The sequence below is a fragment of the Bidens hawaiensis genome, unplaced genomic scaffold (assembly GCF_021521415.1).
Source record: "Bidens hawaiensis isolate Kalapana, Puna unplaced genomic scaffold, B.hawaiensis_p1.1 tig00001299_1, whole genome shotgun sequence".
Lineage (NCBI taxonomy): Eukaryota > Viridiplantae > Streptophyta > Magnoliopsida > Asterales > Asteraceae > Bidens > Bidens hawaiensis.
The window spans coordinates 3538078-3610166 of NW_027491074.1; the positions used below are offsets into that span (position 1 = coordinate 3538078).

Sequence of the window (72089 nt, forward strand, 5' to 3'; positions counted from 1 at the left end):
GTGGTGACAGAGGTGAATGGCGGTGACGGTGGAGTGGCGGCGGAGGAGGCCGTGGTGACTGCATAGGTAAATGGTGGTGACGGTGGAGTGGGGTGTACAGTGCCAGTGGAGGCTGTGGTGGTGACGGCGGAGGTGAATGGTGGTGACGATGGAGTGGGGGTGTACGGCGGCGGAGGCGGTGGTGGTGAAGGCGGAGGTGAATGGTGGTGACAGATTATGTTTTTATTGGTGTGTTTCTGTTAAGTGGGTTTTTGTTCTTGGTGTTGTTTTCTAAATATGGATTAAAATTTGGTTTTGTGTTTTAAAAAAGCACTGTAATATAGATTACGATGTGTTTTTGGTGTTATATTTTAATTTTGGATTAAAATATGATAATCACATATTGATTATGTTTCCATATATAATACAACACACTAGACGATTATACCCAGAGTGTTATAAAGCAAGTATTAAAATAAAAAACACAACCTATAAAATCCACTTTTTAGACACATTCCACTTTTTATTTTAACTCCACCCTATATATATATATATATATATATATATATATATATATATAGGGGATGGATCTTGCGAGAAGTGATATTATAGCGAGAAGTGCGAGAAGAGATCTGAACCATTAATTTGTTTAATCAATGGTCAACAAAAGAAATGACAAATTTGTAAATATAAACACATGTTTATGGCATATTTATAATTAAAAAGGGTGCATATGTCTTTTATGATGTAGCCCTTTAAGCTAGACATTAACGCATTTGGCGGTTTCATTTTGTATGCTTCATTAATGATCATGGTGTCATATATAATTTTTACTATTTTATTTGTTTCATTAAGCTAGACATTAATGTATGTGAAAAATTTATAATTGTAGATTATTAGCATTATTCACTATTTATTATATGTAGTTTGATATATAAAAAAAGAGTTTATTTTGTACTGTGTAAGTGGTATTTAACGGTTTCATTTTTTTATGCTTAATCAATGGTCATAGTATCATATATAATTTTTGCTATTTTATTTCTTTCATTAAGCTAGACATTACTGTATGTGAAAATTTTATAATTATAAGTTATTAGCATGATCCGCTATTTATTATATGTAGTTTAATATAAAAATGATTTTAATTTTTACTGTGTAAGTGGTATTTTGAATTGTGTATGTGTAAACTTTATTGTGTGTAGCTTCATATATGTACTATGGAGGTGGTATTTCGAATTGTGTATGTGTAAATTTTGTCATGTGTAAGTTCATATTTGTACTGTGTAGGTGGTATTTCGAACTTTGTACGTGTAAATTTTATAACATGTATGATCATTTACGTGTTATGTAGGTTCATATACGGGTTGTGTAGATAACATTTCGAATTATTTATTCGTAATTTTTATCATATGTAGGTTAATAGATATACTGTGTAAGTGGTATTTTAAATTGTGTATGTGTAAATTTTAGCGTGTGTAAATTGATATATACTGGGTATGTGGTATCTCGAATTACGTACGTGCAAATTTTATCGTGTGTAGGATCATTGTATGTAATATGTAGGTGATTTACGAATTTGATATAAAGTTGAAAATATTTCTAGATATGGTTAAATTTGAAATATTATGACGAACGAATTAATCATAGATTAAAAAAAACAATTTAAAACAGAACGTAGTTTGTTACTTGGTTATATTAGTTGATAAACTGGTATTCGAAATGCATCAATTATTTCATGGCAAATGGAACTAGTAAAAAAAACAAAAATAAATCCATACTAACTAAAGAAGATCTAGTAATATAAATAAATTGTAACTTACAAATCATAAAGTCTGAATATTAATGCTTTAGACTTTTATTTAGGGATAAATTTAAAAAAATTAAATGATGAATTATTTTAATCTACCTATACTACCCTTTTATTTATTTATTTTATTTTTTCTCAAATTTCATTAATTACAATAAATGTAATACATTTTCAACCATTGATTAATAATCTAATGGTTGAGATCACTTCTCGCACTTCTCGCTATAAGAATCCCTTCTGAAATGAACCTAATCATATATATATATATATATATATATATATATATATATATATATAGGGGAGAGATATTTTGAGAACCATTGTGAGTTTTAAGAACTTAAGAACTTTAATTCTAGGCCACATATTTAATTAAATGGATTAGAATATGTGGTTGAGATTAAATCTGGCAAAAAAGTCAAAGTATGAGAGAGAATAAATATGTAAGTGGTTACACTAACTTTTAGTGTCCGTTACACATGTGTAAAAATTCGACTCGGTGCGTAAAAAATTGTGTAATTTTTTTACGTATATATAACTTACATATATTACACATGTGAAAAAATTCGAAAAAAAAATCATTACACTAAGTTCTTTCGAGTTCTTAAAACTCAAATGGGTTCTTAATTGAAATCTCCCCTATATATATATATATATAGGGAGAGGATCAAGAAAAAACTCATCTTTAGAGAGAAAACTTAAAAACTCCTAAAGAATTATTTTTAATTAAAAATAAAAAAATATTTTCAAAATTCTATTTTAGCCATTATTCTTATATTTTCTTATATTTCACTCGAAAAATATGAAAAAAAAATAAAAATAAAAAAAAAAAAACCGCTGTAATGCACATACGTATTACTGTGTGATACCGTTGTATTACACATGTGTATTACTATGTATTTTTTAGTTTAATAGTGTTTTATTGCATATATTCAATATTTGTGTATTGTATATGTGTAGTAGTATTGTATTATATGGAAAAAAATAATAAAATAAAAGTCTTGTGGTGCACATGTGCGTTAATGTTGTATTACACATACGTACTAATGTGTATTCGGTGTGTGTATTAGTCTTATATTGCATATATACAATAGTGTGTATCAAATATGTGCAATAATGTTGTATTCTATGCAATACAAACGCTTTTGCATATATGCAATGCACACTATTACACATGCACACTATACCGACGAGGTTACCGACAAGTTTTTTTTTTTTTTTTTGAACCAATAACAACATATAAGAATAATGGAAAAAAAAAAGAAACTTCAAAAAAAAATTTAAAAAAAGTTAAAAATAGTTTTTTAGAAGTTTTTAGTAGTTTTTAAGTTTTCTCTTTAAAAGGAGTTTTCACTAGAACCCACCCATATATATATATATATATATATATATATATATATATATATATATATATATATATATATATATATATATATATATAAACGAAACCCGTAAAATCCTACGTGTCGCAATGTGGTCGCTCCCCCTTTTTATGGAAGCCACCAGATTGCTTTATTTTTAAATGAAGGTCTCTCATTGATTTAACCCAAATTCATGGGTATGGGTCTTACCAAAACCAAATAGCTCTTAAACGGGTTATAACATCTCATTAAATTAAAAATTAATCTTATCAATTATTTGATATGAAAATCCTAGAAAATAGGGATACACTAAAATTTAATATTCAATTTTTTTTAAAAGAATATATTATTTATAATTAATAAACAATTTTATAGTAAAAAACATAAGCGGGTCATGGGTCACCAAATGCAGATAGCTTTTAAACGGGTTATAACATATCATTTATTTATAAAACCCTTTCATCATCAAATGAGAACCCCTTTGAGTTTTAAGAACTCGAAAGAACTCGGTGTAATAATTTTTTTACACATGCGTAATATATGTAGGTTACATACAAGTAAAAAAATTACATAATTTTTTACACACCGAATCGACTTTTAACAAATGTGTAACGAACGTAAAAGTGAGTATAACCACTTACATCTTTAATATCTCTCTTAATTTGACTTTTTTGCCATATTTAATATCAACCATATATTCCAATCCATTTAATTAAATGTGTGACCTAAAATAGAGTTCTTAAATTCTTAAAACTCATCATGGTTCTCAAAATATCTCTCCCCAATATTATATATATATATATATATATATATATATATATATATATATATATATGATCAGGATCATGTGAGAACTTTTTGGGAATTGATAAATATGAGAACCATTTTGGATCACACAAAACCCAAAAATAAAAAACACAAAAATAAAAAAACAAAAGTTCTTATTTATCATCCGGTTTTTAAAAAAAACACGAAAAAAAAATTTCTCGGTTTAGCTAAATTATACATATATGTATAATATGTACATATATGTTTTTTTCTATACACATATGTATAATTTAAGGTAAATGATAATGTACATATTTGTACATTACGTAACTAGAGATTAAATGAAAGTATACATATGTGTATAGGTATAATATGAATTAAAAAAACGAAAAAGAAAATTTGGTTTAGCTAAATTATACATATATGTATAATATGTAAATATATGTACGCATATGTTTTTTTTCTATACACATACGTATAATTTTAAGGTAAATGATAATGTACATATGTGTACATTACGTAACTAGAGATTAAATGAAAGTATACATATGTGTAAAGGTATAATACGAATTAAAAAAAAATCGGTTTTTTTAATGAAACTGGAAAGATATATAAGAATTTTGGTTTTTTTTACTTTTTTAAAATTTTTGTTTTTTTTTTTGTTTTATAATTTTTTAAATATTTTTTAGAGGTTTTTTTTAGTGGTCCAAAATGGTTCTCAAAGTTCTCAATTTGCTAAGGGTTCTCTTACGATCCTTGCCCTATATATATATATATATTGTAGTTAATAACATAAAAGTACTAACCCGTCTATCTACTTACTACCTAACTAATGAAATACAAACAACAGGTTATCAGATAAGATGAAAAATTAGTAAACACAATAATAAGAATGAACTTATTAGTAAATAATTAGATGTCTTTTATACTTTATTATTTTTTTTGTTTATTATGATAATTATTTTTTCAATTTAAATTATTAATCCTTATTAACGATGTGTTTACCTTGATGTCTTTTAGTTTAGTTGACCTTCTTGATTAAGATATAAGCTACTCGTACAGATAACGTGCTATAATATTACCCTTAATTATAACAAGATTATTAAAGTAATCTTTGAACTTTAAGAAAACAAAGAAACAAAAGAAAAGGAAATAGATAAATCACTAACTTTTGTTGATGTGCATTTTTCTTTTGTTACATAAGGTAGATAGATATACACTATTAGAACTATTATTTAAGAGACAACATAAATAATTGGTGTTGAAAATTTTCATCCATTCACATGTATATGTTTATCCACACGTTTATAATAAGTTTTATAAAATACTTCTTTTGATGACTTTATACTTTTTTTATACTAGCAAGGTACCCCCACAATGCGGTGGGGTACACATGTAAACACGGCATCGAACTTATAAGCGGTGTCACAGTGTCAGGCTGTCATCACACACGTGACCTCACAAGTTTACACATGTAACTGGATGTTATTATGCTCGTAATGTGACATTGGACATAACTGGTGTCGGTGCACGCGTAACGCTGCATTAAACATGTGTTGGCTCACAACCCGTTCCGACCTGACAATGTTCTAACCCAAAATCCGTCTTGAGTTGATCCCTTTCGACTCAAACCCCTCCCGCCTGACACGAACCAAATTAACTTTTTCTATATCTACCTGCTTCAACCTTAACTCTTTTAGACCTATGATGCAAACTCGCCCGGCCTAACCTCATTGGCCAGTCTTTACCGGTTATCACGTAAGAAATTAAATTTCTAAAATTAAAAAAGGTATAGCAATCTCGTACTGAAATTAAAGTGAATAAACAGTGGTTTTATCAATTTCATAAAGTGTAGTTACCGTCAATATCAGTGCTGAATGAATCCTACTACGTGGTACAATGTAATACCGTTACTCTCAACCGCCTTGGTCGACTTTATTATAAAGCAAAACTACTGTCGAGTGAGTCTTATCTTCTTCAATCTTCATATCTTCTTACAACAATACAATGAGTAACTTACTGCAAGCACCGTACAATGCCACAGCGAAGCTCATGCTGACGTCACTGGAACGCAATCTCCTTCCAGATGCCGTCATCCGCCGCCTCACTCGCCTCCTCCTCGCCGCCCGCCTCCGCTCCTGCTTCAAACCCACCACTCACCAACAGCTTCAACATCTTCTGGACTTCGTGCATTGTATGATATTATTCTCCACTTGTCTACTTCCTTTATACTCTACTTCTTGATTCTTTTGAATTTTCTTGGCTTGTTTTGGTTGGTTTCAGCTTTTTTCATTAGTTTGTGAAAATAATTGTATGAATCTAGTTTGGTTCTAGCTAAATGGGTTGGTTTCTGGTTGACCGGTTAATCTTTCAATTGTTTTATAAAAAAATATGTTTTTCAGTTCTCAGTTAATATGAATCGAGGCGTGGGATCGGGATAAATAAAATTAACATACTAAACATACAAATTACTAGAGTAATTACATTTTAAACTAGAGTCATTATATTATAAAAAATAAAAATAGTGTAATAATAAGTTCAAAAGTTATAGAGTTATTAATAATTACTCTAATTATTTGTCTAGTTCTCACGATAAAAGTCATATGCATTTGATCCAAACCCAATGAGTCAAATTATATGACAAAATTTAATAGTTAAAAGAGAAATTTACATCAGTTTTTTTAATTTAAACTTAATTGTTTTATATATATTTGTATATAATGTTTTTTTTGTTGTAATAATAACAATAATAAGAATAATATAATAAAGCATTTGAATATGTCACACTGACACGAAGCTTATATGAAATTTGTGGATTTGGGTTTAGACAGGTTTGGGTCAATTTTAGGTAAAATCTGTGAACACATTTAGCTAAACAGGTTGGGTAGAGCCGTTGAGCTTCACGTGGTGTGTTTGCAAGCGATCCGTTAATTTTTTAAAAGAAGGTTTTTATGTCATAACTTAAATGATTGGCATTTTATGGCAAAATTTAGAGGTTAAAAGAGAGATCGACGGCGTCAACGTTTTATTAATTTAAATGTAATTGTTTTATATGCAAATGATTGGCATTTGTATTTTTTGTTGGGATCGAGTATTGATATGCAAATAATAATGATAGGAACAGTAATGATAATTCTGGTTAAATAGGGCGTGTTCGTGTCAGCTCATGAAAATCCATGTTGTGTTCATGTCTAAAATGATTTTCAAGTTCGGTCTCAATCTGCGAACTCAGATAACATGACCTGTTTAGCACTCCTAGTTTGCATCACCCTATTCGAAATGTGAAGAATTGGAAAGTAGATAAGATGGACTTAATCTTTAATGTTAGTTGAACATTTGGTGGTTAAAGATTTATAAATTTAGGGAGTGTTTGACTGTTTGGTGTCGCATTTGAATGTGTATGTGATGTGAAATTACTCTGTTTTTATAATTGTCTTCTTGTCTCAAGTCATAATCTTAAGTCATAATTAAATAAGCAATTATTTCATCTTTTTGAATATGTGCATTATTTAAAGATTTACAGGTGACTTATCTAAAAATGACTTATCTGAAAATGATAAATCGACCCCTAATAACAATATCAATTTCACTACACTCAAACACTAGATATAATGATCCATATTTATCTTTTATGAAATAACATTGTTATGAATTGCAACTATGGACGCTCATGCGATTCTTATATATTTATTTATGAAATAATATGTTGTTGTGCAGCGTTGAAAGAAATGCCGATTGCTGTCAAGACAGAAGACGCGAAAGCTCAACATTATGAGCTGCCTACTTCTTTTTTCAACCTTGTGCTTGGCAAGAATTTCAAATATAGGTTGCTTAGGTTACTAACATTCTTATCATTTTGCATATCAATCCCAAGTTAAAAATAATAATAATAATAATAATAATAATAATAATAATAATAATAATGGATAAATAGGTCAATTACGGTTACCTTTTTTGTTAATTAGGTAAAGTTAAAAGTTTTTCCCTCCAAATATTAGCTAGAATAAAAAAGTCTTGAGCGGGTCAAAGGAGTCAAAAAGTCAACCAAAGTGTTTTTTTTTTGTTGATGTATAAAGTCCCCCCCCCCCTCCCCCCACCCCCCCCACCCCCCGCGTCCCGCGCAAAATACGGTTAGTTTGAAATGTTAGTTATTTTTCAAGCTTCAAGAATAGAAAGAAGAAATTAGTTGTGTAGGTTAGGGGTGGATATTTGACACGACACGAACCTAACACAAAATTCGCGGGTTTAGGTTTAGTATAAGCAGTTCGGGTCGGATCCGTGAACACGTTTAGTTAAACGGGTCATGTTCATGTCAACCTAGTGGGTTCGCGTGTGGCTCTTTGTTTTTTGTTAAATGTGTTTTGTGTAATAAATTTAACTGGTTGGCATTCTATGCCAAAATTCAAAAAACTTTTTTGAGAATTTGATATAATACTATTATTAAATGCAATTGTTTTATGTGCATTTGTATTTCTTGTTCCAAAACGGTAATTAATACGCGAAAAAAATTAGAAAAAAAAATATGGGTTAAACAGGTCATGTTCGTGTCAACCCGCGAATATTCGTGTTGTATTTGGTTCATATGTTTGATGAATGTGATTATTGGCAGGTTCATCAAATACAAAAAACTATTGATATATTACATTAATTATATATTGCAGCTGTTGTTACTTCAAGGACAAATCAAGCACATTAGAGGATGCTGAGGTTGCAATGCTACAAAGTTACTGTGAGAAATCTCAACTGCAAGACGGGCACACGGTTCTTGATGTTGGATGCGGTTGGGGATCTTTAACTTTATACATTGCACTAAAGTATAATAATTGCAAACTTACCGGAATTTGCAATTCGGTTACACAAAAAGCGCATATCGAAGAGCAATGCGAGTAAGCCCTCAAAAGGAGTTTTATTTAATTTGTATAATCGACTTGAAAAGCAAATAATAGTTATTTAGAGGTGACCAAGTGACTGATGTTTTTTATAAATAATCAATATGTCAGACACGACTACAAATAACTTAATTATTTCAAAGTTTCAATATTAATCTGTTTCTTTTGAATTAAATGATTTTAGGAGGTTTTATGCGTTAAAAATACACTTAGGAATATGACTGCGTTTTTTAGCTATAGGCCACCAAAGTATCAAAAGTTTCACGAAACTGGCAACATTACAGGCAACCCAAGTATCAATCTGGTTCTGGTTAGGTGGATTCTGGCTGAATATTGAAAAATGACAAAAATGCCCTTGAACCTACTCAAAATTGTTTCGTCTATCTATCTAGAGTTAATTATTTTGATTAATTTCAAGACCATTTTTGTCATTTTACAACTCTAGATGTGGTAAAAGCTTTAAATGTTCTGTTAGTTATGATTTATTCAACAGAGGAAACCAAATTGATACTTGGTGGCCTCGAAAACTGTTTTTATAGTTATGTGACATTGATCAAAACCTAAAAATACTTAAAAATGGTCTACTTGTACATTAATCCTATTTTATTTTACATGTAATACAGATGTAACAAAATTGTGTTTTTATATACAGGAAACTTGGTCTAGGGAATGTGGAGATAATAGTTGCAGATATTAGCACATTTGAAATGGAAGGATCATATGACCGAATATTTTCCATCGAAATGTTTGAGGTATAAGCAATGAGTTAAACATTTCATGAAAATTGTAAATTATCATGCTTATTTTTAACATTCTTCGATTTCTTGATTATTGTAGCATATGAAAAACTACAAAGATCTTCTCAAGAAGATATCCAAGTGGATGAAAACGGACGGTTTTTTATTTGTTCATTACTTTTGCCATAAAACGTATGCTTACCATTTTGAGGTATGTATATTTACTTATTTTTCGTAACAGGAATAGTGTCACATTTATCTAACCAAAAATCATAATATTAAGAGTTAATGACAAATGGTCCGTGTGGTTTGGCTAAGGTCACACCTATTTGGTCTAAGCTTCAAAAGTTAAGAGTCTGGGGCCTTACACTAACTTCTGTTATATGTTCTGTTAGTTTTATGCAAATAACTAAAATACCCTTTCCATTGGTTTATTGTGGCTGGAACCAAACCAAAAGGACCATATTGGTAATTAACTCTAATTTCAGATATATCCATTTTCATGTTAACGACATTTATACCCTCTGCTTACCTAAGGATCTAGATTACGTGAGTTTAAAGTGTAAAGAGAAGAGAAGGTCATAATCGTCCTATTTTGAATTTTTTTTATAGATTCTGGTGAATATAAAATTTTAAATGTTTTGAATAGGTATATTTGATATTGAATCCTTTGCTTGAGTAAATATGATATTATGCAAGTTTTTAACCGTATATATGAAATTGGCATATTTTAATTAATGGGGACATGAATATTGTTTTTCTTTTTTCTTCTTTTATTTATTGTAACATCAAATATACCCATTTTCATATTTATGGCATTTTTACCCTTTCCTTACATGAGGATTTAGGTTATGTAAGTTTAAAATGCAAGGAGAATGAGAAGGGTATACGGTCATATTTTTAATTTTGTTATAGAAACTGGTAAATATGAAAATTTTAAATGTTTTGAACGTGTGTATTTGATATTGATTTTTTATGTTTGTTTTAGTAAATATGATATTATGCACGTTTTCACGGGTGTATATAAAATCGCCATAATTCTGTTAAGGGGACATGAATCATGCTGTTTAGTGTATTATAACATCAAATATACCCATTTTTATACTTATGGCATTCATACCCTTGATTTATGTAAGGATTAAGGTTATGAGAGTTTAAAGTGTAAGGAGAAGGAGAAGGAGAAGGAGAAGGGTATAATCATCATGTTTTGTATTTTGTTATAGAAACTGACACATATGAAATTTTAAATGAGTATATTTTTAATTGAATTTCTTTTTTAGGATCTATGAATGAAATGGCCATAATTTTATTAACAGGAGGTGAATCTATTATATTATGCTAATGGAACTTTGGTACTCATATAGGATGTCAATGAAGATGATTGGATAACCAGGTACTTTTTTAGTGGAGGTACAATGCCTTCATCAAATCTTCTCCTTTATTTTCAGGTGAGTATATTCTGTATAATAAATAAATTAATGGATTAATAACCCATATTTAACCTCAAGTTAAGTATTTTATAAAAATTTAAAAAAATGAGAATAAAATATTTACAGATGGTCAACCAACCTCTCTTTTATGGCAGGATGACGTTTCGGTGGTCAACCACTGGCTTGTGAATGGAAAACATTATGCACAAACGAGGTAAACTATAATCGTAGCTGTTTTCAAACTTGTCAACCTTTTTATATAGTTATTATTATTATTCTTTTGTGTGCGTTCTTTGTTGCATCTGTAGTGAAGAGTGGTTAAAGAGAATGGATAAGAACATAAAGGCAGTAAGGCCAATAATGGAGTCAACGTATGGGAAAGATTCAGCAGTCAAATGGACTGTATATTGGAGAACATTTTTTATGTCAGTTGCAGAATTATTTGGGTACAATGATGGAGAAGAATGGATGGTCACACATTACTTATTCAAGAAAAAGTAAGTAATAAGTCGGTTTTCCTGTGCGTCGGAAATAAAAATAAAGGTCGCGCGAAATTCTGGATTTTGGCTGTATGGCGACGGAATTAGGCCGTCACTAATGAGAGTTATAGTTGGTGGTGGTAGATGTGTGCAATTTGCATCTTGTTGTATCATTTAATCTTGAACATTTTGGTTTGTGTAATCATTGTTGATGTTGGCCAGATTGGTGCTTTTATTATGCTTTTATTCTCAATAATAAGTTGTCCGTAAAAAGAGCGAGTAAGAATAAACTAAATTATAACTAAAATAACAATAAAAGCTCATGATTTAACCAAAACAGATATAGCATTCAAACCCTAAACACATGTGGACTTGTAAGATGCATTGAATAATTGTACTACATGAATCAAAAGTTGTCCAGAAGTGCTACAGTTGAGATAACCGTTGTTTGCATTGTGGGTAAAGTTGTGCATCAAGGGTTGTTGATTCTTGCTTTAAAGTTGGTTTCTGCTTTAGTGGGTTGTAACCTCTGCAACAGTTGTTGTGTGAACGATATTCACAACTAATATCATGAAAATTGATAATAGTTGTAAATCGATTAATGAAGAAATTAAGTTTAATAAATTTAAAAATCCATGTGCTAAAAGTAAATATTCATCCCTTTCTATTGATCTTTCTATTGAGAACAATTTCCAGTCATAATATTATTCTGAAAGAAGGAATCGTTTTTAATCCTTTCTCACCATGAATGAGAAGTAGGAGTGAAGGACGTTGGTTTTATATGGTATATAGTTTCTAAATATTTCTAATTTGAATGTTAAATACGGGTTAGGTTATAATAAGAAGGGTATGTTTGGTTAGAGGTAATGGAATGAAGGGGGAATAGAATGGAAGAAGGAATGGAATGGACAAGGGAATGAAATGGATCATTACCATTCATTTTCCTTGTTTGGTTAACCTATAGGAATGAAATCATTTATTAATTTTTATTGTTTGGTATCTAAAAAAAATTGTAGAAATGAAATAGAAATAATAAAAACACTTCTATCTAAAAAAAGTGAATAGTTTTTAAACCCAAAAAAAAAAACCTAAAATGGCAACGGTGGTAGCTCCGGCGACGAAAATGGTGGTGGCGGTGGCGATGGTGGTGTCGAAGGAGTTGGTGGTGGTGCCGATGGTGGTGGTGGTGGTGGTGGTGGTTGTTAGGTGATGGTGTTGTTGAGAAAGTATGGTGAAGGAGGAATAGAATGAAAAAAAAGAAGGGGGGTGGGAAGGAATAGATTTGATGGAATGAGATTCCATGTGTAATGGATGATTCCATTCCATTGAGCAACCAAACACCACTTTTTCATTCCTACGTAATGAATCATTCCATTCCTATTGTTATTCCTGCGTACCAAACGCTACCGAAGTATAGTTTTTGTAGGAAGGATAGGAAGTAATCTTCTCCATTGATTTTGAACATGGACGGTTGAGATTAGTTTAGGTGGAAATCATGTGTGAAAATAAGGGGAAAGGTATAAAAGGAATAACACAACTTTCTCTCTCCACATGCAAGGCACATGCAAAATTCCCCCAGCATTTTAAAACGTCAATAACTTTTTTTACGACGTTTTTATTGAAAAACAAATTCACCATAATAACGAGTGTCTTTTTATCTTTTATATGAGTACCATATTGTTATATAAAAATTAAAAAAAATTAGTGGGTTTTTTACGTATTGTGTTTTACCAAAATTGTGTTTTACAAAATTGTGTTATACAATTATGTTTATCATTGTGTTTTTTTCTATTGTGTTTTTTACATTGTGCCATATAATTATGTTTTTTATTGTGTTTTTATCATTGTGTTTTTTTTTCATAGTGTTTTTTTCTATTGTGTTTTTTACATTGTGTTTTTTAAATTGTGTTTTTCATAGTGTTTTTTTCGGCGATTTTTCCGGTGAAATTTCTCGAGGATTGTTTTCCGGTGACTTTCCGACGACTTTTCCAGTGAAATTTTCCGACGAAATTTTCATAGACTTTTCCGGTAAGGTGGCGGCGGTGGGTGACGGTTGTGGTGGCGGTGGGCGGTGGAGTGGTGGTGGTTGTAGAAGATGAGTGAAGATGTAAGTGGGTTTTATGTAAGTGGGTTTTTGAAAATTAATTTAAGTGGGTTTTGAGATTAAAATAAGTGGATTTTGATATTAAAGTGTTAAGACTAAAATATCCTTCTTCCTAGCCTTCGTAGGAAAATCAAACTTCTTATTTGAACCTAACCCTATTAAATAAATCCTAAATTACTAATTAAAAAAAAAGATAGTCTGGAATTTTGAAAATATTTCTTATTTGAATGTTAAATAAATCCTAAATTACTAACTAAAAAAAAGATGTCAGGATTTTTGAAAAGTAATTAAAAGAAGGTTGGCCCATTAATTAACTTATAACTAGTGGGTTTACCCGCGCTTTCTGACGCAGGTATTAAATTGGCAGTTGTTGATACTATCAGTTGCCATTAAGTAAAGTTCGCCAACACTTGTAGGTGTTCGTAATCAAATCTTGCAAGTCTACAACGCATACAACACACCATTGTGATGCATGTTTTTTTCAAATAACTTAATAATATCGCTTAGTCCGGATATGAACATGACTTATGCCCCCTAAAATTATAAAATGTTTCTAGCTAGCATTCACAAAATGCAATATTTGTGCTCATAACATGGTATTCAATTTGGTTAACTAGAATCATCCACAATATGCAGTTCTGCACAACACCTGTGTAACAAAATGTGTGCTCCTAAAAAGTTTTCACAAAACCACAAATCTAATGCAACGATAGATTAAAATATGAGCAATGCCCAAAAAGAAAAATCAAGCAAACACGTTAAAAAGCAAAACACGTACAAATGCACCACCAACCCTCAGACAAAGCTAAGCTCGTCATCACTGAGTTATGGTGATAAGGAGTGCCAAATAACTATCATCATAGCCTTTAATATGCGATCCCTGTAGCAGCCATAGACGGCAAGAGGCTGGTCACAGCAAGGCAAGGCCCGACCGCATCCTTATCAGAGGCGGACCTACTATGCTTGTATGGGGGTCAGGCGACTGATATAATGCTTAATATTCATAAATCCCTTGTATATTTTATATAATATTTTATTAGTTTATGTTCGGTTTTTGTTAGGATTTGTATATTACTAACATATTTGAATAATCTAGGTCTCGGGACTTGTTCGTGGTTAAAGAGGGCGAAAAACAAGAGAAAACAAGTAAAATGGGAGAAGGCCGTCGCGCGGCATGTCACACCCCGACTAGCACAATACGAAAGCGTAAAACGGGAATGTAACAGACACATCTGATATCAACACATTGTTTATAAAGAAACATTACAAACTAATTTACAATATATTACATTTCTTCGTTCTATCACTGTTTTACAGTCTAGGCGATACAAACAAAACTAGTTCGTTAACTAAACGTTCTTACTACTAACACCCTTGCTTCTATTCACATAGCATCGACCACACACTTCAGGCAAGTAACAGATCACCAAATTACTCCGATTTAGGTACACCTGAAAAGCAGTTTAAAACGGGTCAACTACTAGAGTTGGTGAGTTTCACGAGTTTCAAGAGATCAGTAATGAGTATTCACAAGTCAACACTTGTAATCATGAAATAAGTATGTATGTATGTATGTAAATGATGTATGTGATGTAATTATGCTAAGCTACAGTGAAGCCTGGACTGTTCGTGCTGCGTGCCTCCATTTCCCACGCTCAATCAACCACCGTGGCCCCTTTCCGCCCACAACATGCCCCGGTAGCTATGTCTAACACTACATAGCGTGTTTGTATAATTATGGTCATGTGCAAACGGTTTTGTGTCTCGGCAAACCGTGCCGGCTCCGTTTGGGTTTGTCAAACCAATAGTACTATTCACAAGCCACCGGCTCGAAGTTAATCACTGTGATCGTGGGACTTTCGTGTGTTAGCACTTAGATAATTCACATCATCACATGTTTCAGATAAGTATATAGATATAATCAAACATGCTTTTCACCCCAAGATCTCGTAAAACAGTTTAAAAGTGGGGTCATGAAACTCACGGTTTAGTAGATAATCAGTACTGTATCAGTTCGTGGTTTGTTCGGTCCGCTATCAGTAGTTCATATAATCAATATTATAATAATATTAATATTTTAATATTATTATAATCTCAATACTAATCTGGGCTGTATAACTAATCTGGGTGTAGTTGGAACGCCCAGAAAGTGGCAATAGGCTTAGGTTGTGATGTTGTTCAATGTCTAATACTTAAAACTGAACTTGGCTCAGATTCCTGTTTTCCCAGCTGGGCCAAGTTGTTCGTTTACGCGTTCAGAAAACAGTTATGGGAAAATAAGCTTGGGTAAATGTATTGGTTAATAACATGATTAAGTTATAAAGAAAGATCACATACTAGGGTCCCGGATTAGCCACGGGGCCCGATTCCGCTTATTCAGTTTGATTTGAGAAGAAACGCGCACAATCCACCCGGATTGTCCAGGTTTCTCATAGAAAGGTTCATTTCACTTAATTAGTCCAAACATATGATTTTTGATCACTCTTGGTGTTTTGATTTTCCCGCAGGTTCACTAGTCGCGAACTTGCCGGTTATTATAAAAACTGAATTTGTTTAATATTCAAATTAGTATAATTAATTAACCGTTAATCATTAAATTATGAAAATTTAACCACTTATCCATTAAAATATGTAGATATTTATAAAAATATTTCTGGAATTTATTTACTGATTTATTAATTTATAAAAATTCATTTTATCAGCTATATTTCGCCTGAAAATCGTCTGTTTACCCCAAACAATTTCCAAAAATTCCACAAAAATTCCTGAATACTCAAATCATGTCCCAAAACAACCTGTATCAATTCCAGAAGGTAAAAAGCTCGTGCAATATTCTTTTCGGCCCAAATTCAACTGTAAAAACTCACATGAACGCAAATAAACAAAACACCTTTAAACTTCTCCAAATGATCCCAAAATTCATATGTGATCAAAATACATCAAATCTGAGTTCCCAGAAAAATTTCATAATTTTTGAAGTATTTTAGCTATTTTTCCCAAATAAACGTCCCAATTCGGTAATAAATTCGCCAAATATTCTCGGATGGTCGAAAAATTACCAAATTTGAACAGGGACTTATTGACATGGTCCCTGATGTCCCTGAAAAATTTCAAGTCCTAAAAATATGCACATCACAACCTTAACCTAAATAGCCCGTAAGCGAGTGTTTCGGCATTACCTTAGCGGGTTTGGCTCGTTTCCGACCTTTTAATCAAGTTTTAAGGTTCTTGTGCTTCTAAGAAGGCTAGGTACAAGTCCTATATCACAAACCAAGCAATATTTCATCAACATAACAGCCCTTAAGTTAGGGTTTCGACTAGTGCACAAAAATGAACTTTTGAACCGTAAAAACGTCGTTTCAACCCTTTAATCCATGTTTATGGCCAAAAAAACTATCAAAACAGGTTCCTTACCATGTGAATGATCAAAACATGTTTATGGACCATTTTTAGGATTTTTACACGGTTAGGAATGATTTTTAGTAACCAAGACATGTTTTTATGGTATTAAACAAGTTTAAACAAGTTCAAAAGCTACTTATTTAAGCTCTTACCTTTGGTTTTCTTGCTGTTTTTGGCTGGAGAAGAAGTTTATGTCCAACATTTTCAAGAAATAATGTTGAAAATATCTTGTATCTAGTTTAAATGTGAAAGAATAAAAAGGGGGGGCTGTTGCTGCGATCGGACCATCATGGGCCCACTTTGGACCCATTTTGGCCCAAGTTTCTGATTTCTCAAGCCCAAATACGAAAAGCCCGGTCCAAATTTAGTTAGGGTTCGGTTTTTGGCGCGAAAAACGTATCGGGTGCGTTAAACATCGCGAAAACAAGTGTTTTTCGGCTAGTTTTGTGTAAAATTATAAAAGCATACTATATGTTTGTAAAAATCAAAAATATTTTCACAGATCACTTAAAACATTTCAAATAAGTGTTTGGTAAGTCTTTTTTGGCTTAACGGATGATACAATGCTTGGTTTGTAACTATCTTTTGCGTTTAAATCTATAGCGGGGAGTTAAACGAACATGTTTTCGTTTAACTTGTTTGCTATCAAACTAAGACCATATTTCTAACATTTTAGCTTGTATATATCGTATATCACTTATAGATGGCCCCCCGAGATATCTGGGTCATAACCCGACCCGTTCGGTTAATCGTTCGTTTGTTACGCAAAAGGCATTTATTTGCTTAATCGGTAAATACGTACTGAGGTGTACCTTGTTTTGGCTCAAATGTCACACGGCACTTTGGGCTCAGTTTTCTATAATCTTCTACAAATATTAAGTCTACGGGCTCATTTTTATAGAATCTTCTACAAATATTAAATTTATGGGCTTAGATTTCCAGAATCTTCTACTAATTTTAAGTTTATAGGTCTTGAAAGTCTATATAAACACCCATAAACTTAACCCTAATCATAACCTAAATAACCTGAAAGCCATAGACAAAATTTGGAGCTCAAGAGGTGATCTTTTGGAGGTTTTGAAGGCTTGGAATCATACGGTAGTGTGCTTATCATCCAAGGACGAAGACCATTGGTTTTATCGCCTTTAATCTTCCGTTCTTATTTATTTTTGCCATGAATTCCTTTCTTATTGTTTTGCTTGAATTTATGATGTTAGGCTAAACATTATAGACTACCTAGGCTTTTGATGAACCTATTTTGACGTTGTGTTTTGACTTGAGATTTATTTATCGTTATGGTTTTTATGATTTAGTAAAAGGTTTAATCATATTAAATTGATGTATATGGATATTTAGGATCGTTTGATTAATTGTTATTATTCCATAGTTGCCTAGAGTATTGTTTGTCATTATGATAGGTTGCTATTAGGTCATCTACTTTGTGTTTTTGACTATTTTATGATTGATATGCATTAAGATCGTAGAAATAATAATTATTAATTAAATAAACTTAAGTGTACTGCTAACCTAAATATGTAAGGTGCTAGGTTATTGATAGATCTTTATTATTTGATCTTGCTAGATTTAGTTCTTCGTAAGGAGTCTGTCTATGTTTGATTATTTAATTATTGTCTATTAAATCAATTAAATATATTAAGCTGCCTTTGATTTCCGCGCTGTAAGGTAAGATTTCGTATAAAGGAACTAAGTCATAAATAATTAGGTGACCGTAAGGAAACTTGATTTGTAATACTGGTGTGTGTTAAAACTTATTAGAAACTCATATGTGTCTCTTGAGAAGGGTCAGGGGTCCTGTTCGGGTTTTCTCTTAAGTGTATATTTTACGATTCCAGTCCATAACTTAATATTTTCCCGGATAATTCATAACTGAAATTTAGGGGATTCTAGCTTAGGTAGTTATCTCATCATCAACTTATTTACTCAAACTTGTGTTTTCGTTTAGTTTACTTGTTTTCTTTAATTAGTCTTAAATTAGTATTTTAAATGCCCCCCTTTAAACAAACAAATAGTCGTGTCAGTATTAGTTGAGTCTAATTAGCTAGTTGACGCAATTTAAAGAGTCATGTGGGTTCAATATCCGGACTTACTTAGCTGCACTATAGTCGATCGGTTCACTTGTCGATTAGTAGTTTTAGTTAAGTCAAGAGTCTAGAATTTATTACTTAGTGTCTAGATTAGCGTGTTTTTATTAGACTACTTTTAGCACATCACCGACCCTTGTGAGAAAAAAAATTTTTAGTGATATATATATGTTAAAATTCCGATCGACCCCTGTATAATTTTGGCACCGACGCCTGTGAAGCTAGTGAGAATGTAAGATGAAAGGGAAAGATTGAACTTGGGTTTCTTCAAAATTTCAGGTGACCCGTGGAAGTGCCGGAGTTGGCTGGTGAAAGTAAGAGATAGAAGAAGATGCAATTAAAGGTGAAAATTAAAAAAGTTAACATTTGTAAAAAAGTAGGGCTATGTGTCAGAGTATAATAGAGTGAAAGAGATGTCTTCAAAATATATTAATAATTTATATTTTTTTCTATACTATTTAATATAATTGATTTAAAACTTTTTGTTTTTTCTTTGATGAGTTTAATTTATTTTTTATTATTTATTCTTTTTTATAGTAGATGATTTGTTATTTATTAATAATTACTTTCAATGCTTAATGTTTATATAAATAAAAGAGAGAACCGCCATTTTAGTCCTTGTGGTTTGTTTGTTTTAACTATTTTGGTCCAATTTTCAAACCCTTAACAATTTTAGTCATTAAAGGTTCATTTTTTAACGATTTTAGTCCAATTAATAAACCCCATCCATCTTCTTTGTTAAAACTAGGGACATTTTTGCCCATCCTTATTTCGCCTTTTATACTTTTGTCATTAAAATGTTTTACGATGCACTCTCTTCTCTTTTCCGATTGCTCACTTCTCTAATACTGTTCTTCGATCAGGTACTTCCCGAAGAACGGTGTAGTCTAACAAATAACGTGTCACTAAAGAGATGCATTTCTCCATATCAGACATCAAAGCATTGATCTCATTAAATTGTGTGTGCAGGTGGGAAGTAATAGTTACTTTTCATTTGTGTTGATGACAAGACTTTAAATTCTCTTTATGTTTGCAATGACTTTTATCCTGTCTACGTACTTACACATGCTTATCACATCTCGATCTGCTCCTGATGCTCTAAGACCAGTGTCTAAGTTTTCACCCGGAATCATAAAGTGATAGTACAATACCTCATCTTCTGGGTAACCTAACATCTTAAACATGGTATTAAACTCCATGATCGAAAACTCATCAGCATCTAACGTGTCAATGAAGTTGGTTTTACCATGTACATACTTCCTACCAGGAAAGTTCATAAACTCACCTCCATGGTTGATTTTTAAAGAAACATGGTAGGATTCTACCCTGAAAGAATAAAAATGGTAGAATTTATTTAAAATTTTTAACAAATACTTAGCATTTGACAAAAAGAAAGCTTTATAACAAAAAATCAAAATACAGTTGTGAATAGGAACTTACCATACAACTCATAAGGATCAAATGGTTGCTTCGAACCACGAATATTCCAGCGATTAAACTCCAACATTTGTTCATATGAGATTAGGGTTAGCGATGGATCCATTGATTCTTGATGGAATTAGGGATTAACATATGGAGGTTATACGTATGATTTCTTTGAGGGTTATATATAATATGTTTATATTATATAAAAAATATAAAAGGGGAAAGAAGGATGGACAAAAATGCCCTTGGTTTTAACAAAGAAGATGGATGGGTTTATTGATTGTACTAAAATCGTTAAAAAATGAAACTTTAATGACTAAAATTATTAAGGGTTTAAAATTGGACCAAAATAGTTAAAACAAACAAACCACAAGGACCAAAATGGCGGTTCTCTCTAAATAAATTTTTTTCTATAGAACAAAACATTAGATGAATAGATGATTATGTGACAGTCCTGAATCAAAAATTTTATTGGACATCAATATAGCGGTAAATTTTTTATCCCGGTGAAACAAGAAGTTGGGCCATGAAATTTAAAATGAAGGAGAAACAATATGGAGAAACGATAGTTGTATTTGTTTAATATTTAGTTATAGACATCTACAAAAGATTTTGGCGATAAAATACGTGAAATCCGATTTATGTAATCACATGGGTGATGAGAATTCTAAATAATATTGTATTTGTTGGTACGTTCTTTTGCTAATCCCTTCGACTTTTGTAACGTATATCTATTAAAATTGTTTATGAGATCCTCCATATTAACATGTTGCTGAATAAACATAAAACTCTCTATAAAATCTGTTTATTACAGTTATGCATACTATCGTATTATCATGTTTTTCAATCAACAGACATGAACCAATATTACATCACAACCTTAAATTTATTATTAGTAATTATATTGTTTAATTCAAGATTTTATATATAAGTTATAAGATAATGATAATTCCAGAGTTATATTATTATGGTGCATTTTTATATGATATAAGTGTCTAATATTTGTATATGCATCAGAATATACCGTTGTAAATTTTGTATTAAGACTGTTTGACCTTAATTTAAATATACTATGGTTTTTAATTAGTCAGTCGAATTGAAGATTACATAATGGTTTTTAATTAACTATTATTTGTTATGGTAGGTTGTGAATGAAATTGCCTTCTATTGGTTGACAATTATCCAGCCCGTGATGCTGATGTGCTACATGGTGAAATTTTTGGATGATATGTTACTTTTGATGTAGCTTGTATAGTTTTTTTGATTACGTTTAGAATGGTTTGGAACTAGATGTATATGTTTTAGTATTCTATAAATGTTTTAGTATTCTAAACTAGGTTAGTAACCCGTGTAATACACGGACTGAATAAAGAATATAACATCAATAAAAAAGATGTTTATATACAATTCAATGGTACGAAATGATAACTTTAATTTTAAAATGTTAAAATAAATTAAGAATCAAGTCAAGCTTAACTAAATTTTCATAGAAGGCAAATGTTGGGTATTTAGATATACATATGCTCGAAAAAAAGACTTTTAAAAGTTTAGGCATATGCTATTTGTTTTACGCAAATCAAATGAATCTTTATAATAATAATATTTTGAAATAAAGTATTTTAAAAATTAGTTTAAAAGACGTAATAAATAAATAAACATTAAACATTTTTTTTAATTTCTGGAAATCACCATTAAATGAGAGTTAATGAAAATTTAATTTATGAATTTAAAAATAATAATAAATGTAGCGTATTAATTTAAAAGATTTAAATATGGTTTAATTTTGAAAATAACTTATGTGACATACTATGTGAACACTTTAAAAAGATGACATGTGTCAATATGATATTGCTTTAATATAATAGTAAGATAAGATAAGATACTTTTGGAACGTTTATGAAGTTGTATCTTAAGGGTGTTAATGCATGTATAATCCTTTTTTTTAATTTTCTATCTCATGCATGTTATATCCAACATTACAATAATTAACAGTTTTTAATTATATAAATCATCATTTGAATAGTTATTCGTAAAATCATATTATATAAATTGTCCATACTTCATATTCACTAACAAAATCTTACTCCCCCTGTCCCTGTGTGTTCAATTAGCGTTGTTTATATTTCCACCTGTGACGTTCACGAATTAATAACCTTGAGTACAATAAACAAACAAAGGATATTAGTCTTCAAATAAAAAAATAAATATAAAAAATCAAATTCTCCAAATATTAAAACATAACAATGAAAACATATCATTCATTTATTAGTCAATAAATGTTAATCATAATTTGAATTTAAGGATGAAAACGATTTGAAGAAGTCATCAATTACATTATTTGATGATAAACAGAAGAGGAAACTTGTGAATGTGATTGACGTTGATTATGAATCTAGCATATCAGCAATTAAGTGTAAAACATCAAATGTGAAAGAGAAGACAAATGTGTTTAGTGGTGTTGTTAAAGATGAAGTTGATGGCAAAATGATATATGATATTAAACTTGTAACTCCTAAGCAGGAGAAGGTTTCAAAAAGAATGGTTATGATTACTATTTATTGATTAATAAATAAAGACAATGATACGTTTTTTATTGTTATATTTTAAGATTTGGAGACTTTTTTTTTGAGATTAATTTCCTTTGTTTACTTATTGCATTCATGGTATAAGTTATGAAATGTTTTAATGTTTCATTTATCTTTATTAGTTTTCGTATGTTTTTGTATTTGAATTAAAATAAGTTATGATGTCTTTTACTTGATGTACAATTATTATCGATATATAAATATGGTATTTGCATTTCATTAAATTTATATGATTTTACATACATATTACGTTTTATATATGTTTCATCTATGTGTAACACGGGTATTATCCTAGTTATTATAGTAATACATAAATCTTATTACTTGTTAAGTTTAGTAAAATTATAAATTTCATAATGATTACAATAATTAGTATCATAATTACATTAATAAGTTACGGAGATATAAAAGTCAAATAGGTGATATTTTTAAAATAAATTTGAAATTTCAAAATTTTCAAAGTCATTTTGCAATTAAAAATATCAAAATGTTAATAGTGACAGACATTTGAATTTTTAGCAAGTTCAAAATATTCATAGTAACAAATAATATATTTTAAATGTTAAATTCGTTATGTACGGGGAGTAAATAAAAAGAAATAACATAATGTTTCAAGAACAAGCATGTAACACGTTAATTTTGTACATATTAAATTGAATGACTTGGTGTATTATGCAAAAAAATTGGGAATTTATTTAAAAAAAAATGAGAATTTAGGAATTTGAAAGAATTCATATGACCAGTATATTCAAAATTAGGAATTTACCATTATGAATTGTACACAAATTAACACATTAACTCATGTGTGACATAAACTAATGATTTTATGGTAGAAATGAACCCTAACACCAAATGTGTTTGTGAGAATGATTGAATTGAAAACTAATAACAAAAAACAAAACACTTAAGTTAGCAAACTAATATAACTCAAAAATGAAGAAATTGGAACCTATCAACCAAAGATTTGATGAAATTGAACCCTAATAACAATCTGCTTGTGAGAATGACCGAATTAAAACGTATAACAAAATTAGGATATAATATAGAATAAATTGAATAAAATTACCTAAATTAACATACTAATTAAAAAACTAATCTAACAAACAAAAGGAAGCGATTGCAACCTGAAAACCAACGAGTTAAGGAAGAAGATGGAGCGACTAAAGATGGGTTACCAAAATTCTTTCAAATTGTCGATCGAAACTCATAAATAACATATGAAGATAAACCATTGTAAGTGAGAATGATTGGAGGGACGAGCGAAGGGTTTATGGTTAACGAAGGATGTTGGAATGGGTGGATATATGTTTATGAAAATCAATCGGGTTATACCAAAAAGAAAACAGGCGCGGGTCATATTAACTAAAATAGAATTAAATTAATTAGATAAATATGTGAAAATGATAAAAATAGAAATTAAATGAGCTGGAAACCTATGAACATGCTCATGTATATACATTGGACACTACAACTTCATCTAATCCATGTTGTTTCCTAGTATTGTGCATTCGAAATCCTTCTACAACAACTGTAGATTGTTCACACACCGTAGATTGTTCAATTGCCCTTTCTAGGTATATGAAATATTGAAATTTGGTTGGTTTTCAAATATTTATATTCTCTGTTTTCATGATACAAATGACGCTTATATTTGACAATTCTAAAGTTTCAAGTTTGTCCACATGAAATATTGATAGAATCCACCAGTGTGATATGGCATCAAATAAAATATAACGGTGAAACCTGAGCGTTAAAACACAAAAAAATAAATTCATCAAATTAACATATAAAAAAATAAAATAAAATATTTAAAATGACGTTTGTTTGGTCGGTAAATCCAGACAGTGGTAAACCCAAGCGTTGTCAGTCCGGGCATTGAAGCGGTAACGCAACACGAATTCATTAGATTTCAGCTATGTTCGTTATGATATGAGAGTTAAAAAACGAAAAAAATATAAAAATTAAGATTATCTAGTGAAGTGTCGTCGGTAAGTAAACTTAGGCATCGGTAAAAATCATGCATCCTCACAAGTAGGTTTTGACTTGATTCTAATTTTATTCATCTTCATTATTACTTTACTTGTTCCTACTCTCCTCGTAAACCCTAGCCGCAATCGCTTAAAAGTAATCCATTCATCTTCTTCATTCATTCATTCTCTTACTCTATTGTAGAACAACATGTCAAGCGCAAATCCTGATGCTCAACTTTCCGAAGAGGAGCTTGAGAGGAAGAAGAAGAAAGAAGAGAAGGTCAATCAACTGTTTCTTCTACTTATTTTGTATTTAAACATATTATTATTCACTTAGGGTTTAATTTGATTCACAGGCGAAAGAGAAAGAGTTGAAGAAACAAAAGGCTGCTCAGAAAGCTGCTAAACTCAAGGTCTTTCTAATTTATAACTAATATTTTTATTTGAATGAGTTCTCATAAGTTTATTGTTAGAGCGTGTAGTAACAGTAGTTGTTCTGTTATAGTTTGTTGCATTTGCTGTTATTCTGTTGTAGCGATTAATCAGAATGGAATTTATATGTAATCTTCCAAATATACATACACACACCAAATTCAATATGTAAAATTTTCATTTTTGATCAAATAGTGATTAGTCAGCAACTGGTCGGTGGGGTAGCGCCTAGTGATTACTCGGTGCCTAGTTGGGATTTTTACAACCATGATTATATTCTCAGGGCCCTTTGCATTGTATGGATTGGTTGATTGAGCTATTGCATACACTTGCATTGATTTGATGTTGTTTTTGAAGTTTAAGTTAATACGATTTTGATGTTAATCAAGTTTTTTTTAAGTATGCTTTATTTTTAGCCTTGCATTGTATGATCAGTTGGTTGAGCTATTACACATACTTGCGTTGATTTGATATTATTTATGAAGTTTAAATTAATGTGATTTTGCTATTATTTATGAAGTTTTTACTATGATCTTGATGTTAATTGATTTGCACTCAAGGCTCAACAAGGGCAAACTTCTTCAAAAGCCAGTAAGAAAAAGCCGGGACGGGCTGATGCAGGTGATGAAAACACTGAAGATTTTATCGACCCGGAAACGCCTTCGGGTGATAAGAAAATACTTTCCAAACAAATGGCAAAACAGTTCTCACCCGAAGCAGTAGAGAAATCGTACGTTTTGATATGAATTGTTCTTATTTTATGGGCTTTTAAAAAAATTTTAACTTTAATCGAACAAACGGCATAACACGCACAATTAAATGGGCGTGTTTTTCTTGTTTGAGCTTGTGGTTAAGAAAACCAATGTGTTCGTGCTCATTTATGTTCGCTCGTTAACGGTATAAATAAAGGTTCATGGACGTAAATGAACAAGCGTAGCTGAAAATGGATGAACATGTATCACTTATCACTTAAATTAACTAAAAGTGAATGTGAACAACAATGTGTGGAGCCTAAAAAACTAACGAATAACAATGAAGATAAATGGATCTGAAATGAATGTACGTAAAAGAACCTTCAAGAACGTAAATGAAACATTCACGCTCATTTGTTTAACTAAACGAGAAGAATATTTTGTTCATGTTACTAAGTCCATTAGCGGAGCCTAAGAAAGTTTATAAAGGTAAATTAAATTGTAACGGGTTTAAATTTATAATGAATATATTATTGAGCGTAAACGAATGAACTTAAATTAACATAACATAGCGAACGTAAATGTATGAACATAAACGAATTTAAATGAAAGAATGTTCACAAACCTAACAGAACAAATGAGATATGTGTGTATGTTTGTTCAATTATTAAGTAAATGGGCTTTTTCCGGACAGTTTACTAAATGTTTTGTTTTATTACAGGCCTACATCCACTGGCTACAAGTTTTTATTTCCTTTAGTATAATCGAAACTTTTTTTTTTGCTTATTTTGAATTTATTTTTTTTAGATGGTATGCATGGTGGGAGCAGTCAGGTTTCTTTAAGGCAGATTCCAACAGCACTAAACCTTCGTTCACAATTGTGAGGGCTTCGTTACTTTACTTATTAATATTAATAATCACTTTTTTAAGTATTTATAAATATCTGTAGAAATGGTTGATTAATTTATATGGATTTTGTTTGTGTTAATTCAGGTTCTTCCACCTCCTAATGTGACTGGAGCTTTACATATTGGTCATGCTTTAACTGCTGCAATTGAGGTTTAACACTCATCTTTTTATGTATTAAAGTTATGGTTTTAATTTCTTTTAGTTTTTAATTGTTGTCGATTTTCGTTTATTTAGGATACGATTATTCGTTGGAAGAGAATGTCAGGTTACAATACACTGTGGGTGCCTGGAATGGACCATGCAGGGATTGCAACTCAGGTTCACTTGACCTTTTAAGATATAAATACTGAGGGTTGGTTTTGGCTCACCAAATCAAAAACCAAAAATTTGGTTTTGGTTTTGGTTTTACAGTTTGGGTTCAGTTTGGTGGTTTTTCGGTTTTAGGTACATGCAAAACCAAAACCGAACTGAAATTTTGGTTTTACAAAAACATAAAACCAAAATGTTGGTTTCTGTTCGGGTTCAGTTATTTTGGTTAAATTTTTACGGTTACAGATCTGTTTTTCGGTTTCATGCATACTACTAATAAATACTAGAGTTGGCACAAAATGCTGGGTTGGTAAGTTAACTTGAAGACACTTTTTTGAGTTATTTTTTTTTATTAATAAATAATTAGTCTCAAATACACAAAAGTAAATATACAATTTTAGCAACTTTTACGTTTGACCCTGTTTTCCTTCCTATGATTTCGTTTTTTCACCCCGTTTATAGAATTTAAATTGACCCATGCATAATTTAGTAGGTCAAAATGTTGTGGCTATTTTTTTTTCTATATTTATATGACGTTGCTTCACTGATAGGTTGTGGTGGAGAAAAAAATCATGAGAGAAAGGAAGTTGACCCGACATGACGTGGGCAGAGAAAACTTTGTAGCCGAAGTGAGTTTGACTTTCTTTTTATCATGCCATTCTCTAATAAGTGATACTTATTAATTATCAATCGGGGCACTATAATAGCTAGATTGAGTTCTAAAAAGTTTCCATCATAATTTTGTATTGATGAAAGGTATGGAAGTGGAAAATTGAGTATGGGGGTACAATACTAAAACAACTTCGGCGATTGGGTGCATCTTTAGATTGGTCACGCGAGGTAACAAAGAAATAAAGTTTTACTATAAAATTCTTTTTTTGTTTGTTTGGAAACTGGTCAACCTTTTGTTCTGTTTTATGATAGTGTTTCACAATGGATGAGAAAAGATCAAATGCTGTAACAGAAGCTTTTGTTAGGCTTTATAAGGAGGGTCTTATATATAGGTATTATTATTATTGGTGTCAAAGAGGTTCAGATTTTCTAACAATTTATGGTGTTTTGTCAAAATGGGGTTTGCCCATTGATGTTAGTGCTCAGTAGCTCACCGTTTTGATCCAGTTATATTGGGTTATGTTTTATCTCTAACGCGTCAAATAGGCAAATTAAATCATTTAGTTTAAATGGGAATTGATCAAATGGGTCTAAAGACACCCAGGGGTGTAAACTAGCCGAGCCTGAGCTCGACTTGGCCCGAGCTTGGCTTGTTTTGCTTGTTTGAGCTCTTTTTCTAAAGCTCAAGCTCGGCTTGTGTGTTGTTTTTTCTAGTTCGAACATGTCTTGTGCTTGGCTTGTTTTTTATTAGTTAATTAATTTATTTACATTTTTATCATTTTAAATTTCATCTTTTATAGATAGCATTATATATTGTTTCATAACAAGCTTATTACATGTCAAGCTAAGGCTCGTTCATTAAACAAGCTAATTTTAAGGCTCGAACTCGTTTATGGTTGCATTGGTTTGAGTTTTTAACTAGCCAATCTTGTAGCTTACGAGCTGGTTTGGCTCGGTTACACCCCTATGTACAACCATTTAAATCACTTTATGCATTAAAGTTAGAATAATACCGTAATAAAATGGTTTTGACACTGGATTTAAAACTTAATTATTAATTAAAAACCATTGAAGGACGGGATAAGAAGTGTTTTGGGTGATCTGGTCAACTCAACCTGATCTGGCCCGTCCAGAATTGTTAAAAGATTACCAGTTTTGACGCATAACAAAATTAAGTATTCACCTGAGTTGTTTTTTTTTTAAATTATGAATGTTCGTTTTTTAAAAACTGACATTATTATTTCTTAACCTGTCATTTGACTAAAATGTTTTATCTTTCGCTTTCACTTCAGAGATTTACGGTTAGTCAACTGGGATTGCATGTTGCGAACGGCTGTATCTGATATCGAGGCACACAATTACTTTTTATTTCTTCACATTTACAACTAACAATTTACTTAATTTTACATTTTACTGCTTTATTTGTAGGTTGATTATGTTGATATTAAGGAAAAGACACCTCTAAAGGTTCCTGGATATAAAAACATGGTGGAATTTGGTGTTTTAACATCGTTTGCATACCCGTTAGAGGAAGGTCTTGGTGAAATTATTGTGGCTACTACTCGAATTGAAACAATGCTTGGAGACACTGCTATTGCTGTTCATCCTGATGACCCGAGATACAAACATCTTCATGGAAAGTTTGCGAGTCATCCGTTTAATGGAAGAAGACTTCCTATTGTTTGTGATTCTATACTCGTTGACCCTAAATTTGGAACCGGTGCAGTGAAGGTAAAATATTGTTTAAAGATGAGAGCTGCTGTTTTTGACTTAGTTTTTTTTTAATGACTGGGTCTGGCGTAAGGGTTTTAAAGATACGTGCCAAATGGGTCGAATGTATAAAAGTCAAGTCAATCAACTTTAACCAGCCTGAAGCATATTAAAGTTACCAGTTTAACTGAACCTGTTTTGACCTGTTACACATCTGGTCCAGTCTGACTAGGACCATTTTGCCGTGTTTGTTAACGATATTATTAGTGCTTGTTGTCTTGTGATTAGGGGTGTAAACGAGCCGAGCTGAACCGAACCTGAGCTCGTTTAGGCTTGAGTTTGACTTAACTTAAGAGAGCTTGAGCTTGGGTGACTTATCTTTTGTTTATATTTATATCATCAGTTTTTATATATATATATATATATATATATATAATCATTGTTTGTACATATATTACAAATTGCTTGTTTAAGCTCACGAGCTGGCTCAAGCTTAAGCTCGTTTACTAAATGAGCCTTAATAAAAAGCTCAAGCTTGTTTAAACTCGGCTGTGTTCCAACTTTTAGCATGCCGATTAAATGAGTTGGCTTAGCTTGAGTTCGTTTACAAAATGATCCTTAATATAAAGCTTGATCTTGTTTAAGCTTGGATGGATTTGAGTTATTAGCAAGCCAGTCTCGAGTAGCTCACAAGCGGCTCTGTACGTTTAAGCTTGGCTCGATTTGCGTATTGGCGAGCCAGTTAAATGAGCTGGTTCGACCTCGTTCAATCTTGGCTCGATTTGATTTTTCAGCGAGCCAATATTGAGTAGCTCACGAGCGGCTAAGCTCGTTTACACCACTTCTGATGATTCGAAGGTGGTGATTGCAGATAACTCCAGCGCACGATCAAAACGATTTCGAGGTTGGGAAGCGTCATAAACTGGAATTTATCAACATTTTCACTGATGACGGGAAGATAAACAGTAATGGAGGTTCAGAATTTGTTGGGTTGCCACGTTTTGAAGCTCGTGTGGCTATAACCAATGCTTTAAAGGCTAAGGTATTCATTAATATTACTCATAAAGTTGGGCAAAATGCTTTCCAGTTTTTTTATTTTAATATTTTTTCAATGCATATAGGGACTGTACAAAGGGGAAGAGAAAAATGAAATGAGGCTAGGGTTATGTTCTAGAAGCAATGATGTGATTGAACCTATGATTAAACCACAGTGGTATGTTAACTGCAATGGTATAGCTAAAGAAGCTCTTGATGCTGTTATGGATGACACAAATAGGAAAATTGAGATAATGCCAAAACAATATGCTGCTGAATGGAGAAGGTATGAGTGATTACGGAAATTTTATTATGGTAACAATAACAATTTAATTTTGTGAGTTAATTGATTAGGAGGTTATATATAGGGGTGTGCATGGGTTGGTTTGGGCTTAAACTGAATCGACAATTTCGGTTTGTGAGGAATTGAGTCTTTGAAAATTGTTTGGTTTTGGTTTTTTCAGTTTTTGTTTTGGGTTCTGTTCGGTTTTCTCATTCGGGCTTGAAAATTTTTAGCCTAAAAAAAATAATTTGGTTTGCACTATTTATTAAGTTTTTATAAATTAATGAAAACACAAATCAAAAATGAAAATCCATAAATTTAGTTTGGCCTTTTGGGTTTTTATTACAAGCAAAATCGAAACCAAACTTTCAGTTTGGTTTTGGTTTTTACGAACGAAAAACCAAACCTGTGGTTTTTGTTTGGGTTTGGTTTTATCGGTTCGATTATTTCAGGTATTATCAGTTACAGATGTTTTTCTGGTTTCATGTACACTCCTAGTTACGCTTTGAGCAACTTTCAGCGTGTTTGACCAGTTCGGTTTTTTTTTCTCGGAGTTTTTGGATTTTACCTGCTTGACATGCTAAATGTTAAACCTAACCCGAAACTAACCATTTACCATTAAACGGATAAAAGATGTCACATCTATTACAAGTGCTCACTTTAAGCACTACACCTTATTAGTATCATACATATACGTAGTATAATATCATTTTTCTTACTGTTCAAACATTATATTAAATTTTCACTTCCCCAGATGGCTCGAGAATATTCGTGACTGGTGTATATCAAGGCAGCTTTGGTGGGGCCATCGTATTCCCTCATGGTACGTTACATTGGAAGATGATAAACTTAAAGAACTCGGGGCCTACAAGGACCACTGGGTGGTGGCTCGCAATGATAAAGAGGCTGAGGAGGAGGCTAACAGAATTTTCCCGGGAAAAAAGTTTCAGTTGGCCCAAGATCCTGATGTACTAGACACTTGGTTTTCTTCTGGGCTTTTTCCATTATCTGTATTGGGCTGGCCTGATAACACCCAAGATTTGAAGACCTTTTACCCAACTTCTGTTCTTGAAACCGGGCATGACATTCTGTTTTTTTGGGTTGCTCGTATGGTGATGCTTGGAATGAAGTTGGGAGGTGATGTACCTTTCAAAAAGGTTCGTTTAGTTTTTGTAAATTTTGACTATTTCCATAATAGGGATGAGCTCGGGACCGTACCGGTACCGAAAATCCCGATCCCGAAAATCTTGATCCCGAAAATCGCAATTTTTGGTACCGGTACCGGTACCGAAATGTTCGGTTCGGTACCGGTATTTAAGGTAAAATTCGGAAAATACCGGTACCATACCGTACCGGTACCGGTACCATACTTGTCTCGAAAACTCAAAAGCTTGGTACCGATTCGGTACCGACGGTACCAAATCGGTACCAATTTCGGTACCGGTACCGGTACCATACCGATTTTTGCTCATCCCTATTCCATATATATCTGGTGCATGCTCGTGTTGTTTGTTTGTTTAACTTTTAACCGAATAAACGATCGAACACGAAGAATTGAACGAACGCGGTTTACTTTTTCGTGTTTATTTGTTCGTTGGTGAACCTTTTGATCTACGTTTTGGTGAACCTTTTGATCTACGTTTTGGTGAACCTTTTGATCTACGTTTTGGTGAACCTTTTGATCTACGTTTTAGTGAACCTTTTGATCTATGTTTTGACTTCTATAAATAATAGGCCTATATATGACCCAGACGAACACACACGGGGCATGTTTGTGTTCATTAAATGAATGATTGAACATGAATAATTAAACAAATGAGGTATTTATGTTCTGTTTTTTACTGATCTAAAATTAGTAAAAAGGAGCCGTGAACAATAATATGTTGGGCCTAAAAAATTACTAAACCAAGTTATAATGGGCTTAAAAATTTAAATGAATCTATATATTATCAAAGGTAAATGAGAACGCAATTAAATGAACATAAATGATCTAAAATCAATTAATAGTAGCCTTGAACAACAATATGTTGGGCCAAAAAATTAATATAAATTAGACTAAATTTTAATGGGCTTAAAAATTTAAAAAATGCATATTAATGAACATGAACGAACGAACTTAAACAAACATAACTAGCAAACATTATTAATGCATGTAAATGAACATAAACAGCCGAGCATAAGCAAACGTTCACAAACATATATGATCGAACGAGACATCTGTTCATGTTTGTTCGTTTATTAAATATACAAACATAAACGAATTCCTTAAGAACGGTACACTGAATGTGGTGAGTTTATAGACCTAATAAACAATCATTTTGTTAGAAGTGATTACACAAAATATATACTTCAATAATACTCTAGTTCTTTCCAAATGCATAAAAAATGCACTTCTAGTGACTATTATTATCTATCCATTTGACCTTTTTTTATATCTATTTCATTTTATAGCATTTCTTTGTTTTTAAAATATAAGTTTGTGTGTAGGTTTATTTACATCCCATGATTCGTGATGCACATGGACGGAAAATGTCCAAATCCTTGGGCAATGTAGTGGACCCCATTGATGTCATATGTGGCATCAAATTGGAAGATCTTATTAAGCGACTCGAGCAGGGTAATTTGGATCCATCCGAGTTGAAGGTTGCAAAAGAGGGTCAAAAGAAGGATTTTCCTAATGGCATTGAGCAATGTGGTGCTGATGCCCTTCGTTTTGCCCTTGTGTCTTACACAGCTCAGGTACCATCTTTATTTTTTAAGTTGTATTTAGTTATTTGTTTTGTTTTGAGTGTTTCTTATTTGTTTTGAGTGTTTCACAAATTCTTAATATGTAAAGAACTTTTAGATAAACCACTAAAATGTAGGGCTGTAAAGGGAGCTGAAGTGAGCCGAGCCAGTTTGAGCTCGGGCTCTAGCACGAAGTTGAGCAAGCTGGATCGGTTCAGCTCGTTTATTTTAACCAATTGAAAAGTCAGCTTGTTAATTTTTTACACATTGATATATATATATATATAGCGAAAAATATATTTTTTGAACATGCACAATGCAAAGCCTATGAACTATAGAGTTTTGTGTGTGTGTGTACGCATGTATGCATATATTTACGGTTCAATTTAAAGCCAAACGAGTGAGCCAGTTTTTAGGCAAATGCTTTTTGAACAGCCTTACCAAAATGAACATTCTTATATATATAAATGTACATATATATATATATATGTGTGTGTGTGTGTGTGTGAAATATAAATTTATTTTTAAATATAATTGTTTTGTTTAATTCTTTTTTCTATTTTAAATGATTTATGTAGTTATATTTTCTTCCAATAGTATTTAACTTAGTTTTGCGAAGACGAGTAAATAAGTAATCTTATTATATCTAGATAATCAGTTTTGCTATTGCACATTTGAAATCAATCATCTAAAATTTATTATTGAAAACTAATTAGACCTTTCTATTTAACAAGTTTGATCCTTATAGATACTAACATCTTGTTTTGCATGATTCTAGTCAGATAAAATAAACCTGGACATATTACGTGTGGTTGGATACAGACAATGGTGCAACAAACTATGGAACGCCGTGCGATTTGCCATGAGCAAACTCGGTGACGATTATACCCCTACAACAACAATAGTACCACAAAAGATGCCATTCAGTTGCCAATGGATACTTTCCGTACTAAACAAAGCTATATCAAAAACCGTATCTTCTTTAGACTCTTATGAGTTTTCAGACGCATCAAGTGCTGTGTATGCATGGTGGCAGTCTCAACTTTGTGATATTTTCATTGAAGTTATTAAACCTTACTTCTTTGGTGATAATAATGAATATGCCAAGCATTATGCACAAGATACGTTGTGGGTGTGCTTGGATACAGGGTTGAGATTACTCCATCCGTTTATGCCGTTTGTTACTGAGGAGTTGTGGCAACGACTTCCTGTATCAAAGAGTTGTACACGTGAGAAGTCTATCATGATATGTGAATATCCGTCTGTTGTCGAGGTAAGTGTTGGCTAATTTTGACTTTTGACCTGCATTTGCCAGATCTAATAACTGAGACATTTTACTTTTTTTGTTTTTGTGTTTTTTATAGTCTTGGACTAATGATCAGATAGAGTATGAGATGGAAGTGGTTGAGTCAGCAGTGAAATCATTCAGATCAATCAGAGGGGAAACAAAGGAGAAGTAAGTGGTGTTATTAAGCGAACCGAACAAACACGAATGGATCATGTTCGTGTTCGTTTGTTCAACTTTAACATCACAAATGACCGAACACGGATGGACAATTAAACGAATGGGGATTTGTTGTTCTTGTTTATGTTCGTTCTGTTAACTTTAACAGAACAAATGATTGAACACGAACAGTCAAACGGATGGGGTTTTCTTATTTATGGTCATTTGTTAAGAACATGAACGTGTTCTTGTTCATTTGTTAACAAAATAAATGGGCCGTTCATGAGCGTAAACAGACCTGTTCATGTTCGTTCGGTTCGGTTAACACGAACAATTAAATGAACGGGTTTTTCTTGTTCATGTTCGCTCTTTAAGAAAATTAATGTGTTCGTGTTTGTTAACAATGTAAACTAGAGGTTCATGAACGTAAACAACCCTGTTCGTGTTTGTTCGGTTAACATCAATGGAATGAACGATCAAACACGTACAGTTAAACATGTGCTTTTTTTTGTTCATGTTTGTTCATTAAGATAACGAAAGTTTCCTGTTCTTTTGTTAACAGTAAACGAACGAACTTAGCTAAAACCAATCAAATTAAATGTGAACAACAAAGGCCTTAAAAGTATTATATTAACGAACAAGCATAAACAGATTAAAATTAACGAATGTAAGCAAACATTCATGAACATAAATAAGCTGACAAGACATGTGCTCATGTTCGTTCGTTTAACTATATGAACAAAATTTTTGTTCATGTTCATTCATTTATTTAAAATGGTTAACCAAACCATCGATTTTCAGTTTGATTCAGTTGGTTTTAATAGCCTTAGTTCTTTCTAAGTTTTGTTAATCAAGTTAGCTTTATTATTTCTAAACAAAGCGTTCTGCTTGCAAGTTATTTTTGGTCACTTGTGATGGGATTGTGTCAGTTATTTTTAATATTTAATATAAAGAATTTTTCATCTTTTTCAGGCGATCGGGTTTCGCAGTGTCACGAACAGATCAAATTGCAGACCTTTTAAGGCGTCATGAAATGGAGGTTTCAACACTAGCAAACTTGTCATCTTTGAAGGTGGATAAACCTGTCACATATTAATGGATTTTAAACCTATATTTTAGAAATCTTATTATAATTTATATATGGATTTGACATCTGGCAGGTACTCACTGAAAACGACCCTGCTCCAGTTGGATGCACAGTGGCGGTTGTAAATGAAGCACTTTCGGTTTATCTCAAGAACCAAGGAGCTATTGATGTTAAAAAGGAACGGGAAAAGCTTAATGCTAAGTTTACAGAGTTACAGAAGTAAGCAAAACTGTTCTTATATAAGGGTATAATGGTGACAATATAATCTGTTTAATAAAACGGGTAAATAGGAAATTATGAGTATTAAAATGGGTTTATTTGATTGGGGTAAGTATATGATATGATGCAAGTTTTCAGAGGTATATATATTAAATTGCCCACATTTTTTTTATATTTATTTAGAAAAGGGGCAGTTTAATATATATATATTCCAAGTTTTATAATATCATATTTACTTTCTTAAAAACTAAAATAAAATCGTTTACTTGTAATAACCTTGTTTCACTGAATGTACTAAGAGAAGTTTATGCTTCATGTAATAATGCTGTTCCTTTATTATGCGAAACACAACAATTTTAAGTGATAAGCGTGTTTATTTTTTGTGTTTTGACAGGGTAAGTATAATATTGTTAATTTTAGAAACATTTATGAATATTAAATTATGAAACTAAATTTAGAATACATTTAACTAAATTTTTAAATGCATAATGCACTAACTTAATAGAAACAATGCTATTACAATAATGCATTAATACTTTAAGTTGACAATTTAGGAGGTTGTATGTATTAAAATTATCCTGTGGTTGAGTTTCTATCTGTTTGACTTTGTTGGACTCATTTTTCAGCTAAAATTTGTTATTTTAAGCTTAGAAGTTTTTGAACTCTTTTCTACTATTTTTTGTTTTTTAAATAATTGCCAAATATGATATAACTGTATTATTCCAAACGATAATCAAGTTATTTAAAAATATATTTGGAGCGTGACTATTGACCAATAACCTGTTTTTTTAGCAAGCTTTTTTTATATGTTTTCTCAACTTTACTTGACTCGATTAACTTCTTACTTTTATTTGAGCAGGCAAAAAGATAGTTTAAACAAGGCAATGGATGCCAAGGGGTACGAGGAGAAGGTGCCTGCTCATATAAAAGAAGAAAATGTTGCAAAACTCGCCTCGTTAACGCAACAGCTACTTTCCATTGAGGAAGCCACTCAACACATTGAACACCAAGTAGCCGTGAATTCTGAGACCTAAGCCTAATTTTTGTGTTTGGTTATTCGTACTTTAACTTCTCAAGATTTTAGGGAATGCTTTGCTTTCGTATACAATACTTAAATGACAATTTTGATCTAGTTTGTGACATTTGTGAGTATTTGTATTCTCAACTTGATAATTTACACTTGGCAATGGCAACATTTATCTTTCTAGTGGCACTATCGACACTTGTTTTTTTAGTTTTTACAATATTTTTTCCAAGTAACAAACAAAACAAACCATTCACCAAAATTTGAAAACTAGTGTGTTTTCTAAGTGCGTGGCGGGAACCCGTATTATTAAACGTGGATATATAAATGAACCCGTATTATTAAACGTGGATATATAAATACATCATAATGACTATTAACTAAATTTGACGCAACAAAAAAAAATCTAAATATCAAAAGAACTTGGTCGGTATCTGTTTGAATCATTATGGTATCGATGTGGAATTGGCATTTGGTATATAGCTTACAAAGTAAAAAACACTATTATAGTGTTATGAATACAACTTCGTTTTTAATCAAACTTATATACTTTATTGCGATTACACCTCCGGTTTAACAGCGTGACATACATTAAAATAAGCATGTCATTACTTTGTATGTTAAACCATTTTAAAATGAATCAATAAATAAAATCTATATATAATAACAAAAAGGAAAACAAATGTTATGAGACAATTTAAAACCATGAAAACTTTTGAGGGGTAAATTGCAAAGTAACCAAAGTTTGAAGAACGAAAATATTGGGAATCAGGTAAATTGCAAAGTAACCAAAGTTTGAAGAACGAAAATATTGGGAATCATGCTAAATAGCTTAAACCTTTGGGAGGCTAACTTGAAACACTATTAAACTGAAAGGATTAAAATTGTCAAGGCCATAGTTTACTGTAGCAATAGGTTTGGCTTTATAATATAGTATTACAAAACAAACCATTCACCAATAATTTGAAATGACAAATTTTATATAATAATGTAAGCTGTGTTAAGATAACGTTTTAGACGGCTTTCATACCGTTTTTTCAACCAGCTTGGCCACACCTGTTAATAACTGAATCAGTAAACGGTCACCGTGGTCAAACTAGTTTTCCCTTACACCCATTAAGATCAAATTCGGCTAATAATTCAACAAAAGATCCTGAAGATAGTATTTCAGCACCTGTTTGTTTCATGCGTTTGTTTCACTTTGGTTATCTCAATCATTTCTTGTAATAACTATGTTATCAATAAAATCACAAGTGAGGAGTTCTCACTTTAAACAAAGAGGGAGTAGTCACATCTGCATTGAACACAGCCGTGTTCAATAAGAACACTTACCAGTTTCTCATTTCATATTTTAGGGGCTTGTTTAAGTCCATACTAGGATTTATTTAATTTGCGTACTTTAGTTTCATTCTTTGAGAAAAATACCTTATAGTAAGCACATATAGACTTCTTCATTTAGACTACCATAGAAAAAAACATTGTTAATGTCAAGTTGGTAAAGAGACGAGATTTTTCAACTGTAAGGCTGATGACACATCGAAAAGTAATCATTTTTACAACTAGGGAAAATCTTTTGTCAAAGTCCACACCTTCCTTTTAACTACACCCTTTGACAACAAGTCTAGTTTTGTACCCCTCAATTTCACTTGTGGATTTGTATTTGATTTTCTAAATCCACTTACATCCTATTGATTTTCTATCCTTAGGAAGGTCGACTAAGGTCCATGCGTTATTTCTATTCAACGCTTCTATCTCTTCCTTCATAGCATTTACCCAATTAAAATAACGTTTTACTTTATGGTAATTTTTTTGGTTCACATGACTTATTTAAACCGGGTACAACACGTTGATTTTCTAAGGATGGTTTTGAAGTAATTTACTGATTTTTTATACCATATTTAACTTTTCCTTTCATGATGAAGTCATTTATTTATTTATGAGTTAATTGCAATTATGGTCCTTATGGTGAAATCAAAACGCAGGTTTCAACCCCATGGTGGACATTTCACAGATATGGGCCATGTGGTGGTCCCTTTTTTGCAATTTTGGTTTTCCGTTAGTTTGACTGTTTCTTTGACCGTCCAAAAAGGACAGATTGGTCATTTCGCACCTAGGTCTTTGTAAAAGCATTAATGAACCCTAGGGTGAGCATAAAATCGATTACACCTTACAGATTCTTCAAAATTTTGCATCAGTGCACCTTGAGGTATCGATTTCTACTCTGTATCATCTAATCGGATGCTGTTTACTTGTAATGGCCGGTGTATTTTGGAGGGTATGTCTACCCGAGGAGGAGCATCTTCCACTGTTCAACCCTTACTCTATGTATGATAAGTAGATTTCGATTTACTGTAGAGGTTAATTGTTTAAAACTGGTGTGTGAAGACTACAAATAAAACTCATCACCGTGTACAAACAAGAGAACTTTGTTTGTTGACAATGAGTTCAAAAGAAAAAAAAAGACTAGTTCAAAAGAAAAAAAAACACTCCAGGTATATGTTTCAATCCACAAAATCCGTAGAGCAAGACAGATGGCTACAAAGAAGAAGGAAGGAGATTATATAGATCAACATGATAAGCTGAGAGAATATTGTGATGAACTATTGAGAGCTAATCCTGGCAGCACTATCAAACTAGATATGGAGAATGCTCCTTCTGAAAGTACTATTAGGCAATTCAAAAGAATATACATATATTTTGCCTCAATAAAAAAAAGGGTTTAAGATGTGTGGAAGAGATATAGTTGGGTTAGACGGGTGTCTCATGAAAGGACCATTTCTTGGCCAGATCTTAACGGCTGTTAGTGGGGATGGTAACTATGGTATATTTCTAGTTGCATATTCAATTGTGGAATCTGAATGTTATAAATCCTGGTTATTTCGTGACATAAATAAATACACACACATATTCCTTTTTTTTCTTTTCATTTATTACTACATAATATTATATTAGTAGTAACATAGATCTCAAGAAGGTTTATATTTGTTGGGTTTTCTTATGGGCAAAAAATACTCTAACAAATCTCATCCTTTTTGTTTATGAGAAAGAACTCACCACCCTAGCGAGCGATTAGCATATCTTCAGTTTCTCCCTTGCTAAAGCTTTGGTCAACATATCAGAACAATTATCATCGGTGTGAACATTATCAAGTTCAAATAACTTGTCTTCAATAGCATCACTGATCTAATGATACCTCACATCAATATGTTTTGTTCTTCTATGATACAAAGAATTTTTAGCAAGGTGAATAGCACTTTGATTATTACAAAGAACCACGTAGCAATGTGGCACAAAGCTAAGCTCTTGCATAAATCTTTTCAACCACAATAATTCTTTGCATGCTTCTGTTGCTTCCATATACTCTGCCTCGGTAATAGACAAAGCAACAAACTTTTGCAGTCTTGACTGCCATGACACGGCTCCCCCTGCAAATAACATCAAATATCCAGAAGTGGATTTCATGTTGTTCTTATTTTCTGCCATATCAGAATTCGTGTAACCAACAAGCATTGGCTCCCCATTTCCAAATGTTATACTCAATTTAGAAGTACCCCGTAGATATCTAAAGATCCACTTAACTGCTTCCCAATGTTTGTTACTCGGATTTGACAAGAACCGACTAACAACACCTACTGCATGGGCAATATCAGGTCGTGTACATACCATTGCATACATCAAGCTTCCAACCACTGAGGCATATGGAACACCTCCCATCTCATCAATCTTTCTCAAAAGTAGGACAATCTTTTTCAGTTAACTTAAAATTGGGAGTAAGAGGGGCACTAACCACATTAACTTTAGACATCTTGAATTTGCTAAGCACCTATTCAATCTATTGCTCTTTTGACACAGTATCTCTAGTAATCCAAATGCCAAGAATATTCTTAGCTGGCCCCAAGTCTTTCATAGAAAACGACTTGCTTAATTCCGTCACACCCCGTAAAAACAGAAGCACGGGCACGTGACGTCATGAATATCATAAGCATATGTTTATTTCAAACATAGTAGTATTAGGATACCATTAGTTTTCAAAAGAGTTTACAACCACAATATGTTTAAAACAAAAATAGTTTAACATAATATTGAGATTTCTCGTATATGATCCAAACGTAGTTTGGATTATACAAGTGAAATCCCTTCAAAAATAGGTATCTTAATTATGCTTCGAGGTCTTCGTGATTCCTTACATGCCTGCTAATTTCCTGAAAAACATACATTTAAAAATTCAACACAATGGTTGGTGAGTCCACAGGTTTTAAGACTCGATATGAAAAACATGTTATTCATAAAACATTGAATAAGTTCGCAAATAAGTATAGGATAATATATTGAAACAAATACGTTGATCCTCCGTAGAGCGCGCTAATTCTACGAATTAGTATACCACACATGAACCTATAACCAAACCACGACTTTTATTCATTTGACCTGTTTATCTCCCAGATTGAAATATATGCATCCCGGTTCGATGCAATATCGGTTGTTAGCTCGACTAACCTAAATAGGGGGGAATGTCAACGCCGATAGTACTATCCATATATTCCAGTGGCTAATCCCGTTAGTTAATGGTTATACTATGCAAGCATGCTAACAGACTTATAGCACTACATAGCCTAACTCAAGTTCGCATAAAGATCGGTTGTTTTGTTTCTAATTATCGCATATTAAACCAATAGTGTATGTTTCTCCCCCTGTTTAAAAAACAGTAAAAACAGTAAAAGGGGCCGTGAAACTCACCTTGTGAGTTTAGTGGTTGTATGCTAGCAGTTGTAATTTAGACCCGGTTCCGCTGTCTTTACGTCCTAAACGCGTAAGGTTAGTTAGTTCGTTATCGACTCGCAAATCGGTTTATGCTAGTCGGTTTCACCTAAATAGCTCATTCATTTATTCTGTTTGTGTCAGTTGCTTTGCTCAACCGAACGTTTCGTTTATTTTTAGACGATCCATTGGTGATAAGTTTTTGTATTATTTTTGAAAATAAATATTATATATTTATGTAAGTATTAAGAATATTCCATTTAATAGTGTCGGTTTCGTAACCGATTCGATTGGTCGATCTATACGTATATATCAAAATTAATATATTTATTTCTAAATGATGTTTCTTTAAATTTTGATTTATATTCTTAGTAAAACATAATATATTTATATCTTTGTTTGAAAATTTCTAAAAAATTTTATATACCATTTCGTTCGTTTTAACATATAAAACTTAGTACATTTATGTCTAACAAATGCATATATTTCGATAAAATATATTTTTGTAGAATCACCGATTTGACCAAAAAGTATCGTTATTGCGATTAATATTTATTGTTTTTCGTTTCAAGACAAAAAACTTAGTTTTATTAAAAAAGCATATTTGAGTTTTTTTTTAAAAAAATTTGTAAACTTCTATTTAACAAAATTAATTTATAAAACTAAGTTTTCTTTTGTTAATATTATAAATATGTTTTAACTTCAAAATATGCTTATTTTTGTACTAAAAATCACGTATGCTCTTTTTAAAATATTTTCTCATTTGCAACCCTTTTTCTATCATATTTTTTTGACATGAAAATCTATGACGTTTTACAATTAATATTTCAAAAACAAAATCATCAATTTCTTTATAACTTAGTTTATTATTGTTTTAATCCATCATTTACGTCATGTTTTTATGGTTATCTCTTTTTTTTTATTAGAAGCAGTCTTTTAAACAATTTTCATTTACAACCTTGTTTTGTGTTTTATAACCATATTTTAAACATGATTTACCCCACCTTACTAAATGTATTTTCACACTAGTCACCCAATAACTCCACTAGCATAGACTTATTATAACAACCATATGTCCATGTCTTTCCAATTCTTGATTATTTTTCATGCCTGCATGCATGCTAATATGCGTGTGTGTATATATATATGTATATATAGCTTGTCTTTAACATGTTAAGTAAATGGCTTGTTAATCTTAGGTGAAAGTTTAACATAAACATATTTTATTAACATAAAGCTAGACTTAGGAAAGTTTAGCTTACTTGGTTCAAGGATTGGGATTTAACATAAACATATTTTATCTTGAGCTTGTTTCTCCACGTGAAGCTCGGTTATCTCAAAGGATGCCTTCAATGTTTGGACTCTTGAAATACAAGATAACATGGGTTAGTACGGGATGTAGATGTGGGTTTGTATGTTAAACGAAGAGAGAGAGAGAATGAGATTATATATATATAGAGAGTGAGTGTGTACGTGTGCATGTGCTAGTATGTAAAATAAATGAGAGTGAGAGTGTATATGTATACCTAGAAAGAGAAAAGATGGTGGATGATGATGGTGATTACGGGGCAGGGGTTCGTGGTGGCCGCGGGATGGTGGAGGTGGTTATAGATGGCTACAGTTTGACGGCGGTGTAGTTGAGTGGTGAAGGTGATGGTTAACTACCCTGAACAAGGGTGGTTGTGTGAAGCCGGTTGAAATCAAGGGAAGGAACAGAGGGAATGTGTGTATCTTGAGGATGTGTGTTTATTGATTTTGATGTGTGGTTTTTTTCAATAGCTCAAGTCTTTTATATAGAGTATGGATGATTTGAAATGGCGTGTATTCTTCAACACTTAATATACAAGTACCATTATGAAAAATGATTCCAGTGAGATTATTAAACCAGAGTAAGGAAGGGACAGTTGGTAAAAGAGTGATGTTGTAATAATTGTATTTGATGGAAATATCACCGATCGATCACTCATATTTCCACATTATTGATTTTGCATGTGTGTGTCATGCAAGATCGGATAATGATTTGTTGTGATCATTTTTTAAAATGAGTGATGGACTTGATATTTTACTATCATCGTTGGTTTTTCTTTTTTTTTTTTTTTAATTTTTAAATTTTTATTTTTAAGCATGCATAATATGAGTATGAAAATTTTATTTTTCTATGTTTCTTTCGGAGATCAATTTAGTGATGGTATTATTTGTTTATAAGCACGTTGGAGACAGACAACCAAGTTTGTTAGGATTTTGTTATATTTGTATATTGTCAGTTTTAGATGTTTAGTTATATTACATGTTATAAATTGACCTATGTGCATTTTCCGTATAATGTTACGTGCTTGTATGCTTATATATTGGTGACGGAACGCGACATAGGATTCTATAATAAGCGCGCTCGTAGTTCGTTCCATGTTTGACGCTAGAATATTTTATAAAAACATGTATTAAATGTAATCTTATAGCATATAACTCAAATCTCCTGGTTCGCTTCAATATATTCGAGTCATTTAAAATAATCACCAACGTTTGTATCGGTCGGATAAGTCCAAAAGTTTGAGTAATTTAGTTAAAAATAAATTACTTGTATGCCATGTATCTTGCTGTTGTGTGCTTATGCTAGACGCGCCATGATTAAATTTAACAAATTTTAATCATTCGGGAATTAACGTAAAGAAATCATGTTTAAGAAATGTACGGAAAATGACCTGTTTCACGGGGTGTCACATTCTCCCCATGTTATTAAAATTTCGTCCTTGATATTTAAGTGGTGTTGTTCGCAACTGGTGTTCTTTTGAACAAGTGAGGATACTTTCGTTTCATTTCATCTTGACGCTTTCAAGTAAACTCTGGACCGCGTTTCGAGTTCCAGCGAACTTTCACCAACTTAATTCGGCTTCGTCTAAGCTTTTGGACTTTCCAGCCCGACACTTCAATCGGTTCCTCAACGGAATTGAGTCTATTATCAATACGGACTTCGTCGATTGGAACGATCAGCGTTTCATCGGCTAGACACTTCTTTAAATTACATACTTGGAACGTGTCATGTATACTACTAAGCTCTTGAGGTAGCTTGAGTTTGTAAGCCACGGGACCCACCCGCTCTATTATTTCAAATGGACCAATATAACTCGAGTTTAGTTTACCTCGTTTTCCAAAACGGGCGATTCCTTTCCACGGTTAAACCGTGAGTAGAACTTTATCACATACTTGAAATTCGAGTGGTTTATGGCGATTGTCGGCATAAATTTTCTGTAGGTCTCTCGCCGCTTTTAGCCGTTCGTGAATTTTGAAATTTTTGTCGGTAGTTTCTTGTATAATTTCAGGACCAGTAATTTGTTTATCACCGACTTCAGCCCAACAAAGTGGTGGTCTACACTTACGACCATATAATGCTTCAAATGGGGCCATTTTAATGCTAGTGTGATAACTATTATTGTAGGAGAACTCAGCCAACGGTAGGTGAGTATCCCAACTACCTCTAAAATCGATCACACAAGCATGAAGCATGTCTTCCAGAGTTGGACTGGTCCTTTCACTCTGGCCATCCGTTTGTGGATGATAAGTGGTGCTCATGTTTAGGTGTGTACCTAGATCCTTTTGTAATGATCGCCAGAAATGCGACGTAAAATGGCTATCCCTGTCGGAGATAATAGAAATCGGCATTCCATGCTTGGCAACAATCTCCTTAAGATAAATCCTTGTTAATCTATTCATCTTGTCACACTCCTGATAGGAAGGAAGTGAGCTGTCTTCGTCAAATGATCGACATAACCCGTATCGTGTCAAAACCACTTGACGTCTTAGGTAGTTTCGTAATAAAATCCATGGAAATTTGTTCCCATTTTCACTGTGGTATCTTGGGTTGTTGGAGAAGTCCCGACGGCTTTTGATATTCAGATTTAACCTTAGAGCACGTCAAGCACTTGCCGACACAGGTGGCAATATCGCCCTTCATATTGGGCCACCAATAGAATTCCTTAAGATCTTTATACATTTTGTCGGCACCCAGATGATTAGAGTATCTAGACTTATGGGCCTCGTCTAGTACTAACGTACGCAGTTCTGCAATGTGGTACCCAAATTCGATTGGAGAAATAAAGAATTTGATCATCCTTGGGTTCCAATTGTTTTACCATTCCTCTCAAGGATTCCTTTTGCAAGTGTTCAACTTTGAGGGCTTCTTGTTGTGCACCACGAATTCGGGTGGCGAGGCTTGTGTGAATGGTCATTCCTAATGCACGATCTCTAAGAGTCTTAACTCTTTCCTTATGGCTTAGAGCATCGGCTACCACATTAGCCTTGCCAGGGTGTTATTTAATCTCACAATCATAATCATTTAGCAATTCAACCCAACGACGTTGCCTCATATTCAAATCCTTCTGATCAAATATATGTTGTATGCACTTGTGGTCAGTGAAGATAGTGCACTTCGTACCATAAAGGTAATGCTCCATATCTTAAGTGTGAATACGACAGCCCCTAACTCCAAGTCGTGTGTCGTATAATTCTTTTCATGTAATTTCAATTGTCGAGAGGCATATGCAATTACCTTCTTATTTTGCATCAACACACAACCCAATCCTTGGTGTGAGGCGTCGCAATACACAACAAAGTTGTCTACTCCTTTATGTAAAGATAGAATTGGTGCGCTACATAATCTTTGTTTCAACCATTGGAAGGCTGACTCTTGCTTTTTGCCCCAGTCAAACTTTTTATCCTTTTGAGTCAGTGTGGTCAAAGGTTGGGCAATTTTGGAGAAATTTTCAATAAAACGACGGTAATAACCAACTAAACCAAGAAATTGACGCACTTCGGTAAGAGGGCTTGGCGCTTCCCAATTTTTAATCGCCTCGATCTTGGCTGGATCAACATGAATACCTTTTTCATTGATCACATGCCCAAGGAAATGTTCACAAATCCAAAAGTCACATTTCGAGAACTTAGCATAAAGCTTCTCATTTCTTAACAACTCCAAAATTAATTTCAAATGTTGCTCGTGCTCCTCCTTGGTTCGTGAATATATAAGAATGTCGTCAATAAACACAATTACGAACTTGTCCAGGTACGGTTTGCACACTCTATTCATAAGGTCCATGAAAACATCGGGTGCATTAGTCAATCCAAAAGGCATGACTAAGAATTCGTAATGCCCAAGGCGAGTTCTAAATGCCGTCTTCGATATATCTTCTTCTTGTATCCTTAATTGATGGTACCCGGAACGCAGGTCGATCTTGGAGTAAAAACTTGAACCTTGCAACTGATCAAACAAGTCATCTATACGCGGAAGTGGATATTGATTCTTGATTGTTAATTTGTTAAGCTCGCTGTAATCAATACACATTCGAAGGGTTCCATCCTTTTTCTTCACAAATAAAACTGGGGCTCCCCAGGGTGAGAAACATGGTCTAATGAATCCTTTATCTAACAACTCTTGTAGTTGTGTCGATAACTCCTGCATCTCTGATGGTGCCAATCGATATGGCAAACGCACAACCGGTGCGGCTCTCAATACCAGATCAATACGAAATTCGACTTGTCGATGGGGTGGTAACCCAGGCAAATCATCAGGGAAAACATCTAGATAGTCTTGTATGATCAGTATATCCTCGAGTCTTCGTTCTTCGAGCTCCTTTTCTACAACATGAGCCAAGAATGCCTGGTATCCTTTACGTAAGAACCTTCGGGCTTTCATACATTAGATAATCTTTAAAGTACTTGTTTTCCTTTCTCCTCGAACGACCAATATTTCACCATTTGATAACGGAAGTCAGACTACTTTTTCATAACACACAATTTCGGCACAATTCTTAGACAACAAATCCATACCGACAACTATATCAAAACTTCCCAATTCTACAGGTAACAAATCTATTTCAAAAGAATGACCCTCCAAGGCTGGGGTGCATCCTTGAACTACTTCACTAGATTCAATCAATTTCCCGTTTGCCAATTCTATAGTATATTTATCTTTCAAGTTGTTAGACTCTATTCCTAGCAAAGGTCTAAATTTGGTAGACACAAAACTCACAATATGTAAGCATAGTGATTATTGACAAGAAACGTACCAGTGACAGTTGAGGGGTCCTGGCGGGCATCTTTTGTCCCAATCACAAATGCTCTGCCACGAGCCTGATTGTTATTGTTGTTGTTGTTGTTGTTTATCAGCTTGGGGCAGTTCTTCTTGAAATGATTCGGGCTCCCACATTCATAACATCCTTGGTTTCCTTTATCAGCATTTCCTTTTCCAGTGGGGGCAGATAAGCAGTACTGAGTTTGATGCCCCCATTTCTACACTTGCCACACATGTTACACTTCCCATGGTGGTGCCTTTCACATTTGTTGCACTTAGGTTTGTTCCTGGCATAACCCTTGGATCCAGTATTTTCCATGTATGCCTTAATTGATTCATGGCGTTTATAGTTCTGGTTATTAGATTTACCAACCCATTTTCGCTTATCTCCCACCTTTTTATCATCTGTTTCCTTTTTCTCACCCACATACTTTTTATCACCGGAGTTTTTCTTAGGCAGTGTACCCATTGTAACTGCCTCACCGGTCAAGCTGTGGGCCAGAGTCACCGCACTTTTAAATGTGGTTGGCCTCGATGAAGTGGCCAAGCTCCTAATCTGAGGAACCAAACCCCAGATATACCTTTCAATTCGTTTATACTCAGGAGTCACCATATGAGGTACCAACCTTGCCAGTTCTTGGAATCGAGTGGTATACGCAGTAACATCAGAACCATTCATTGTAATGTTCCACAACTCAGTTTCAATCTTTTGGAGTTCACTTTGAGGACAAAAATCTTCTAGCATCATGGCTTTCAATTCTTCCCAAGTTAGCTGATGTGCAGCTTCCATATCCAAAGTTTGAACTTGTAAGTTCCACCAAGTTAATGCCTCGTCCTCTAGGGTACATATGGCATATCTGACCATTTAATTAGCAGCACAATTGCAGATGTTGAGCACGGACTCCATCTTTTCAATCCAACGAATGATTCCAATCGCACCTTCTGTGCCATGGAAGTTTCTCGGGTGGCAGAACAAAAAGGTCTTGTATGAACAACCTTTTTCATTATTGCTCACTTCTGTATAGCAATATCAAACAGATTAATACATTATTAATCATAAGTAGTGGCTTCCTTTCTTTTTAAGGTAAGGATATTTGTTTTCTATACATCCGGTACCTCCTGATCCAATGCCTCCGCAAGTACCATTCCCGTTACCTCCGGTACCATTTCCGTTACCTCCATCACCATTTCCTCCAGTACCGCTGCCAGACCCGTTTTTTTCGTTTCGATTTGCCTCATATTAAGCAACAGCCGATGCTACGCATTGTGCCACCAAATATATTAGTAAAACATAATATATTTATATTTTTGTTTGAAAATTTCTAAACAAACTTTATATATCATTTCGTTCGTTTTAACTTATAAAACTTAGTACATTTATGTCTAACAAATGCATATATTTCGATAAAATATATTTTTATAGAATCACTGATTTGACCAAAAAGTATCGTTATTGTGAATATGTTTATTGTTTTTCGTTTCAAGACATAAAACTTTGTTTTATTAAAAAAACATATTTGAGCTTTTTTTTTAAAATTTGTAAACTTCTATTTAACAAAATTAATTTATAAAACCAAGTTTTCTTTTGTTAATATTATAAATATGTTTTAACTTCAAAATACGCTTATTTTTGTACTTAAAATCACGTGTGCTCTTTTAAAATATTTTCTCATTTGCAATCCTTTTTCTACCATATTTTCTTGACATGAAAATCTATGACGTTTTAAAATAAATATTTCAAAATCAAAATCGCCAATTTCCTTATAACCAAGTTTATTATTGTTTTAATCCATCATTTACGTCATGTTTTTATGGTAATCTCTTTTTTTATTAGAAACCATCTTTTAAACAATTTTCATTTACAACCTTGTTTTGTGTTTTATAACCATATTTTAAACATGATTTACCCCACCTTAATAAATGTATTTTCACATTAGTCACCCAATAATTCCACTAGCATGGACTTATTATAACAACCATATATCCATATCTTTCCAATCCTTGATCATTTTTCATACATGCATGCATGCTAATATGTGTGTGTGTATATATATATGTATATATATAGGTTGTCTTTAACATGTTCACTATGTGGGTTGTTAATCTTAGGTGAAAGCTCAACATAAACATATTTTATCAACATAAAGCTAGACTAAGGAAAGTTTAGCATACTTAATTTAAGGATTGGGATTTAACGAGAGGGCAGAGTCTTGAGCTTGTTTCTTCACGTGAAGCTCGGTTAACTCGGAGGATGCCTTCACTGTTCGGACTCTTGAAATACAAGATAACATGGGTTAGTACGGGATGTAGATGTGGGTTTGCATGTTAAATGAAGAGAGAGAGAGAGAGAATGAGATTATATATATATATATATATATATATATATATAGAGTGAGGTGTACGTGTGCATGTGTTTGTATGTAAAACAAGAGAGAGTGAGAGTGTATATGTCTACCTAGAGAGAGAAAAGGTGGTGGATGATGATGGTGATTCCGGGGCAGGGGTTCGTGGTGGCCGCGGGAGGGTGGAGGTGGTTATAGATGGCTACGGTTTGATGGCGGTGTATCGCTGGGTTGTTACGGTGTGTCGCGATAAAGTTTCGGTGTGTTACGGTAGCGTTTCGGTGTGTTACGGTGGAAAAGGGTGAGGTACGGTAAAGTTTCGGTGTGCTACGGTGGAGAAGGGTTGTTAATATATGTTTTGTACGTCTTGGTCTTTATCAGGGAATTAATGTAATAGTTTAGTATTATAGGGGTTATAATGTAAAATGCCGTTCGCTCTATTGTAAGTTACATTCGTATTAAATGTAAGCTCATTCGTTAACCTTGTTTAACAAATGAGGGCTATTCGTTATGTTTAAAGTGTATTAACGAATGAAATGTTCGTTCGTATATGTTAATGTAACGAATGACACATTCGTTAAGTGTTAACTTAACGAATGTAGTCATCCCCTATATATACCCTGTAATGTATTCATTAATGTAACCGTCTGATTATCCGATTTCCCTCTCGTTACTCTGCCAAAATATCCTCTCAATACACACACTTCACACACCTAAAGTAATACTGTCTAATCGTATCATACATAACGAATGCATCATTGTAATCACAAGATCTAGATCCACATCATGCTCTATCAAGTGGTATCAGAGCCTCGGATCTGATCCTCGATGCTATTCGTTGTTTAACCGTATTGATTCATCAATTAGTGAAGTAATTCATGATGAATTGATCAAGTATTGGAGTCAATTGAGTTCGGGTGAAACAGAGTTTCATTTTAAGTGTAATTGGACAGATATGATAGTAATTCTGATTAAAGTTAAGGTAATCTGGAATGAGTAATGGCAGATTGAGTACGGATTGTAGTGGAATTGGATTATGTTTGATTAAATTGATAAGTGAATTGAGATTTTGAATCGGTTGACTCATGACGAGTGTTTAACTGGATAATTGAGGTCCAGATTTGAGTATTTGTAATTACGAACTAACATAGTGAGGATTGGAATTGAATTACGAACAGATTGATATTGGTTTTAGGATGAATAAGTAAGATTTGGACGGATTTGAAGTTTGGATTGAATTTCCAACCTGATGAAGATTTGAATACTCATTCGTTACAATTAAGATTGATTCGGTAAGTCTTAACTGCCCATTCGTTACGTTTTAACTGCTCATTCGTTAAAACTTAACTGCTTATTCGTTAAATTCTTAGCCATTTGTTATTCAAATCACATTCGTTAAATATGATTCCTTATTCTGATTCCTTAATCGTTCAAGCTGATTCGTTATATATATTCGTCATTCCTCATTCGCTAAACCCATTCGTCTATACTCTTTCGTTATCCACTTTCGTTTCAATTCTTAACGAATATCGATCCATTCGTTAATCAGCTCATTCGTGTAAATCATTAACGAATATCATTCATTCGTTAAAAGTTGTCGCATTCGTTACTGTTTCTTCATTCGTGTGAACAGTAACCTTAAGTTTTAAGCATTGACAATTTTGGTCCTTGAAGTTTAACAATTGTTTACTCATGGCGTCACAAAATGTTTCTTACTATGCATTAGCATCTCAGAATGCGTTGATGCAACAGATGCTAACCATGGACAATGAAATTGGCAGTCACAACAAATTTCCTAAATTGCTAAAACTATCTGACTTTGCTCGGTGGGAACCAAGGTTTCGTGCTCACTTGGGATCTGTACATCCTAGTAGCGTACGTTTTCTTTATGACGTGTATGCGGCACCCCTGGTAGGTAGTGACAACATGGGTTGGACGCCGAAGGAATTCAAACACTATGAAGCCCAAGAACTGAAAGATTATGAAAGTGAGAAAAAAGCTTACTCAACTCTCACGATGGCTTTACCAGAACAAATCTTTCATCAATACAGTACCATTAAGATCTGTGCTTCATTGTTCACAACTTTTAAAATAAGAAGTTTGGAGAATACTCTCGCGAGTAAGAAGACTCTAGTAAAATTTCAATTTAGAAATCTTATTTTGATGAAAAATGAGACGGTTGAAGAGATGATTAACCGATTTAGTCATCTGATTGTGGAGATGTCCAGTGTTAATCTTGAGCCAACTGAAATAGATAAGATGGATACGCTGAAGAATGCCTTGCCCCCTTCATATTCGAATTTCCTGTTTGTATTGAAAGAAAACGGTTTCTTTCGAAACACCGAGCTTACAGCTGTACAATTTATCAATAAGATTGAGGAAAAGGATTTTGACATCAAATGTCAAAATTCGTTGAAGGAAAATCAAAACCAGCATTCATCAAATCAGAATCCTTCAATTTATGGAGGAGCAATGCCAGCTAATCATTCTTCAAGTTCTGTTCCAATCAATGCCTTCTTTGCCCAAGCTCAAGAAGAAACTCCTAATGTAAACAATCTGTCTAACGTATGCTTTATGGCCAGTGGAGCCAATGCAAGCACAAATGCTTCAGCTTCAAGCCTGCCTAAAGTAAATCTTCAAGAGGCTGAACAACAGTTTGCATTTTTATGCGCTTTCATGACTTCGTATGAACAGCTTGTTGGAAGCAAGATAGCCACAAGTGAATTAACAGATGAAGACTATGATCAAATCGACCCTGATGATCTTGAGTTAATGGATCTCAAGTGGAACATGGCTATGATAGTCAGAAAAGTTAAGAGATTCATGCAACGAATTGGGAAAGATCTTCCTACTTTGAATAAAAGGGTTGGATTTGATAAACTGAAGGTGAAATGTTACAATTACGGGGACTTTGGCCATTTTGCCAAAGAATGCGATAAACCAAGAAAAGAATATTCTGGGCCACGCAATTCAGAAAGATTTTCAGGAAAGAATTCATCTGGTGGAGATAAGAGTAAAACGACTTCATCTGGTGGTGAACAAGATATGTCTCCAGCTACTCAAACTCTTGTGGTAAATGAAGTTGTTGACTGGTCTCAACGATTATTGGGTAATCAAGCAAATGTAGCTATTGTTGAACCAGTTGAAAAATTCGAAGATGCAAGCAGTGATAATGTATCTGAGGAAAGTGATTCATCTGACTCTGAAACTGATACTGATAAGTGTTTGTCATCTCAAACCGAATCAATTCCTGATCAAGTTGAATCTTATGCCTGTATGGATAAGATTGATGAGGTATGTCCTAAACCTCAAATTAATGTATCCGAATCCTCAACTGAAGTATTTGAGTGTGCTGAATGTGCTGTACTCAAAGCCAAACTTGAAACAGCTTTAAATCAGAACACTACTCTCACAAAAGATCATTTTATGATCAATGAATGCTATAGATAGAAATCAAAATTACTAGAGCAATCAACACTTAAAATTCAAAATCTGTTTGAAAGCAATCATGATCTTAAAGCTGAGATTCAGTGTAAGATTATCGTTGTTGATCAACATTTTCAGGAGATTCTTCGACTCCGAACCTGTATTTCAAAACTTGAAAATGAAATAATGGAACTTAAAAACAAACTTGGAAAATTTTGAGATTTGTAAGGCCCGTTCTCGGTAACCCTACTTTGGTGTTGGATTTACTCATAAACACAGTTCTAAAATCAGAGTTAATTAAAACTTTCACGGAATAATTTAAAACTTCATACATCACATTACAAAACATTCATTCTTGTCTTAACATACGAATTGTGATTAATTAAAACAATCTTGACACTTCTTCGTAGATGCCAATCTCTTCCGTTCATGCCATGTGTCCCTCCTCAAGCCAGCTGCCTCAATCTATTTGCCTGCGTGCATACTAAAAGTCAGCTACGCTGAGTGAGTTCTAGTTAATCATTTAACATACAATATATTCATATCCTTACTCATACGCATCCGAAGATACGTATTCATACTTTATTTACTCTTACTTCTTTCATACAAACTTTATATACATGCACACGCGCTTATATACTTTCTTTCATAAGGCCTTGTGATTTACCATAGGCTATTCTATCTCTACCATCACAGATGTTATTAGGGTCTGGTCCCTTCTGTCTCAGATATTATCAGGATCTGGTCCCTTCTGTCTCAGATATTATTAGGGTCTGGTCCCTTTGTCTCCATAACCATACCTGTTACGTCACTCGATCGTACATTCATTTTCATTCATGCATACTTTATATATCTTCTGGTCATGTATATACGTATATGTACATATTCATTTGTATAAACATTCCATAATAACATTCAATACTTAATCATACATATATCATACACATATCATACACTTACCACTTAAGTTAAGTGTATTAACAATTATCACAAAGGAGTATGCACACAGCCCCAAAAACATAACGGATAAAGGGGCTAGAAACTCACCTGTGTTTGTGTGTTTGGATGAGAAAAGAAAAGAAAGGAAGAAGTAGTTGGGTATATATAGAGGGGGGGTTTCATGGGTCCCACCACCCATTCCCAATTCCTACTCCTGCAATATTATCCAAATACTTAACACACGACTAACTTAACGACACACAGTTAATAACAACTTTCTATTACGTATTATTTAACAAAAGTTGGATGTTACAAGATTCCTCGTTTCTTTTAATTGAAATCATTGAAGTAAACCATGCTCATAAGAAAAATGGAAAAGTAGGATTAGGATATGTCGAGATTCCTCCTCCTTTTAAGGAAGATTACAGTAGCATTCCCGATGTGGAAAAATGCTCGGATATGCCTACTGTTAAATCTAAGGATGTTGATTCAACCAAAACTACTCGAGAACCGATTCATATCAAAAGTAAAGTTGTCTTTACCAAAAATGAATTGGATGTTTCTATTGAGGAGTTGTCTGAACCAGATGAGATTGTCAAAAACAAGAATATACTTGTTGACAATCACATTCTGTGAACCTGAAGAGTTTGAGAAAGCTGTTTATGGCTCAATGTCTTCGGGTAGTTCAGCGTAAAAATCTAATGTAAGTTCTAACTCAAAGAAATCAGATAAACCGACTATAACTGATGAGGAGTTGATGAAATTCGTCAATCCTCAATCTGTTTCTTCGAATGGGAAAGTTTTTATGTTAAAAGGTTTATCCAAAGTTTTTTCGGACAAGGAAGTTCCTTTGAACCTTCTTAAACCCGAAATGATTGAAAGTGTATATCAGGATGATACTTCAAAGGTTACCGAAGTTGAACAAATATTCTATCAATCAAAATCGATTAATGTTCAAGAAAAACCAAGAAATGATGTGTTTAAACCTATCAAATTTGTAAAATCATCAGGTTTGGAGAATTCTTCGAATTCAACAAATCTTGAATTCTATAAGACCAAAAAGGGTTTAAAACATGTAGTTCCTAAGTCGGTAACATTTGAGAAACCCAAGGTTGATACTCATCAATCTTTGCTATCAAATAAGACCTGTACTTCACCATTAAAATCTTTGGACTCTCTTTATGTTTCAAATGTGGTGAACCTGGTCATATCTCAAAGAAATGTAAAGCGAAGATAGATGATATCAAACCATCATCAACTCGAAAGACTGATTGATTTAAAAATTTAAAAGAAAATCAAGTTGATGAGTGTGTCATAATGTATTCAAATATGAATCCAAAGAAGGTTATTCGGGTTGATTCTAATAATGTTTCAAACAAATTCGTTGATCGTGCTCAACCTATTTGTCAAAACACTGATTCAGGAAGAATACATGATGGGTACTTAAAGAAGAAAGCCAAGAAACCTATCACTTATTCTCAAGTCCCATCAGTTTTAATTTATATGATTCTCCGAAAGTATCAAAGGGAGAGCCCAAGACTGAGGCTTGGGCTGTCTTTTTGAACTAATCTTTTTACCTTGTTGTGCAGAGTCATCTAGATCCGGGTCAATTCACAAGCATATTTTGGATAGTGGATGTTCTAGGCATATAACTAGCAACCTGGACCTTCTGGACAATGTTAAAGATATTAAAGGGGGGTTATGTGGCATTTGCTGGTAACAACGGTGGGATGATAACAAAGGAAGGAGAAGTTTCAAACGGGAAAGTGACGTTTGAAAAGTTAATTATTGTGAAAAAGTGGATCATAATTTGTTGAGTGTTTCACAAATTTGTGATAAACAATATACCACAGTTTTCACAGACAAGGAATGTGTTATCCTTCAACCGGGATACACAATTCTTAAAAAAATGGTTGTCATGAGATCACCTCGATCGAATGATATTTATGTCCTAGACATGAATCTTAATGTAAACATTTCTCATTCAGAAACGTGTTTTATCTCCAAAGCCACGAAGAAAGATACAATTCTTTGACATCGACGTATGGGACACATCCATGTGCGCAAAATGAATCATTTGGTCTCAAATGACTTGGTAGATGGTGTAACCCTTAAGAACTTCAAGTTGAATGATCACTGCGTCGCTTGCAAGAAGGTAAAACAAAAGAAGAAGTCACACCCGTGTAAATCGATTAATTCAATTATTACACCCCTAGAACGACTTCATATGGATTTATTTGGTCCCGTGAATCGTGCTAGCATCGCGGGTGAATTTTTTGCTTGGTCGTGACTGATGATTTTTCACGATACTCTTGGGTGTTACTTATGGGATCTAAAGATCAGACTCCTGTATTAATTCAGAATCTTATCACGAAGAGAGAATCACTTTACAAACTGAAAGTGAGATGAATTCGTAGTGATAATGGTACTGAATTTAGGAATAATGTATTGGATTTCTTCTGCATTCAGAAAGGTATTCATCGTGAATTAAGTGCACTGTATGTTCCTCAACAAAATGGTGTTTCTGAAAGAAAGAATCGTACGTTGATCGAAGCTGCGAGAACAATGCTTGCTGATTCTAAGCTTCCAGTTTAGTTTTGGAATGAAGCTGTGAATACAGCGTGCTACACGTTGAATCGTGTACTAACAGTAAAGAAGTTTAAGAAGACAAGTTACGAACTTCTGAATCATCGTAAACTGAATTTAAAGTACTTAGAACCATTTGGGTGTCCTTGTACTATTTTGAAGAGAGATGCCGGTAAATTTGAAGAAAAGGCATTTGAGGGTTATTTCTTGGGATACAATTCTCCGAAGAAGCGAATCTTCAATATTTATTCGGGTTGTGTGGAAGAGTGGTACCATGTTGATTGTCAAAGCTATACCACTCCACCTACAGGGAAGGGTCCCGATTGATGTTTGATTACGATGGTTTATTTAATTCGTTTACGCCAACAGTTGAAGAAATATCTGAAGATTTTATTCGATCTTATTTGGAAGAACAATGTCTTCCAATTCCTAGTTCTTCGTCTATTGATGTGGATGACTCTTCTAACGTATCAGAGACATCGAATGATATTTCTGAGTCTTCCGATGAAGCTGATTTTGTTGATTCATCGTCAGGTCCATTAGAGGAAGCTACAGACACAAAGAGCCTATTCTAATTGATGATGACTCTCCAACTGTCTCTTTAGACACAGCAGAGGAAAATATTACCAATCTTGGTGATAACGTATCTGTACCTACTAATCCTTCTTTAAGGATTCATGTTAATAATCCACAGGAACAGATAATTGGTGATGTGCACGACGGGGTTCGTACAAGACACCAATTAGCTAATGTATGTGATGATCAAGTTGAGTGTAACTTATCTCCTACTAAGGATTCGATAATGTGTGCTTATGCGGATTTGCAGTCTTCGGGTATCCTTAGTATTGCACAATACACCTGCTTTTTTATCACAGATTGAACCGACAAGTGTCACGATGGCCCTCAAGGAACCACTTGGGTGGAGGCAATGCAGGAGGAGCTGCAACAGTTTATTCGTCTGGGTGTATGTGACTTAATTGATAAACCCGACCGTGTGAAAAAGGCAATTCCGACTAAATGGGTTTTTAAGTGCAAAAAGGATGACCGTAGGTTAATCGTGAGAAATAAGGCATGATTGGTTGTTCTTGGTTACGATTAACAAGAAGGCATAGATTACACTGAAGTATATGCTCCTGTGGCACGACTGGAGGCTATACGTATTTTTCTTGCCTATGCAGCCTATAAAAATTTCAAGGTTTATCAAATTGATGTGAAATTGGCGTTCTTAAACGGAGCTATTCATGAAGAAGTCTACGTGAAGCAGCCTCCCGGTTTCGAGGATCCAGACTTTCCAGAGCGTGTTTATCGATTAAACAAGGCTCTTTATGGTTTACATCAGGCCCTGAGAGCCTGGTACAGCACGCTGGCTAACCATCTTATTGAAAGTGGATTCATGAGGGGAACTGTGGATTGTACTTTATTTTATAAGAACGTGGGTGATGATCTGCTCCTCGTCCAAATGTATGTGGACTACATAATTTTCGGTTCGACGACGACAGCCTGTGCAAAGATTTCGGGAAGACGATGCAAACCAAATTCGAGATGAGCTCGATGGGAGAGATGAACTTTTTCTTAGGATTGCAAGTTCACCAGTCTGATTCTGGGATCTTTATCCATCAGAACAAATACGTGAACGATGTCTTGAGCCGATTCAAGATATCCGATGGCAAAATTCCTTCGACACCTCTTACAATTTATCACCGGATGAATTGGAGGATACCGTAGATCCAACCCTATATAGAGCTATGATCAGATCTCTTATGTACTTAACTGCATCTCGACCTGATATCATGTTTGCTGTTTGTTTGTGTGCCAGGTACCAATCGAGTCCCCGAGTGACTCATCTGGTGGCAGTAAAGCGTATCTTACATTATCTGAGGGGAAATCCAGACATCGGGTTGTGGTACCCAAAGATGATAAGTTTGATCTCACCGCTTTTACTTATTCGGACTATGGAGGATGCAAGATCAATTTCAAGTCTACAACAAAGGGTTGTCAGTTCTTAGGAAACCGGCTTGTTTCCTGGCAGTGTAAGAAGCAGACAACGGTCTCAACTTCTACAGCCGAAGCAGAGTATGTGGCGGCCGCGAGTTGCTGTTCACAAGTTCTCTGGATCCAGCAACACTTGCGGGATTACGGTTTGAAGTTTCTTACTACTCCTATCTTTATTGACAATTCGGCCGCTATATCTATCACCAAAAACCCGGTTCTCTATTCGAAAACCAAACACATTGAAATCCGTTATCACTTTATACGTGATTGTTTTGAAAAGAAGTTAATTTTAATTGATAAAATACACACGGATTTTCAAAAGGATGACCTTTATACCAAAGCGTTTGACAAAACACGTTTTCAATATTTGCTAGGTATAAACGGTTTAAAAACTTTGAAAGATATTCGAAAGCTTGGTTAAATCACTTTCTATTTGTTTTTAGTCCAATTTTTTTTGTTTTGTTGTTTTTAGTGGGAGAAAATATAAAATCCAAAAATATTGTGTTTTCAGTTTGTACAGAGAAAAAAAAAAACTCCAAAAACATTCAAATATTGAAAAATCTAAAAACAATGAAAAATGCTCCTCAAAATGAGTTTTGAAGCGAAAAGGAAAAATGATAGTACATTGGTCATTTGCTCCTGAGTCCAGTAAAAAGTAAGTAATAAAAGACTATGTGCTTAATTGCATTGATGTATTGGTAGGTCTTTTGACAAACAAGTATAGGCTAGTAAGTGATATAAACTTAAATTGCTGAATAAAAAGGGATATTGGTTCTATAAAAGGTCTTGATGATGATGGCAGAAATGTAATAAACCGGTCATACTCAAGCCTTCTAATCAATTTGAAAACAATTTTAACAAAAAGTATCTAGTTGGTGGTTAACGCTTCAACGATGTATGGTCTTGTGGCCTTAAATTCTGTATTGATGGGATGCTTTAATGTTCCGAATTTCATTGGGTCTTTATGCGGATTTACATATGGTATTCATTTCGATGAATATTAAAAATGCTTGTAAAAGCGAACCCGCAGTATAACTGCTTAAGTCTCTAAACTTGATCGCAAAAAGTACTTTGTGTACAAAAATGAATTACATACTTGATCAAACGACGCTGTGAGTCATACATTGTCCCCTTTCTCGCGTCTCATTACCATTAAGAAACGGATCACAAGGGACACAATGTCTGTAAACTGACAGATGAAATCGTGCATACTCATCCATGAGAACGGAACTTAGGGTATTGCTTGATAACGGGGGTATATCTTGTAGTGGTGATTACGGACTATGATCACTTAAAATCATCATTTTTCATAAAATTGGTTCTAAGGTTTAAGTCAAGTTGGGGTGATTTGGATAAAATCAAACTACGCTTGAATCAAGATTTGAACTAAGTCTATCCGATGATTGTGCTTAATTGAACCAATTAAAAATATCACTGAAAGTTCTGAAAAATTTGTTCGAAGATTTAAGTGGACAACAATACCAATAATTGACTTAACACAAGTCATAATAAAAACTGAAAATAAAACTGTGATGGATGAAATTTTGGTCAATATGATTCCCTGCTCGACTCACAAAAATATGTACTACTTTATTAGTATAGTTTTATTGTATTACGTTGTTTGTTAGTTGAAAAATCTTTCAAAAGTACAAAAAGATTTTAATTTTCTGCTTTATTTTTCAAAAGTACAAAAAGATTTTAAGTTTTACCCCGAATATTTAAGTTAATCGTGCTTAATGTAACTGTCAATTGTTATTAATTGATTTTTAACGTAAAAATAAGTTTAAGTTAAACCTAACCGATCCTTGGTTGATCGGGTATTTTTAATGTATGAAATTAAACCCTAATTGGATTTAGTTGAGTATTTAATTCATTGATTAAAACCCTAATTGGTTTTAATGATTATTTAATTCCTTAAATAAAATTTTTATCTCATTCGCTAAGGAGTTTGGTGATTCGTTAAACAGTTTAACGAATGTAAAGCCTTTCGTTATTTAAAACATAACGAATGAGATTCTCATTCATTATCAAGACACATGCTTCCGTTGTGTATAACGAATGGAAGACATTAGTTTAAACATTTAACGAATGGAATGATTTTTAATGTATTATTCGTTCAGAATTTAACGAATGACTCTATCATTCATTATACAGTTTAACGAATAAGAGAGTTAATGTAATATTCGTTACAAATTTAACGAATATGAATCCTATTCGTTTAAAAATTTGAACGAATCAGGTTTTTAATTTAACGAATGAGGCCATTCGTTAGTTCAAAATTTGAATGAATGACCTCGTAAATCATGAAATCATTCAGGTTTATAATCCCAAGGATAGACGAATGGTCTTCGCCTGTTCCTATTTCACCATCAACCTTAAAAGAACTCTTGCAAAATTTTTCAAAAATCTACTGCCTATTTGTTATCACAATCGATTAATATCTTCGTATTCAACAGGTAATGGCGAGTTCAACCATATGAGATTCATAGAGATTCATCGGTGGCTTAAGGGTTAACTGATTAATAGAAACTTGAACATTAATCGAATAGTTAACAACCTATAACATTCTTAATTTAATCAACATTAGAATTAATAATCGGTGTGTTAGTGCATTAAACAGATTTCCGAACATGATTGATCAAGTTAATTGTGAAAGGTGTTATTGAAATTAAGGGGTTAATCAATGGAAATCGTCGTCTTTGACTGCAATCATAGTCAAAATTAAATGTGTATTTGACTCCTGATTAGTCAAATAGATTTATTAAGTCCAATTCGTTATTAGTTTAACGAATGATGGACAGATTCGCTAAGATGATAACGATTGACCATATGATTCGTTAAGACATGACGAATGACTATCTGTTTTGCTAAGGTAGCGATTGGACAGCCAACTTGATAACGAATTAGTGTAACAAATCAGAATTGATTCGTTAAAGTAATACACATTGATTCGTTATGATAACGAATGACTTAACGTATAAATTTGATTCGTTATTTTTAACGAATGTAAAACATTAATTGTATAACGAATGACTCATTCATATAAGGTAACGAATGAGATGCTTATTCGTTAATCAGTATTACTTTTATGAATATTTTACTAATATTTATTATTGTTTTAACAGTAATGGCAGACGAGAATATTCAAAACTCTGTTCCCGAGCAACACCAGCCGATAATCCAGTACCTGTACAAGCTCCTGTGATGCTATCATGGAACAAAAGCCACAACATTTGTCCCTATCTTGATCCGAACTTTGAAGATTCTCCGATATTGGGGGGTATGATTAGTTTCTTGACACGCTCAAGAATTTACAAGGCCATCTCGACTCGTACGGTTGTATATCAGAAGATTATTCGAGCATTCTGGAATACTACTAGATTCAACGAGGCAGAAAATCAAATTGAGGCAGTAATTCAAGATAAAAGAGTTGTTATTGATGTTGAGGTAATTCGAGATTCGTTGGGATTCCGTGATTCTGTTGACGATAGATGCAAGTTTGATAGAGAATTGATTCGAGGGTTGTTTGGACGAGTAAGTATAACGGGGATTTGGGCAGATCTATGTATAACAAAGCAAACTTGTGTGAACAATACAAGTACTTGCTTCACGTGTTGATTCATTATCTCGATGGACGTAAGGGTGGATTCAACGAGTGCTGAGTAATGCTCTAATCAGCTTTTGTTGCCCTTGTCTTGAATAAACCATTCAACTTCTCGGAATTGGTTTATTATCATCTGAAAGAGAACATTTCGAGCTGTCATAAGTTTTTAATGTATCCTAGATTTCTGCAAATTATGATCAATGATCTGGTGCCGGATTTGGATAAAAATCAAAGCGATGTGATGAAACTTGATCATATTAATGAAGAGACAATGAGACGCTTGAGATCTTACCGTGGTCAAAGTCTTCAAGATAGACCGAAGTTTAAGCGATTGATCGGTCATATCGCTAATATTGATTATGTTGCACCACCTAATAATCGTTGGGCTCATGAGGATTCCGATTCTGAACGAGAAGGTGGTGATGGTGGTAATGGTGGAGATGATGGTGGTGATGGTGGTCCAGGACCACAAGCTAAATTAACTTATGCTCAGCAACGTAAACGTAAAGGCAAAGAACCGATGGTGGAAAAGGGGGACAAACCCAAGAAGCAATGGGTTAGATGAGGTTTGGGTATAGAGATACCTAGTTAACCGTTTGTGCCTTCTACTACTGTTTCTGCTCCAGTTATTCCTGCTTCTGCTTCTCCAGTGCCTCAGAATATTCCAAGATCTCCTATTCCTACTCCAGTTCCAGATTTTCCTCGTTCTCCGAAGCCTGTACAAATGCCTACCTCTCCAATGCCTCCGACTATGACCTTGGTTACTACTGTGAGGTCTGATCCTTATTTTGGAGACGTATTACAAACAGTGTTGGCTCGTATGCCTATGTCATAGCCTACTACTCCAGAGACTCTTGTTACACCTACACAGTTACCGAGACCTGAGCATTCATTTATGACATTTACTCGTCCTCAGGGTCCCTTGCAACTAGTTCATCCTAACCTTTTTGGTATGAATATTCAAACTCAGTGGTTTCATATGATGAATCTATTGCACCTTCAACAGACTCAAATGCAAGCTGACAGAGCTGCCCATGAGCTAGCGCAAATGAATTTGTTACGACATATTCAGTTTACTCAACGAGAAAACAAGGAACTTAGAGCCCTTGTTGCTGCTCAGGGGGAGAGATTGGACAAACAATATGAAAGCATCCTCCAGCTCACTTGTAAAGATGATGAGTTGAAGAAATTAAAGAATGATGAGGATGATCAGGATGGTACGGGAGGTGTAGATCAACAACCGGGCGGTGGTTCTGCACCGTCGGCAGATAATAAGACTGATTCGGGTACTGGTGGTCGGTCTGAAGCAAGTAATCTACAGATTGTTCCATACAAGGATTACACAAGAGCCAAACCAATTGATGTTATTCAGGCTAATATGCTTCTGTTTGTGGGTATGGATGGGATTGTGTACGGTATGGTAAATGCAGATGAGATCGAAGAAGGCGAATTTGTTGATCATTCATTAACAAAAGAACAAATAGCCTTGCTTCTGGATCTAAACGAAGAAGAGGTGGAGGAGTTGGGTAAGAGTGTGGATGTAGATATTGAGATTGAAGAAAGTACGAATATAGGTATTCCTCGTGGGAATGTACCTGATTATGATGAGGTGGAAGTAGAGGACGTTACTGTTGAAGAGTATCCAGAGTTCTACACCGATAACAACAACAACGATTCAGGTATTCCTTTCTTCACTACAAACATTTTGACGCAACAAAAAGAGAGAGAAAGATGGAATAAAGCTGCTGAATCAAGTCACGTCTCGGCGACTGAGAAAAAGCGTAAACGTGTTTTGGATGGTATGTTCAAGCATAACGTAACAAAGATGAACAAGATGATCGAGACCTTTCGTTATCATGAACGGGAGGAAGTCAAATTGGCAACGGGTCGAGCATCGGCATACCAAATGAAAAAGTACAAGCCAGCGAAAGACGTGAAGGGTGATTTGATAGCATGGCAATTTGATTATGAGCTTAAAGTATTATCATAAAGTGGGATCATGGTATTTATTACTTCCAACGCCCACACGATATTTTATCTATGCCAAGGTGGGATGTTAGAACACTAGCCAACAGACCGTTCGTGAATCGAGGAGATGATCAGTGGGCTGGGTGGTTCTATACTCGTTCATTACATGAAACCCGTTATGGTTTCCAGTTCTTCAAGCCGCAAGTGCCAACTCACAAGTACATTGATGAGATTGATCCTCGCACGGGTTGGAGAAAGATGATTCTGCAAGTGAAGCCGCCAAAGACACTGAAGAGAGCTCCAATGAAGACATTCCATCAGAGTCCATTCACCTCGTTTAATTATTGGTATTATAACAATCATACAGGTGAAGCGGTTATTGTATATGGATCTGGGTCAAACACGAAGACCATACGTGTTATTGATCCAATGTGGTTGGTTAACTTATCTGAGTCTGATAACGATGCCTTATTTACAAGTTAGATCAGATTTGCTAACGTATGTGACTATGAACTTGCTATGCAATTCCAGAAAGTGGTTCGTGTCTGTTATGCATACAAGATTCACAGTTGTGTGGACTGGAAGACAAAGATGTTCCAGAGATGAAGATAAAGAGCTCGAGACGAGGGGTAGTTTGTTAATACATGTTTTGTACGTCTCGGTCTTTATCAGGGCATTAATGTAATAGTTTAGTATTATAGGGCTTCTAATTTAAAATGCCATTCGCTCTATTGTAAGTTAAATTCGTTACCCCGTAACGAATGTAACACATTCGTATTAAATGTAAGCTCATTCGTTAACCTTGTTTAACGAATGAGATAACGAATGAGGGCTATTCGTTATGTTTAAAGTGTATTAACGAATGAAATGTTCATTCGTATATGTTAATGTAACGAATGACACATTCGTTAAGTGTTAACTTAACGAATGTAGTCATCCCCTATATATACCCTGTAATGTATTCATTAATGTAACAGTTCTGATTATCCGATTTCCCTCTCGTTACTCTGCCAAAATATCCTCTCAATACACACACTTCACACACCTAAAGTAATACTGTCTAATCGTATTCATACATAACGAATGCATAGTTGTAATCACAAGATCTAGATCCACATCATGCTCTTTCAAGGGTGCCTTACGGTAAAGTTTCGGTGTGCTATGGTGGGAAAGGTGTACGACAAAGGTGGTAAGGTGGTGGCGGGTTGGCTATAGTGAAATTACGGGTCCGTTACGGCGTACTTTCGAGGGCGCTACAGTGGAGATGGTGTATGGTGAATGTGGTGGAGGTGGCGAAGAGGAGTTTATGGTGGTACCATTTCTGCCATGCGGGATTAGAAGGGTGATGGTGGTGACGGGCAGTTAGTCGTGATGTTACTGTGGTGTTACAACATCCATGAAGAAAGGTGGTAGGAGATGGAAGGTATGTTGTTGTTGATGGAGGTGGAGTTGAGTGGTGAAGGTGATAACGAAACCGAAGTGATCGAAAAATACGTTTAAGGAATCCGAACGTTTGAACTTCTCGAACTATAAATAAATACGGGAAGTTTAAAGACTAACTAACGGGATAATATGTTGATAAGTTATGTTGAATGTTTGAGATTATTTTACTAATTTTACACTCCTTGATTATTATATTATTATTTATGGTTTAACGGTCACTTGATTATCATTATTTATGGTTTAACGAACACTTGATTATTATTATGATATAATTGTTTTAGTGGAAGAGATACGGAGCTTACACGTTCGAAAGGCTTGTCCTAATGTTTATGAAATCAACATGATTTAACGATATTATGTTTCTTATTTGCGAATGATTTTTATTCACGGTTTTACGAAGACGAAAGTTTAGGTTTTAAGTGAAAAAGACGAAATATATTATATATTTTTTTTATAAAATTTTTATTTAGTTTATAACATTTTATTTTGATTTTTAAATGATTAAGAATAATTATATTAATAAACTTATACTACAATATTAATAAACTTATACTACAAGAAAAAGAAAAAAAATGGGGCCTGACGCGGGTTTCGAACCCGGGTCTCTACGTTAAAAACTTAGAGTGCTAACCAGTTGATCTAGGGATGATATAAGTTATAAGCATAGGTTTAATATTATATATATATATTAATTTTTTAGGTAATAATACTTATAACCTAAACAATAACAAAACTAAATGACCCGGGTTTCGAACCCGGTTATAGCGTGTAACAAGACCATAGTTTAACCACCCAACCATTAATGATTTTCGTTTATAAGTGGAAAACAGTTTCTTAGGCTATATGCAGTGGTTTTAACTAAATGTTTAGTTAAAATGCCATCTAGACACCATGTAAGCAAAAATACATTTGCTAAAGCCCCGTTTAAATCAAATTTAGTGGCTCTAACTAATTGCATTTATTACTCAAACATTTGTTATTTACTTATACTTTATTATTCAATAAACATAATAACTTAAATAATAAAAACCACACAATAAAATTATTAGAGCTTTTTAATAAAATAAAAATTGCAAGCACCTAGGAATACAAAATTAATAGAAGAAATAAAAAAAGATGCTGGAACATTTTAAAAAAAACGACAACTTGTTGTCATGATATTTGTCCAAAATTTCATTTTTTCTTTATTCAAAGATATCACGATCTTCGGGTGGCATGTGAGATGTCTTTCAAGAAAAACAAAATCAATATTGATTTTATCGTTCATTTCTAAACTCGAGTAAATGGTCAATTTTATAATCCAAATCCAAAGCTTCCACATAATGTTTGGTCGTGCTCAACTAAAAGGTTTATCCCATTCAATCAACTTTGATTAGCACCTCACACACCTCCCTCAAAGATAAATTGTTGAGTAGCTATATATTTTTTTTATAAATTATGAGCAAATTAATAATAATAAATTATTGAAGCTTTGAGTGTGATTATATTATTTACAAAAGATCTAGTAGAAACTGACTTTTTGAACCAAAACAATTTTAATATGTTACTCAACTCCCAGCCAACGGTCACATAGCCTCATTCTCATCCCACTAGCGCCGTTATGGCCACGGTGGACTATTGTGATGGCGCCATATTAAATGCATGCGTAGTGGATCTTAACTATCAAATGGCAGCCACCTCAGCATGAGATAGTGCCCCTCACCATCCACTACTTCTATTCTTATATAGTTCATCTTCTTTAATTGAAACCCTAGACTTTCAATTGGAGAAATTGGTTCCATGAACGATGGATTAAGCTTAGGGGTTATGGTTATCGCATCTAAATCGGTATTAAACATGTATCAATTACCTGGAATTTTATTGGGTTGGCCGAGAACCAGTTTGTCAGAAAAAAACAGGACTTCAAGCTCGGGATTATAATTACTTAGAGAGAAAGAGAACGAGGGAGAGGAATGAACGAGTTGGATAGAAGGTCTAGCCCCTAGCAATTTGCAACGGATGGTTTAATCTTCGAGTTAATTTCAGAGATGAAAGTCCGGCGGGTCATAAGGCGATTATGGCGGATTAGCGGTTAATTATTCGTAATTAATATATTGATTCTACTATAGTATTAACGGTTAAAGGAGTTTTTATAATTTAAAAGAGTAATTAACGAGGTTAATTGTCTAATCGGAATTTTTCCGTTGCTGGAATCCGGCGGCCGGAGTTGGGTCGGAAAAACGAGGAAGCCAGGGGGGTTGGGATTTAATTAATATATTTTAAAATATTTACATATTCAGCCCCTGAAGTATCACGATCCTTTTAATCAAACTTAAATATAACTTACAAGAATAGCCCTTGAAATATTAAATGGTGTTAAATCAGAATTAAATAGTTAAATTTACAGTTTAGCCCTTGAAATTTAAGAATATTAGGATTTATGATTTATCATTAAGAGTTTTGGCTAGTTACGCATTTAACCCGAAAGTTGATTAACGATAAAGTTCGAGATTTTATGAACGAATCAATGAAGTAATAGTCGAACGGACATTGATCATAAAACATCGGGAATATTATATTAATAGTAGATGATGAACAAAAGTACATTGAACGATAAACCGAGTCGGAAAACATTGTCGAGCTTCAAACGAATCTAGTGAATATAACATATACATCTATATATAAATACTTCAAAACAAAAATCTGAAAATTCAAAACGGGTCGGGTTTTCGGGTTTGAAAAGTAACGAATGTTACATCTTTCAACTAAGGCATGAAACTGCTTAAACACATCAAAGTGAGAGCAAACACTTAAACCTTTCAACCAACGTTCTGTTCATCCGTTTTGCTAAACCATTCAACTGTGGTGTTTTGGAGGTGGCCTTTGATGTCGAATACCTTTATCTCTACAATAAGCATTAAAAGGACCAATGTACTCACCTCCATTGTCCGTTCGAATACACTTGAGCTTCTTCCTAGTTTGTTTTTCAACTAAGGCATGAAACTGCTTAAACACATCAAACACTTGATCTTTAGACTTCAAAGTATAAACCCATACCTTCCTCGAATGATCATTAATAAATGTGACAAAATATAAGCAGCTCCCAAGTGTTCTAGTCTTCATAGGCCACATACATCTGAATGCACCAAGTCAAGTATACTTTCTTTTCTATAAGGCGAATGACTATGAAAAGAAACTTTCTTTTGCTTACCATTAATACAATGAGAACACTTCTTCAAATGAACATTTTTCTCACCGGACAAGACATCTTTCTTCAATAAAATAGACATACCTTTTTCACTCATATGAGCAAGTCCCTTGTGCCACATATCGATTACATCATAACTCGTCAATGAATGAACCGAGTCTCTGGAAATATTTGAATGTGTCATGTATAACTTTGAAGTTCTTTTACCTCTTGTCACGATCAACAAGCCACGAGTGAGCTTCCAAATTCCACCACCAAAGGTACTGTGGAAACCATCATCATCATCTAATGTGCCTGCGAAGATCAAAAAGTCTAATATCCGGAACATGTTTTACATTGTGTAAAACCAAATCCATCCCGATATCAAACTTCAAGCAAACATCCCCAACACCAGAAGTATAAGATGAATAAAAATCCCTTTGTGATGTCACATGAAAAGTAGCACCACTGTCAACAACCTAACTCGAATCATCACGTGCAATGTTCACCCTATCATAATCACAACAAATATGAAATTATTCGGTGGCAGTGTTAGTTTCAGAAGTACCTTCATCACCGTCGTCTTTCTTGTGGTTTTTCCTTTTTATTGTTGTAATTAGCCTTCTTGTTCTCCTTTTTTAATTGTCTACAATATTTTATTGTGTGCCCTTTTCTACCACAATGATAGCACTCAAATTCTTCAAACTTCCCATTAGACTTACTACGGTGCTTTGCTCTATTACTCGGACCTCTACTATGGCTTCTCCCCTACTTTCGGTAACTAAGGCATCTGAATGTGAAGAGGAACCTTGTGACTTTCTTCTCATCTCTTCATTTATAATACTACCTTTAGCCAATTCCATAGTAATAATACCATTTGCTGCGGAGTTGGACAACAATGTCCTAAAAGTCTTCCAAGAATCTGGTAACGTACCAAGAAGCCATAAACCTTGTATCTCATCTTCAAACTTAATACCCATACCTGCAAGCTGATTAATAACACCCTGAAAAGTATTCAAATGATCAGTAACAGGAGTTCTATCACGGTATTTCAAGTTTATCAACTATTTAATCAAGAACAACTTATTGTTCTCGGTCTTCCGAGTATAAACTCTTCAAGCTTGGTCCATAAAGTACAAGCATGAGTATCCCCGGTAATATGGTTTAAAACATTATCATCAACCCACTGCCGAATATACCCACAAACCTTTCTATGCAAAATATTCCATTCTTCAACAATTTTATTTTCAGGTTTATCAGTAGTGAACACAGACAAATAATAATCCTTTACATAAAGAAGGTCTTCCATCTTGCCTTTCCAAACATGATAATTAGAACCATTCAAATTCACCATCCTACTTGTATTAGCTTCCATCGTTCAAGCAAGTCTTCCTAAGTACAAGAGCCGAAGACCTGATACCACTCTGTTGGGAAAAACGACCACCTAGCCACTAACGGTAAATAAAAATGCGGAATTAATCTTCATTTGGCTAAACTTTTTCCCGACCCGAAGAGCCAATTAGGATACAAACAAATAGGTAATTTAAAAGTAACAAGGGACACAAAAATTTTAGCGTGGAAAACCTCTCAAGGCGAGAGTAAAAACCACAGGACTACTAGAGCCGCTTCAAATCCACTATCACCAATAATGAGTAATACAAAGTCTTCTCTAGGTAAAACTAGAGGCATACACAAAACATCATATACTTGGTACAAACTAACATCTAGTATATGGATCAAATACAAAAGAGTAAGAGGTAACACTAACGAGAAAATATCGGTCTTTGGAACGTCTCTTATCTTCAAAACACCAAAAGAAAGGAGCACACACAAAAAAAAAAAAACCTTCACTTTGTCTCTGCTTTAATTCTTTGACAATAGTGGAATACCCCAAAAACTCTGTTAATTTGTGTGATGTGCGGCTGAATACCTATACACCAAAAAACCCTTTTCTTTCCTTTTGTTTTACGTCAATAGTAGCCCACACCAAAAAAAAAAAAAAACCTTTCTTTGACAAAAGCCCAAACAAATAAAAAAGAACTAATTTTGATTCGTCTTCCGTGACATAAATAAATACACACATGTTCCTTTTTTTTTTCTTTTCATTTATTACTACATAATATTAATAGTAACATAGATCCCATTAAGGGTTTCTCATGAGCAAAAAATGCCACAACACAGTTAATCCACACTTTTGAGTAAACAATTATTCCTTTGTTTTTTATGGAACAACAATGCCAAGTAGCCAATGGTAACATCCAAAGTGGTCTCAATTCACAACCC

At 33.6% G+C, this 72089-nt stretch overlaps 2 protein-coding genes across 2 annotated transcripts; both read left to right on the forward strand.

Annotated features, from left to right (window-relative positions):
- The first annotated feature begins 5919 nt into the window (after positions 1 to 5919).
- On the forward strand, positions 5920 to 11641 carry LOC143570825 ((S)-coclaurine N-methyltransferase-like). Its single transcript, XM_077056374.1, has 8 exons — positions 5920 to 6106; positions 7630 to 7738; positions 8574 to 8798; positions 9454 to 9553; positions 9639 to 9749; positions 10903 to 10986; positions 11124 to 11182; positions 11277 to 11641. Exons 1-8 carry the CDS (start codon positions 5920 to 5922, stop codon positions 11467 to 11469), a joined length of 1068 nt encoding a protein of 355 aa, XP_076912489.1. The 3' UTR covers positions 11470 to 11641.
- A 13601-nt stretch (positions 11642 to 25242) lies between these two features.
- LOC143571020 (valine--tRNA ligase, mitochondrial 1-like) lies at positions 25243 to 37528 on the forward strand. Its single transcript, XM_077056536.1, has 20 exons — positions 25243 to 25315; positions 25392 to 25448; positions 26028 to 26197; positions 26967 to 27039; positions 27153 to 27218; positions 27303 to 27386; positions 27929 to 28006; positions 28134 to 28217; positions 28302 to 28381; positions 29282 to 29339; positions 29418 to 29720; positions 30571 to 30741; positions 30821 to 31020; positions 31772 to 32174; positions 33505 to 33756; positions 34523 to 35017; positions 35109 to 35200; positions 36161 to 36260; positions 36349 to 36494; positions 37354 to 37528. The coding sequence occupies exons 1-20, from the start codon at positions 25244 to 25246 to the stop codon at positions 37526 to 37528; spliced, it is 3159 nt and encodes a 1052-aa protein (XP_076912651.1). The 5' UTR covers position 25243.
- The last annotated feature ends 34561 nt before the right edge of the window (positions 37529 to 72089 follow it).

Excerpts from the sequence above, each read along its gene's own strand:
- LOC143570825 (XM_077056374.1), top strand. The coding sequence starts at position 5,920 with ATGAGTAACTTACTGCAAGCACCGTACAATGCCACAGCGAAGCTCATG. Across the intron at positions 9,554-9,638 it reads TTTCCATCGAAATGTTTGAG|CATATGAAAAACTACAAAGA; the intron begins GTATAAGCAATG and ends TGATTATTGTAG. Across the intron at positions 11,183-11,276 it reads AAACATTATGCACAAACGAG|TGAAGAGTGGTTAAAGAGAA; the intron begins GTAAACTATAAT and ends TTGCATCTGTAG.
- LOC143571020 (XM_077056536.1), top strand. The coding sequence starts at position 25,244 with ATGTCAAGCGCAAATCCTGATGCTCAACTTTCCGAAGAGGAGCTTGAG. Across the intron at positions 28,218-28,301 it reads CTTTAGATTGGTCACGCGAG|TGTTTCACAATGGATGAGAA; the intron begins GTAACAAAGAAA and ends GTTTTATGATAG. Across the intron at positions 35,018-35,108 it reads AATATCCGTCTGTTGTCGAG|TCTTGGACTAATGATCAGAT; the intron begins GTAAGTGTTGGC and ends TGTTTTTTATAG.